The 72,089-nt window shown below is 46.7% G+C and overlaps 2 protein-coding genes across 2 annotated transcripts; one reads left to right on the top strand and one right to left on the bottom strand.

The window, feature by feature from the left end:
* The first annotated feature begins 28,090 nt into the window (after nucleotides 1-28,090).
* On the top strand, nucleotides 28,091-51,012 carry LOC126517564 (uncharacterized). The gene is made up of 6 exons (XM_072285319.1): nucleotides 28,091-28,689; nucleotides 29,868-30,892; nucleotides 31,828-31,896; nucleotides 37,499-37,588; nucleotides 50,129-50,247; nucleotides 50,879-51,012. Exons 1-5 carry the CDS (start codon nucleotides 28,611-28,613, stop codon nucleotides 50,225-50,227), a joined length of 1,362 nt encoding a protein of 453 aa, XP_072141420.1. The 5' UTR covers nucleotides 28,091-28,610; the 3' UTR covers nucleotides 50,228-50,247; nucleotides 50,879-51,012.
* Nucleotides 51,013-63,142: 12,130 nt separating this feature from the next.
* LOC126517563 (alpha-(1,3)-fucosyltransferase 4-like) lies at nucleotides 63,143-66,013 on the bottom strand. The gene is made up of 2 exons (XM_050167318.3): nucleotides 65,943-66,013; nucleotides 63,143-65,118 (listed from the first exon to the last, which is right to left on the bottom strand). The coding sequence occupies exon 2, from the start codon at nucleotides 65,109-65,111 to the stop codon at nucleotides 63,345-63,347; it is 1,767 nt and encodes a 588-aa protein (XP_050023275.2). The 5' UTR covers nucleotides 65,112-65,118; nucleotides 65,943-66,013; the 3' UTR covers nucleotides 63,143-63,344.
* Nucleotides 66,014-72,089: the final 6,076 nt, after the last annotated feature.

The raw sequence follows: 72,089 nt of genomic DNA, 5'->3' as shown, positions 1-72,089 counted from the left end.
GGTCGATACCAAAACACCGGTGTCACCGACACCAACGGACCAGCGCTCTCTCAAGTACGCAAAGAGGAATAAACTCGCAGTCACCGCTCTGAAAAAGGACCGTTCTTATCCACAGTCGGCTTTTAAACATATGTCACCTATAATATGGATTTAGGGATCAATCTCTATTGAAATACTCTAGGTTCTGTTCCATCATGGCTTTCATTACAAAGTGGAACGGCAGAGGTTTGCTACATAACTTAGGTGGCATAAAAGACATCATAAATAGCTTCCCCTATTTGCCTTTTGTTGACAAGAAAGAAATTTTGGCCAGCAAAACCAAATTTTTGAAAAGTTTTTCCGTTTTTCGAAAAGGCCGGGAAAATATCAGCCGACTGTATCGAGGAGTTGCCGTTGGCGTGAAATGCGGCACTCCCACACAAGAAGTTAAACGGAACACTTGTTTCGAAGTGGTTGCCGTGACTATTCTCTCTTTTAAAACTAAAACTGTCTGTTCTTTGTACTTAGCGCCCCACGAATGTGTAAATGTGAAAAAAACTTGAAAAACTGATTGAACAGGTACTGGACCCTTTTACGCTTGTAAACGATTTTAACGCGAGTTGTACTCTTTGAGCTGTACTCTAAACTGCCATTCGAAGCTGGTATGTTAGCGCTTTGTGTTGTCTCGTGTGGCTTCTATGCCCGTGCCGCTCAGTCTACGCTACAACAAATCACAAGAGAGCCTATCTACAAGATCATATAGCTATCCTCATCACATATGCAGTATACGAGATTCGGCTGCAGCAAAGTCGTAATTTATGTGCCGAAACACCCTGGCGCAGCCCGTGCTTAGTGTCAGCTTCAGAAGAAAAGGTGCCTGATATTGCTCGCATTTGCGCAAAAGCAGTGCCTGATCCTAGCCGTATTCGTCTACCAAATTTAGCAGTAAACACCAATACGAAAGCTCACGTCTGCTCCTGAAGGAAGTCGTCACTTGAGCGTGTATGATTACTGAACATGCGATGGAATTTGTGTTGCAAAATTCCATCTTTTCGCTATTCTGGTTCGTCCATAGAAGCACGTGTGCTGTAATTATGTATAGCAGTCCACTCTGAATATTTACGAAGGCGTAAAAGCCGACACTACAATTTTCTCTAGGAGCCGCACTCACTTGTGTACGTACAATCGTTGCATTCTAGCAGATATGGTCGTCTTTTACTTTCCTGTCCTCTGTATCATACTGTTAGAATATTGCAAATCTGTATGAAGCAGCTTAAATCAAGGTGCTGGTGTACGTTCTGCGCTGGCTTAGCCCCACAGCAAATATTAAATACATTGTTAGGAGCACATTTGTTTCTTTAATACCAAAATTGTTTCTGAACATTTTCTTGAAGAAGGGCTGTGTAGCATAGCCACGGCACGCGGCCCGAACAATTACGAGGCACAGACTGCTCAAACATAGAAGACGTTTATTTAGGGGCGTATGATAGCTTTGATCCCCTCAAGTGGGAAGGGAAGTGGGAGCGGAAAGAAGGAATGGAAGTATACTGCGCATGTGCAGAACTCTAGCAGGACGAAGACACACCACTGCCCTCTCCTCAAAAATGGAACCGTTCAAGTGGCTTGCGCTGCCTCGTTGACAGGCGTAGGACTTGCTGCGAAGCTTCGGCCAGCATCAAGGTAGTTGGGAGAGTAGGGGTGTAAGGTCGAATGCTGTCGTCCGCAATTGGGGCTGTATCTGGAGATTAACTGGGGCGGCCGCTTCCAAGGAAGTGGTTGCATTGTCGGCCGTGCTGGGACCTGGCTTCTGGTTGGACCCTGGACCACGAGAAGTCGTATCGGTGCCCGGAAACCTTGGTGATGAATCCGATCGGCGGCGCACCTGATCGATGTGCTGCTTGACGATGGCAGTGGGAGTCTTTATGGTTACCATCCATGTTCCAGTCGCCGATTTGACACGACCAGGGATCCACTTCTCTCCCTGTCCGTAATTGCGGACGTACACGCTGCTGTCTGGCGGCAGTGTGAAATCGTGGCTCCCCTCAGTTGGACCTACAACATTCACAGGGAAGCAGGTGTCTAAACACCATCCTATTTGATACCCGAGGAGCTTCTGTGAAGGCGATTCGCCAGTCTTCAGAGGTGTTCGTTTATAATTGAAGAGTAGCCGTACCAAGTTCTCGTCGAGATCACTTCCCTTTATTTTCTGAATACCCTCCTTTATTGTTCGCAACGCCCTTTCAGCAGCTCCGTTTGACTGCGGATGAAAAGGTGCCGTGCACAGATGCGTGATGTTCTTTTTTTCTGTAAATGTGACAAATTTCTTACTCGTGAACTGTATGCCGTTGTCCGATACGTACGTATCGACACGTACGATAAGTGGCACTCCAAAACGGGCAAATATGCTCATCTGAGCCCTTATTATGCTTTCCACGTTTGCATGCTTCATATGAATCGCTTCGATCCATTTGGAGTGCGCGTCCACTACAACTCGGGCCATCTTCCCGGTTACGGATCCTCCGAAGTCGATATGGATCCTAGACCACCATTCTTCCGTCTTCGGCCAGTTTAGGGGAAGTGCGGCCGGTGGCATAGGCAAATTTGCTGTGCAATTCCTATAGTTGGCCGCGCGCTGCTCTTTGTCGCGGTAAAGTCCTGGCCACCAAAATAGGGAGCGTGCCACGGCTTTCATAGCCGATGACCCTTGGTGGGTTTCGTGAAAATGTTGCAGGAAACGCTCTCTGGTGTCACTTGTTATGACGACGCGATTTTCCCAGTATACGAGGTCATGGGCCAGGGACAATTCTACCCTACGTTCATAATAAGGTGCTAAATCGGGCTTTATGTTTGTCTTACTTGGTGGCCAACCGCGCAGCACGTAATCTTGAACCTTTCGCAATGTCGAGTCAATCGCCGTTAGGTCCTTCAGTTCACGCGTTGAGACCACACCATCTAAGCTTTCGAGTGCGAGGACGTATCCCGGGGGCTCACCTTCACCTCGGTCTCCGGTGGTCTGCTGCGGTAGTCTGCTGAGGGCATCCAAGTTCAGTAGTTGTTTCCCAGGAACATACTGAAGCTTGTATTTCTAGCCTGCGAGGTACAGTGCCCAGCGTTGAATTCGTGCAGCCGCCATAGTCGGTGTCTGGCGGTCAGGTCTCAGCAGGCTGACGAGTGGTTGATCCGTCACCAACGTGAGCTCACAACCTAGAAGATAGTCCCGGAATTTTGTTACACTGAAAACTAAGGCCAAAGCTTCATGTTCTAACTAGGAGTAGTTCCTCTCTGCTTGGGTCAGTGTTCTTGAACGAAAACCTATGGGTCTATTTACGCTGTTGATAGAGTGAAACAGAACGGCTCCGACCCCGAGCGACGACGCATCGCACTCTAGCTGGAGTTCCTTTGTAGGGTCGAAATGTACAAGAATTGGAGCATTTTTCAGGCCGTCTTTTGCTGCAACGAAGGAAGCCTTTTGCGGTGTGTTCCATTGCCACCGCGCGTTCTTTTACTCTAATTGATACAGCGGTGCTAGGTACGTTGATATGTTCGGCAAAAATTTCGCATAGAAAGTCAACGTTCCGATAATTGATCGCAGTTCGGTCACGTTCCGCGAATAAGGTGTGCGCATGATAGCTTCCACGTTGTTTTCTATTGGATGAAGGCCCTCGCCGTCAGTGCGATGTCCGAGGTATACAACTGCCGGTTTTCGAAATTTAGATTTGTCATACCGTAACTTAACCCCACGGTCACGAAAACGCTCTAAGACGACTTGCAATCGCTCACGTTATCGCCTTTCTTCTCGGACACGATTACATCATCAAGATAGGCTTAAACCGCGGGTAAGCCACTGATAATAGTGTCAATTTTGCTCCGGAAGATCGACGGTGCAGACGATATTCCGAATGGAAGCCGATTACAGCAAAATAAGTCTTTGTGCGTATTGATTACGCAAAGTTTGCGCGCGGCTTCGTCTAGAGGCATCTGACTGTAAAGGGCCGTTTATAGTCCGACGTAACGACCGCGCGCGCGCGCGCGCACGCTACGTCACGTCGGCGAAAACGACCCCTCTATAGTCGGGCGCACCGGCGCAGCCAACGTAACCGGCGGCTTCCAACGCGTCCCGACGTGCCCGGCGCCGATATGGCTCCTGAGCCATTCGCGCGTCGGAGTCGGCGGAACTCTCGCACCACAATGCATTGCGCGCGAAGAAAAAGGCGCCAACACAACTCCACAGACAGCTTTTGCGGACGGCGCGCGACCTGGCGAACGTGTTGCGCATGCTCCGGAGATAGCAGCCGATGGCGCGCGCGTTGAAGTATAGTGGGGATGGCATGTCGGCTGGCGCAGCGCAACCGACGTAGCGTGACTGACCGCGAACGACGCTCGCCCACGCGCCGAGAACGTCGGACTATAAACGAGCCTTAAGCGTCTCACAAGTCTAGAGTATTGAAACAATCACCGCCACTTAAAGCTGCGAACACATCCTCGATTACACGTATAGCATACTGTTCGATTGCGCAAACCGGGTTCAATGTAACTTTAAGATCGCCACAAATCGGTACCGATCCATCTTTTATTAACACCGGCACTATGGGCGTCGCCCAATCCGAATAGCTGACTGACGATAAGTCGCCAAGGGAAACGAGTCGGTCCAGCTCAAAAGCTACCATGTGGCGTAGCGCATAAGGAAGAGATCTAGCCTTACAAAACTTTGGTATTGCTCCACCTTTGAGGTGCAGGCTTGCTGGATGATTCTTCATTAGAGCGAGTTCCATGGTGAAGATCTCCTGGTAGTCTGAAAATGGCCTTGACCTTGCAGGTGTCCATTTCGCTCGTTTCTGTGGCTCCGCAGGCTGGTGTCACATGTAGCACCGGAGCGCCAGCGTTGTTCAGCAGCGTCAGCAGGTCCCTCCCACATAGGCTTGGCCTTTTGCAGTCGAGCACTGTGAGGTGACAGTCCACGAGTACGTCTTTGAATCCTACACGTAATTTCAGGTCGCCCAGCACTGGTAACCACCCTGCGTAGCAAGACAACTTCACACGTGACGACTTCTAGGCAGGCCAATGGTTTCGATGCTTCATGTACAGTTCCCTAGAAGTGACACATACTGGCGACCAGGTGTCGACTGCATGGCTACTTGAATGCTGCCCCATATAAATGAGCGGCGGATTCGCGGCTCGAGAATATGTTTACTCTCTGAAACCAATTTCCAAAGGATTAGATTATGGGGTTTTACGTGCCAAAACCACTTTCTGATTATGAGGCACGCCGTAATGGGGGACTCCGGAAATTTCGACCACCTGGGGTTCTTTAACGTGCATTTAAATCTAAGTACACGGGTGTTTTCGCATTTTGCCCCCATCGAAATGCTGCCGCCGTGGCCGGGATTCGATCCCGCGACCTCGTGCTCAGCAGCCTAACACCATAGTCATTGAGCAATCACGGCGGGTCAATTTCCAAAGGTGGACTTCGTCACTGCCATCGTACATTGGCGTTGTTTCCGTTATAGCCAGTGCATTTGCGTGCATCGCTCTGGTAGCTAACCTTCCGGGGTTAGGATGGCGCTGACAGCAAGGTGTCCCCGACGCCCACAACAATAGCGACGTGCATTTGGCCATCCGCAACTGCCATAATCGTGTTTTGAACTGCCGCACCTTCCGCATTCTAGATGTTCTTCAGTCTTTCTGTTTTCCCCGGAGGGCGTTTTTCGAGCCGCCTGCAATTTCAATAGAGCCTTTGGCTCGGATGGCATTTCCATGGCCTCATTTTCGGCAATTTCAGCTGAAATTGCGAGCGCTTCAGCTTCCGCTAGCATGAGGTTAGCCTTTCCCAGTAATTGCTTCTGTAGTGCCCTTCACCGCACACCGCACAGAATACGATCCCTGAGCATCCGCTCCAGGGCGTTGCCAAATTGCAGTTATCGGCTATGCGGCGTATTTCCACCAGAAACTGTGTGACAGATACCCCTTCCACCTAGCAGCGATTAAAAACTTGAATCTTTCCGTTATTTCATGTCGCTGCGGATCATCCGAAGCACCTTCGTTTAGCACCTGCACAACTTGCTCGAAGCTCAACGACTTTGGGGCTCGTGGTGCGACTTTGCCGGCTAATACTTGCACGGTTTGCGTGCTGAATGCTACCACGAGAAGTGCTCTATTTTTGGCTGAATCGGTGGTTCCGTTAGCTTCAAAGTAGGCCTTAATGGGATACGGCTTCTACTTGTCTGTATATTCGTTTAATGCTGGGAGCATATGATGACCCATGCTTGTCGTCGGCGAGGCTGCATTCGCAGTGGCCGATTCCGGGTCTTCTTTCACCGAATAGTGTGTATCCTGGCTCGTCGCCACTGTAGCACAGCCACGGCACGCGGCCCGAACAGTTACGAGGCACAGACTGCTCGAACATAGAAGATGTTTATTTAGGGGCGTGTGATAGCTCTTATCCCCTCAAGTGGGAAGGGAAGTGGGAGCGGAAAGTAGGAACGGAAGTATACTGCGCATGCGCAGAAATCCAGCATGACGAAGACACAACAGGCTGAAAACCCCAGAGAAAACCAAAAGCTTATTAACTGGAGCAGAAGTTATGGTTCCTTTACTGTAAATAAAGCGAGTATCCCGATATGTAAGGCTCTTCCTGTACTTAAGGAGTATTAGAGCAATGTTAGATCGTACTGATATGAGCAATTCCGTACATTATTCAACAAAAATAGGAAGTGGAAGGAAAGCGTGAACGTACAATATAACAACTTTGTTGTAGCGCAAGCTGAACAAGGACAACAGAAAGGCACATCTGACACACACGGCGCCAACTTTTATCAACAGACTTATTTCCCGTTCTCGGCGCTATATTTACACTTTCGAAACGTAATACAGCAGGTAAAACTTTGGTAAAAATGAACAAAAAAATAAAAACTGGTAACAAAACGTAAGCACTTCCTGACTCACATATTCACAGACATGTACACGTACAGCGCGAACAAAGATAACTGAGCATTTTTGAGGATAATGAAATAGGTTTAGTGACGCATGCGTCGCCGAATGTTCATGTGTGTCTAGAATGTATTATCAAGCGCGTCATCTCGCACCTGCTTCTACTCATGATGACTGTTTCTTTAAATCTAGGTTTGCATTGGCATGTCTGGCCATGGATGGCAAGAAAGCCGTCAGCGGCCAAGTTTACTTTGTTATTGTGTTCCCGTAGCCTGTCATTTATGCATCTGCCAGTTTGACCAATGTAGGATTGTGCACACGTGAGAGGAATGCGGTATACCACAACCGCGATGCAATCATATAACTTGTTTTTATGTTTGTATTCGCACGCGGTACTTCTGATTCTTTCTACCTTGTTTTTCTACACAGGCTGAAAAATTTATTAGGCACCGAAAATACGACGTTGATGCCCCTCCTTCCAGCAATCTTCTTTAATCTATGGGAGAACCCTTCTATGTAGGGGATGACAGCAACCTTTCTTTTGTTTATGTCAGTGCTTGTACCATGCACCTGCTCCGAACTGCTTTCCTGTGCCTTCTTAAGCAACCCTTCTGCGACTGACACAAGCACGTGGCTCTGGTAACCAGCTCAGCTTAAACGCGAGGCTTGCTGCCCGAGGCTATAGTGCATTAGATGCTGGCATTATTTCTTCACTGCTTCGCTGAAACACATCTTCGCGATTCCCCTCTTCACAAGCTTTGTATGCACGGAATGTAATGGTAAAAGTGGCTTACTTGCCCTAGGTTCGTAACACCAGCAGGTTTTCTTATCGGGGAGCACAAACTTGATGTCAAGGAATCTATTCCTTCCGTCGCATGGCCTTTCAAAGGTCGCTTCTAGTGCGTTAAGGCAGCCACGAATACCGGTAAAAACTGGAGTACATTCATTAATAAAATGAACGTGGCCTCATCCTCTAGAGACGTCCGTACGTGCTCCAGAGGTCGAGGCCACGAGGATCCATTCCGAAGGTGTTGACGCCTTGAAAACCTGTAAGCCTCCACGTCAGAAATTACCTGTGAAACATGTAGAATGTTGAAACATGTAGAACATGTTGTTACAGCGTGAGGTGTGTGTGCTGCGAGCTGATAAAAAGGCGGCTTCACAGTTTTTTCGCATGAAGAGTTCAATTAAAAAGCTATAAACGCTATTTCGGCGCTTTTTATTCAGAGAAATGGCATTTTTTGTAATAAGGTCAGAGCAAAAGCACAACAAATGTGTAAAAAGATGGAGCTGCAAGGTGTAATGAGCAGCATAAAAAAGATGGAAGGACTGTCTGGAAGTATTTTTCAGCGCTAAGACTCACAAAGACGGTGCACCGTTGAGGGTGATAGTTTCTGAGAGGGACGCATGGTAGAAATATGTCGCCTTGTACCTACAAGACAAACTAAACTTGCTGGACGTCAATGACCCTTTCCTGGCAAAAGGTTCCGAAGAGGTTTCAAATTTTCTAGCAGCTCATGAAAATGAAGGTGTAAAGGCCTTCTCCGGAGATGTTAAAGATCTTTATTATTTTCTGCCACAATCAGAGTTATTAACCTTTACTGACATTTGCATCGATACATATTTTCAGGATTTGTAAGCAGCAGGAACTGATTAGCAAGGGCAGGACACTTTAATTGCAGGTCAAATAAGGAACGATCGTGCAGGGACCTCTTCGCCGCAGTTCGCGAGATCTTCCTCTACGTGCCGCGTACTGGATGTGGCATTTGCCTCCCAACAGACAGAGCATCGTCCCGATGCTCACCTAGCGGCTGTAAGATATGTCAATCGAGGTGTGGGCACTTCATTTCAAACAATAGAGCTCCCTACGCACAATGTGCACAACTTCTGGTGGACGCTGCCTCACATTGGAGGAAGCAGGACGGTCAGGCATGACCTCACTTAGGTCACTATTCTAACTCAGGTCACTGAGGCGCTGTAAAACCTTGTACGGGAGAAAGTGCCGCCTAAGTAGCTTTTCTGAAAGCCCTCGACGACAGATGGGACTCGAAACCCACACATTGTCGCCTGGTCGATATGTGATGTAGATTGTAGCGTCGAGTGTCGCATTCCTGTTGTCGGGCGATTCTGACGCGGGCGAGCTGTCTCGCTTCGTCAGCACGTTGAGCGAAAGCATCAGCGTCCGTGCCTGTATCTCCGCAGTCATCTCGCAACATCGCATCGAGCATCATCGTCACTTCACGGCCATGAACAAGGCTATATCGTGTCTTTCGCGTTGTTTCCTGTTGAGCAGTGTTGTAAGGAATGTGATATACAGTAGAATGTCATCCCAATTTTTGTGCTCCGCGTCTACGTACATACTCAGCACGTCGGCGATAGTCTTGTTCAAACATTCTATTAAGCCGTTCGTTTGTCGGTGATAGGCTGTGGCTTTTCGCTGAGCAATGCCGCTGAGGCTAAGCACTGTCTTTAGAAACGTAGCCGTAAAGGCAGTCGCTCTGTACGTTATTATCACCGCTGGTGCACCGTGCCTAAGAATCACTTTTTCAATTAAGAATCGCGCTGCTTCGACTGCGGTGCCACTTGGAAAGGCCCTGGTTTCTGAATAGCGTGTCAGGTAATCGGTGGCAACTATTACCCGCTTATAGCAAGTACTTGAAGTCGCGAATTGTCCGAGAAGGTCCATCCCGATTTGTGCAAATGGGGTCGTGGGCACTTCGACTGGTTGTAGTAGCCCAGCTGGTTTCATATGGTGGTTTGCGTCGCCGACCATCGAGGCATATGCGACGTAATGTTTCACAAAGGTGTTTCTTGTCGATTCTTGTCAAGTAATATTTCTTTTTGACTCGGACCAGTGTTCGCGTGTAGCCGAGGTGGCCAGATATCGGTTCATCGTGGCAAGCTTGCAAAATCTCATGACAGAGGCACGTTGGGACGACAAGTAGGCGGCTACTTCCGCGTGCAGAGATGTTCTTCTTGTCAAGAACATCATTACGTAAGCCTAATGACGGCAAGCTCCTTGCAAATGTTTTGGGCGCGCTTGTAATCGGGCCGTACAAAAATTCAATAAGCGGGATCAGTTCGCTGTCTTCCCTCTGCTGACGAGCAATCGTGGCCGTGTCTAGAACGCATATAAAAGCCATCTCTTCGTTATCTTCTGTAACTTCCTGCTGAATAGGTGACTTTAATAGGCAGCCGGCATCGGAGTTCCTTCGTCCGGATTTCTTGAAGCCTTAGCCTTGAACGCGTTAGACGACCGGACGGATCCTTCAAGTTCGTCAGCCAGCAAAGTGAGTGATGATCGCTGACAACACTGAAGGAACGGCCATAGAGATACGGGCGAAACGTCACAACTGCCCATACCACCGCAAGGCATTCCTTTTCTGTGGTTGAGTAATTAGACTGAGCATGTGAGAGCGTTCTGCTTGCGTATGCAATGACTCTCTCGGCTGAGTCTTGCCACTGCACGAGCAGAGCGCCTAGACCTACGTTGTTAGCGACCATATGAATAATGGTAGGAACGTCCTCGTTAAAGTGAGCCAGTAATGGAGGCGTTTGCAGGCACTGTCGGAGATCATTAAACGCTGCTCGTTTTTGTTCGCCCCATACGAAGGCATCGTCTTCTCTTGCAAGGCGCGTTAACGTTGTAGCTGTGTCAGAAAATGGCTATAAATCTTCGGTAATACGAGCAGAGACCTAGGAAACGCCTCACTGCCTTCTTATCCGTTGGCGTTGGAAACATTGCGACGGGCGTGATCCTGTCAGGGCCAGGGTGGACGCCTTGATGACTCACAACATGACCTAAGAACTGGAGTTCTTCGAATCCAAAGTGACACTTTTCTGCTTTCAGTGTTAAACGGCGGACCGAATCATTTGTAGAACCACCAGCAGCCATCTCAGGTATTCCTCGAACGTTTCCAAAAAAACTATGACGTTTTTTAGGTATACTAGGCATGTCTGCCACTTCAGGCCTGACAGAGCCATATCCATGAGTCGCTGCAAAGTTGCTGTAGCTGAGCATAAACCGAAAGGCGGGACCTTGAATTCATAAAGCCCATCAGGTGTTATGAATGCAGCCTTTTCTCTAGCTCTGTCGTCAATCACGATTTGCCAATAGCCACTTTTGATGTCCATCGACGGGAAGTAGCGGGCATGTCTCTCCCTGTCGAGAGAATCATTGATATGCGATAATGGGTATACGTCTTTCTTTGTCACCCGGTTCAGCTTACGGTAGTCGACACAAAAACGTAAACTGCTGTCTTTCTTTTTGACCATCACTACGCCGATGCCCACGGGCTTTTTGATGGTTTGATAACGTCGTCGCCGAGCATTTTCTTCACTTGCTCTCGGATTGATTCGCGTTCTTTTGGTGCTACATGGTATGGGTCTTGTCGGATTGATCTCGCTGTCTCATCCGGGATATTCCGGTGCATCATCAGTGGCGCCTGACCAAATCCAGATGTCGACGAGAAGCAATCGCAAAAGTGGTGAAGCAGGTCCACAAGGCGCTGCTTTTCCGCTGGTGATAAGCTCGCGCTCAAATCAAGAACAGGTAATGGTACCGGAGCGTCTTGCTCTCCTTGTTGTAACACAAAGCATTCGCCGAATTCCGCAATATCGTCGAGGTAAGCAACTGGTGCGCCTTTTGCAATGTCTTGCCGTTGCTTCCTGAAGTTTGTAGCCGGAGTTCTGTTTCCCCATGCATTACTTTGGCGAAAATTCTGGGCGTGGCAATACCTTGAGTGAGCAAAAGCGCAATTATGTGCTAGGAAATGCTTTCTCCATCGTACTCTGTGTCGCGCCTGACGGAAACGAGACGGCAAGATAACGTTGGTACGGTCACGTCGTATATGATGCGCAAAGACTTGCGTTGTAGTTCTGCACTATCGTCCCCAGAAAAGGTCAATATACCTTCTGGTATTTTGATGACGGCACAGTACCCGCGAAGAAGTTCATAACTAAGATTACAGTCGGGGAAAATAACAAAATTTGCGATGACTGACGAATCCCCCATGTAGACCCTTGCAGTACACATGCCAGTCGGTGTCAGTAGCTGGCCTCCAGCACCTGCAATGTGCGGCCCTGACCATTCCACTCTCATTTTGCGAAGTCTGTCCACCAGTTTTTCAGTTACGATCGAAAAGTGCGTGCCAGTGTCTGCTAACGCCGTCACGTCGCGGCCGTCAATTGATACGGTAACATCGGCGCAAACAATCTAGTCTATGGTCAAATCATCCGGCTGTATCGGCTTCTCGTTCGACGGCAATGGGGGATTTTCGGCACTTCGACGTGTGGCAACGTACCGCCTTGAGGTCGCGGCCCTCAGTTTCCCCGGCGTCGGCTGGAAGATTATCCTCGGGCCACGTCGGTGCAACTGCGTCTTGCAACTGGAAAACGGTGTCCCGGAGAAGGGGAGCGTGACTGGTAACCGGGAGAATCGGCTTGCCGGCTCGTCAAATTGGCGTCGCTGTTCACTCGGCTGCCGTCAAAAGCACAACGAGAAGCAGTGGATGGAAACCCTTGGTACCCTTCGACGCGATGAGGGCAATGACGGCAGATGTGACCCGCTTACCCACACTGGAAGTACAAGGGCATGTAGTCAGCTGTGCACCAAATGTTGGTTCTGCGAAGCGGTGCTCGCGTCGGTTGTTCCCTATGGTACCAAGGTGATGGCGGCACTGACTGCTGGTGATACTGCGGCGTCGTCATTAGAGGTGGTGGTCGACGGGCAACATCTTCGTAGCTGGGCAGCCACGTCTGTGAATGTGACTGCGGTGCCAGCATCGATTTGGCTCGGAAGCCGCAAACGCTTGCTTTTTTTCTTGGCGCACAACTTCAGCCACCGACGCAGCTGTGCATTCATTTCGCGTGGCAATGAGCTTAATTTCTTCCTGAACAATTTCCCGTATCAGCCGGCACAAGGAACCTTCGTCTCTGACCATCACTGCTGGGGCCCTTGCTAGTCCAGTGCTGGTCAGGTGATCATACTGGCGTCTGCGTAGGTGTAATGCGCGCTCTATGGCCGTCGATTCTTCAATAAATTCATCGACGCTCGTCGGCGGGTTCCGCACAAGACCAGCAAACAGCTACTCGTTTACGCCACGCATGAGGTGGCTGAGTTTTTTTCCCTCCAGCATATCGGGGTCTGCACGACGGTAAAGACGAGCCATGTCCTCAGCGAACATGGTAACAGTTTCAGTTGGCGTTCGAATCCGTGATTCGAAAAGATGCGTGTGGTGTCGCCTTTCGGTGCACCCGAACGTATGGAAGATCTTCGTCTTCTTCTACGTCTTCTACGTGCCGCGTACTGTATTTGGTAATATGGTGCCGTTATGTTTAGCACGGAAGCAGGTACATCCATTGGATGCATGGATGGATGCAAAACATTAATAAAGGTCCTGAGGTACGTGACTCAGCGCGCTGCGGGCCGCTCCCACGTTGGGACAGTCAGGCCATGCCCGACCGCCGCATCCTGGGCTCTCTGGACAGCCCATAGTTGCGCCCCGGCATCGGGGCTCTTGATAGCGGTGAGCCACTTCTGCTCATTGATTTGTTCTGTGCCTCGTAACGAGGGGCAACGCCAGAGCATATAGTCCAGGCTAGCGATGTCATTGCAGTGCCCGCAAGAACTAGTGACATAGGTGTCGGGATAAAGCTTGTGGAATAAAGCCGGGCTGGGATACGAGCCCGTTTGCAATAATCTGAGGGTCAATGCCTGCGCTCTATTTAACTTCTTGTGTGGAAGGGGAAAGTCTCTCCTGCCGAGATAGAAGTGCTGCGCAATTTCATTGTATGTGGTCGGTTGATCTCTGTTCTCCACCACGACGGGCCGGCGTTGGAGTTCTCTATGGTCGCGGAAAGCGAGACCTCGCGCCTTGGAGTGGGCCAGCTCATTGACGTTTGTGGGGCCTCCCATGATGGATCCTATGTGAGCGGGGAACCACGTGAGAGTGTGGGTGGCGATGCTTTTGCCGTCGAGGATGCGACAGGCTTCCTTACACACAGCGCCAACGCTGAAGGCGCGGATGGCTGCGCTGGAGTCGCTGAAGATATTGGCATGTTTGTCGTCCAAAATGGTACATCCATTGAGAATTTATTTTAGAATTGGTTAGGTTTTATTTGTCGTCTACGTTTATCGAACACAAAGTTCCCTATACCTGCACAAACAGGAAGTTTGCATAGGTTCTTGCCTAGCACCAGTGCTAAGTAGTCTACCTTTAGCCAAACTGCACAGAGACCTGTCAAAGCGCCTTCACGAATCTAAGGTTGTCAAAGTTTTTAGATATATTGAGTACTGTTTAGTTCTTATTGACTATACATCCGCTCGTTTTACGAATGAATGTGCTTCCGTTCTTGCTGCTATTCGTGACTGCCTTAACCCCCAAGAACTGACCTTTGAAATGATTAGATTCCTTGACATTAAGCTTCCGATTACCTATAACAAAACAGCTGATGTTACGAACCTAGGGCAAGTAAGCCATTTTATCATTTCATTCCGCGCATACAAAGCTTGTGAAGAGGGGAATCGCGAAGACGTGTTTCAGCGAAGCAGTGAAGAAATCATGCCAGCACCTAATGCACTATAGCCTCGGACGGCAAGCCTCGCGTTTAAGCTGAGCTGGTTACCAGAGCCACGTGCTTGTGTCAGTCGTAGGAGGACTGCTTAAGAAGTCACAGAAAAGCAGTTCGGAGCAGGTGCACGGTACAAGCACTGACATAAACAAAAGAAAGTTTCCTGTCATTCCCTACATACACGGTTTCTCCCATAGATTAAAGAAGATTGCTGGAAGGAGCGGCATCAACGTTATATTTTCGGCGTCTAATGAATTGGTCAGCCTGTGTAGAGACACAAGGCCAGAAAGAATCGCTCGTACCGCATGTGAAAAGGAACACAAAAAAAATCAGTGATTGCACTGTGGTTGTGGTATACCGCATTCCTTTCGGGTGTGGACGATCCTACATTGGTTAAACAGGCAGATGCAAATCTCAGGCTACGAGAAGACTATAACAGAGCGAACAACTTGGCCACTGCAACTTTCTTGTCATTCATTGCCAGAGATGTCAATGTAAACCTAGATTTAAAGAAACGGTCATCATGAGTAGAGGCAGGTATGAGATGAGGTGATTCATAATAGAAGGCAGACACATATCAACATTGGGCAACGTATGCCTCAGTAAACCTTATATTTCATTATCATCAAAAGATCTCAATTATCTTCGATCGCGCTGAGCATGTATATGCCTGTGAATACGTGAGTCAAAAAAGTGCAAACTGGTTCCCAGTTTTTTTGTGTTCATTTTTACCGAAATTTTACACGTGCAGTATAACGTTTCGAGGGTGTAAATATAGCGACGAGAATGGGAAATAAATCTGTTGAATGTTAGCGCTTTGTGTGTCAGATGTGCCTTTCTGTTGTCCTTGTTCAGCTTGCGCTACAACAAAATAAGATATGCCTTATCAACAAACCTCTATAGCTATCCTCATCGAGCACAATGTAAGTTTGTATTCCCGAATGGATGGTATTCGTCAAATTTTATGCCTGCGTGAATTATGCCTGCATTAACCTAGTGCTCATAACAAAAGAAACTGTATTAATTTTCTTCTGTTGAAAAGGTCCTAGAAATTCAATAGAACTACGCATTGTTCTGAGGGAAGTATTAAGGATTGACTATATCTCTAAGGTTTTATAGGAGTTTCCTTCATGAACAACATTGGAATAAATATGTTTACCTTTGGAAGTTTCAGAATCGAAACATTGTAAAATTTTTGCGGGAGACACTTCAGTGGTTGCGGGGCAGGCTTCAGAATGCGACAGGGTCCGTAGGTGCTACCTCGAGGCAACTGCTAGGTTCTTCGTATGTATCTCCTATGCCCCATAGAACCGACAAGCTGCATGATCATGCGCGGTCTCATTGCAATGTTGGCCTGTGCTTGTTTTGCAATAGGCGGCGCCTGACTCAGTCGAAATGCGAATCTATGTGTACATGTATTTGGAATTCATATGCATCATATGTGCGTACATGTTTATCATGTTCTCGATTGTAGTACTAGCACGGATGTAAGTCCAAAATCAAGAAAGGGGCTGACAGATGGAATAGCACACTGAGGTATAAAGTTTGTAAACAGGGATAAGGTGCCTCAGAAAGGCTGGCTAATGTTTCGATAGAAGGAGATATCTTCGACAAAGGCGAAGTTCTTTGACGAAGATAGGTCCTCCTATTTACAAACTTTATACCATAGCATAGATGTAAGTTTTTTTAATATATTGATACGCACTTATTTATTCAACTTTGTGTTGCTGTCAGCAAAACGGGATCACTTAAAGATGGCCAAGAAATCCAACATCAGCAAAAGATATGACTCACATCGAATGCACTTGCTGGAATAGACATGAGGCAAAGATATCACGCAATGATCAATTATATTCTGTAAAACCACCTAAAACTTGTACAAGTGTCTTAATTTCGTCCGATGCAAGACGGACTCCCACGCAATGTTTTCTTGGGCACCGCAGAGGTCACAACTTCATGGTCATAGAATGTATACATAGCTCGGTGAATCTGCTGAAACGTCAGCTAACTAATACTTGGCTCGACCTGTGAGGTTCAGTTGCATGTGCCTGTCTGGGTACAATTTTGACGGATATGTGTGAGAGCAAGCTCGGCTGAGCAGAAATTTGGTTAATATCGGTAAGATCAAGGTCAGCTGAGTAGAAGTTTGGTGAATCTGCGTCAGAGCAAGCTCGGCTGAGTAGAATTTTGCTGAATATGAGTCAGAGCAAGCTCCGCAGGGTAGAAATTTCGTAAAGAGAAGTCGGAGCAAGCAAGGCTGAGTACAATATTGGTGAATGCGAGGGGGGGCAAGCTTGGCTAAGTACAAGTTTGATCAATATTTGTGTAAAATACCTTACAGGCCTCTTGACAGGGCATTGAGTAAGGGGGTAATAAAGGTGCAAAGTAACTCGTCAGTATACAAACATACGGGTCAAATTAGCACTTTAACACAAAGAAATGACACTGCCACGACACTGCTGCTATGCATCCGTACTCACGCAGAACACTTGTGAAGGTGCTGCTGCTGCTTATCCTGCACATTCTACCGAGTTAACCCCGCTGTATGGGTGGGCCCAGGATGAACGTATCGGTCAGAGCAAGCTCCGCAGGGTAGAAATTTCGTACAGGGAAATCGGAGCAAGCAAGGCTGAGTACAATATTGGTGAATGCGAGGGGGGGGGGGGGGGGCAAGCTTGGCTAAGTAGAAGTTTGGTGAATATTTGTGTAAGATACCTTACAGGCTCCTTGACAGGGCATTGTGTAAGGGGAGTAATAAAGGTGCAAAGTAACTCGTCAGTGTACAAACATACGGGTCAAATTAGCACTTTAACACAAAGAAATGACACTGCCACGACACTGCTGCTATGCATCCGTACTCATCCAGAACACTTGTGCAGGTGCTGCTACTGCTTATCCTGGACATTCTACTGAGTCGACCCCGCTGTCTGGATGGGCCCAGGATGAACGTTTGGATGAACAATACCAGAGCCTTCATAACAGAACCGTTTGCGAGTTGCTGCCCGCCTTTGGGTTGCCTGCATCACATTGCATCGCCAACGCTGGAGGCCACTGCCGTGTTCGTCGGGCGACAAGGGGCCCGGTCACTTATCAGGCCGCTTGAAAAAGGAGTCATTCCTGCGGACACCGTGGGCCACGTACACTGCTGCTATGCATCCGTACTCATGCAGAACTCTTGTACAGGTTAGTTATTTGGAAATAAGTGTTGCCGGGACAATAATGTTCGTCTCTTTGCGATGTCGAGGTCACCTTGTGTAATTGATTATGTGAAGTATGTGCGCGCGGCTGTGTTGTACATTTGGCGCCTTTTGGTTCTCGCGGGTGACGTGGAGGTAAACCCGGGCCCTATGACTAAAGCGCAAGAAGACAAGCTTGATGCCATGGCAGCAACAGTACAGCGTCTTGAAGCGAACAACATAAGCCTTTCTGAGTCTATAAATAAGGTCCTGCACATCCACGTCACCCTCGAGAACGGCCTTAAACTGTTAACTAAGAGGGTTATGGAATTGGAATCCATACTTGAAACTCTACCTTCTAATCAGCCCGTTTTAAATGAAAATACTGACATCTCTAAAATTCGGGACAAGGTGGACGACCGGGAAAATCGCTCAAGGCGGTCAAACGTGCTGTTTTTTGGCATTAATGACCGTGATGCGGCTGAACCTTGGGAAAATTCAGAGTGGCATGTGATTAAATTTTGCTCTCAAAAGCTTGGCATTGCTGTTACCTCCATTGCCAGAGCTCACCGCTTAAGACGTTTTTCGACAGACAAGAAGCGACCCCATCATTGCAAAATTTTATAATGAAAAAGAAGTCGAATCTGTCCTTAGTCTTGGCTACAAAATAAAGAACACCAATTTAAGTATATCACGCGGTTATCCTGAGGCAGTTCGTTTGAAACGCCGTGGACTGTGGCAGTTTTCTAAAACGATAAGGAAGGAGGGGGACCGCATTCGTCTGTCGTTCAATAAACTTCGTGTGAACAATGATGTTTATCTCTGGGATACCACTGGCAGTCGGGCTGTGCGTGTGTCCGAGTCTTCTACCGAATGACACTATCAAAGTCATCATGATTCTTCCGATCGTGCACCACCATCATTGTCGGGACCGAAGTGTTTAGATAAGATGTGTTTCCTATACACTAACATCAGAAGCGTTACGGCGAAAAGTGTTGCCCTCTCCACCCTTATCGACTCCACTGGAGCCTCGATATTAGCACTGACTGAATCGTGGCTTAACGATTATATTGCCCACGATAACATCCTTTTATGCGAATCAGGTTTAAATTTTTTTCGATGTGACAGAAAGGACAGGAGAGGAGGCGACGTCCTTATTGCGGTGAAGCAAGAACTGTTTACCGTACCAGTTGTTTCCTCTTTTCTGGAATGTATATTCATCTCGGTAAAGTGCATTACTACAACTGTTATTGCCGGTGTGTTGTACCGTCCACCCGACCTCTACGATGGGCTTGCTGACGAATTTCGTCGCCTACTGACTAATTTGTGTACGCGTTTTCCAAATTCTGTCCTAATTATCTTTGGTGATTTTCATTTCCCCAGTATCAATTGGGACACTCTATCTGTCTCAGCAAGTGATAGGGATGCGCACGCTTTTCTGCAGTCTTGTCTAAATTTTCACCTAACTCAGCTTATTACAAAGCCCACGCGATCCGCAGGTACACTGCCAACATTCTCGACCTGATTCTAACCAATAATCACGATGCTTTGTCTAAAATATTTCACCTTAGTGGTCTTTCTGACCCTGACATCATTACCGTGTGCATCAATCACCGTATGCTTGACAGGAAAACTACCTCAAAGGTGATCAGGTGTTATAACAGGGCTAATTTTGACCAGATGAATCTCTAATTAACCACTTTTTCTGGGCGGTTCTTAGCTGAATGCACTTTCCGTTGCATTGAACAGAACTGGACGCTGTTCAAAACAACCCTACTTAACCTCCCCCCCCCCCCCCATTACAAGATTCATACCGGTTATCTCAATTAGGTGCAGTAAAAGAGCGCCTTGGTTCAATGAGCGGCTGCGAAGAGCCAATAAAAAGAAAAAGCGTTTGCATAGGCAGGCAGTTGCTAACAACCTATCAACTACGTGGGAAAGCTACAGGAAAAGCGACAAGGATTACCGAAGAATGCTGAAAGCCACCCGGCACCATTTTTACAGTGACGTCTTACCCACTATACTATCTAATAATCCCCAAAGATTTTGGAGCGTAAATAACCCACATTCACGTCCCGATTCATCCTTAACAAATTCTAATGGTGATCAGCAGGACGATGCCCATTCTACTCAACACTTTAACAACGCTTTTCGTCTGTTTTATCTCATGAAGTCATTACCCCTCCTCTAGTACTCAGTTCACTTCACGATTATTCCATGCCCTCTATATAGTCATAAGTGACGATGGTATTCTTTCTTTATTAAATAACCTTAAAGATACTACAAGCACATACCCGCTTGGCTTTAACTACAATATACTTAAAATATATCTCAGAGTAGTTTTCAAGTCCTATCTGCACTTTTTTCTGTCTTTATCATCTGGCTGCATCCCTCATGACTGGCGAGTAGCTAAAGTAATGCCAATTTTCAAATCTGGCAGCCGCTCTGATCCCCTAAACTATAGACCCATTTCATTTACTTGCACCTTCTCAAAGCTCCTTGAACATGTCATACACACCCGTATCATTAATTATCTTGAAGATCACAACATCATATTTAAATATCAGCACAGTTTTCGCAAGGGATTTTCTTACGACACTCAGCTTGCTGGATTTACTAACGACTTATTTACTTTAATAGATGACGGATTCAAGTCGACGCTTTGTTTCTCAATTTTTAACGGCATTTGATTGGGTCCCCTACCATAGACTACTAATCAAGTTATCGCATCTCAATGTTCACCCTCAGGTTTTAGAATAGATTAAAGACCTCTTCTCATCTCGCGTTCAGTTCACCGCTGTTAATGGTTCTAACTCTTCAATGGCTCAAGTCACATCAGGTGTACCCCAGGGAAGCGTGCTTGGTCCCCTGCTCTTTCTAATATTTATTAATGATTTACCCAAATGTCTATCTTCCCAAATTAGACTGTTCGCTGACGACTGTGTTGTGTACCGAGTCATTAAATGTGAAACTGACCACCAATCTTTACACATGACCTCGCTTCAATTAACACTTGGTGTTCATCGCGGCAAATGATCCTAAACCACTCTAAGACAGAGCTGGACTCCTTTACAAGAAACACTTCCAGCGTCCCAACCGCATACACTATTAATCAAGTAACAGCTGAGACAGCTTCTACTTACAAATATTTAGGAGTTCACCTTCAGTCGGACTTAACCTGGAACTATCACATTGATCTGATTCTAGCAGCTGCTAACCGTTCTCTTAGCCTCTTAAAACGTAACCTTCGACACGCTCAGGCGCCTGTGCGTAAACTTGCTTATATCACCCTAATACGACCTGAAATCGAGTACGCTTCAGCCATATGGGATCCGGATCAAACCTACCTCATAGATAATACTGAATCCTTGCAGAACCGTGCTGTACGTTTTATTTTTTCAGATTACTCACGTTTCACTAGCGTCACAGTGTTAAAGGCTCGTGTTGGTCTTGATAACCTTTCCCATCGTCGCAAGCGTGCTCACTTAACACTTTTTCACAAAATTTACCATCATCCGTTGCTTCATGACGATTTCTTTCAATCACCATCGGCGGTCTTTCCACGCCGTGACCATCCTTTCAAGATCAAACGCATCATTTGCCGCACTTCATCTTTTGCGAAATCAATCATACCCAAAACAATTATTGAATGGAACGAGCTGCCTGCTTCAATCGCAACTGAAATGAATTCGTGTAAATTTCATGAACTTCTAAAAATGAATGCGATGAGTAGCTTCTGGTTTTGTTCCGTTACCGCAATGTGTTTGGTTTTTAATATTTTTTTTTGTGTTCTGTTTATTATGTTGCGTTTTTCTATTATATCTCATTGGGTATTGTTGTTTTGCTATTTTATTCTTGTTGCCTATTCCTTTAATACGCTTCTCTAGATGTTTATAGAATTTTCGTCACCCACCTATGTAATACCTTCGTTGTGAGGGCCTTTAGGCGCTTCTTGAAATAAATAAATAAATAAATAATGTGGAATGACGGCAAATATAAGGTTGGCCAGGAAAAAGGATAACACGAAAAAGATATTGGCTGGCATTATACATATGCAAAACTGCACACAACAATTACAAAGTGTACCAATCATAATGACAAAAGTAAAAAGAAAAACTAACCAAAGATAGACAGCCAAGTATGCGGATTCTAGGCGCAGGAACAGAGACTCGGAGCAAACTCATCTTGGTAGAAATTCGGCACATATAAGTGGGAGGAAGCACGGCTGAGTACAATATTGGCGAATACAAGTGGGAGCAGGCTCGGCTCGGTAGAATTTTAGTGAATATGGGCCAAAGAAAACTAGGCTGGGCAGAAATTTGGCGAATATGAGTTCCAGCGACATCGGCTGGATAAAAATTTTGTGAATGTGAGTGGGAACAAGCGTGGCTAAGTTAAATTCTTGTGAATATTAGAGCAAGCTCGGCTGAGAAGAATTTAGGGGAATATGAGCGGGAGCAAGCTCGGAAGTGTTCAAATTTCGTGAATATGAGTCAGAACAAACCATGTGAATTCGCTGTGAATCAAGAATTAATGGCTGGTGAGTAGGCACTATGTAATTTTTAGAATGAAATATAACAGCTTTAGTTTTATTTGGAGTGACCTTAAGTCTATTCATTTTTGACTACGCGGAAATCTGCGAAAGCACGTCGTTAGCTCTGGATATTAAATGAGGCACGTTAATGTCATAGATAAGTATCGTTGAATCATCAGCGTATATCACGTACTTAACTGTCGTGCCTATGTACACGATATCGTTGACATAAACATTGAAAATCAGGGGACCCAGAATACTCCCTTGCGGTACACCGCAAGCGAGAGGCAAGAACGACGAGCTACATTTATTGATGCGTACACTCTGGAATCTATTTTGCAGATAAGATTCTAGTAAAGCTAAGCAATTACCACGAATTCCATTTGATTCTAGTTGGTGTAAAAGAATTCTCTGGTCGAGGGAATTAAAGGCCTTGCTGAAATTTAAAAAAATACCGAGTGTCAATTCGTTCTTTTTTTTCAATGCGATGAGGTATAGCCCCTTTGAATGTCAGCAGTGCAGTTTCAGTAGACCTGCTGCTTCGAAAGCTAAACTGTGCATCTGCTAGAACATTAAATTTATTGAAGAACCGCGTTATTCGAACAAAGATAATTTTTTTCTAGGCGTTTAGAGCAGACAGGAAGGACAGAAATAGCTTTGTAATTACTTTCTATGTTACGATCTCCTCCCTTAAAAAAGACTGATACTCTGGCTCTTTTCATAGCTTCTGGAAAAATTCCAGATTCAATAATTAAGTCTAAGATATGTGCAAGAACTTCTGTGATGAAATGTATAACGTGTTTTATTGGAGAGATCTGCAAATTATTGGCATCGAGTGACTTAGTATTATTTAAGCACATAAAAGTGACACACTCCATTTTTATCTGCTGTATCAAGAAAGATGCTCTGTTTGATATTAGCGCGTCCTGTAACCAATTCCACATGTTCATTACATGGAGTTACTGCGTTTAAGAAGTGGTTGTTCAAGTGATTTGCGAGTGATGTGCCAGGTAAATTGCGACCGCCAAGTATTAATGATTCAGGCAGTGCATGTTTATTTTCGCGCCCAAGTATATTATTGATGAGCTTCGAAGTGGCGTTACATCGTTGTCGACTAGCATTTTCAAAAATACGACAATAGGCTTCTTTAGCACGTCTAACTTCTGCATTTATTCGATTTCAACGTTTCTTAAATTCTTTCAACACTTCCATACAGCGTGTGTGCAAGAATGAATGATAACAGATATTTTTACTCTTTACCATATTCAAATGCTCACGGGCTTATTGTCCAACCTTTACAAACGCCGCAAACCTGCATTCGCTCTCCTTTTCCTATTTATCATTTCCTTAAAGCGCCAGCTTTGAGGCCAAACCCGAAAGGCGCGCGAACTGTAGCCCACCATTTCGCTTTGCCGGTGCAAGCAAACGGCAACGCGTTTCCTGGATGAGCGTGAGACCACAGGCACGAGCGAAACGGACATGTCAAGGGAGCGCACTCTCGCCGCCGGTCAGGCCCGAGTGAAAGACAAGACGAGCAGTCAAATCGAGCTGCGCTCCAGCTAACGTAAGCCGCCGCAATCATACCGAGGTAACAGAGCGCAACTCTACGCGGCGCTGGCGTCAGTCCAAGCCGGTCCGGCCACGCTGCGGAGCGTTCATGTTAAGCGTGCTGACGGCTGTACGCAGGTGGCGAAAAAGGTGCTGAGCTGCTTATGCCCATGTCTGCACTAATGAGACTACCTTTTTGGCTTTTTTCAGTACATTATCCCGCTGTACAAGAGACTTGAACAACAATGTGGATTTTGTTCTCTATTCTACTTGGTACACAGTGACATGCTGCCATGTCACCTCTAGCAATCGGCTCACCGATGGCTGCACCAAGTTTGGCCACCAGGTCATTGACAGATTCGTTTTCTTTCTTAATGACAGCTTGTAGCTCCAAATTCACATTCCTAGACTATTGCTCACTGCTAGTTACTCAATGCTCTAGCTCATTCAAACAGATTTTAGGGTCTCGTTTTCTTGGCGCGGGGCGGCATTTAGTTTCGAGCTGAACGTTTATTGCGCCAGCTTCATCCAGTTTTTTATGTAAGTCCGCGATTCTGTCATGAGCATAGTCGATACTTATCGTCATGTTTTTTTGCTCGATTTTCAATTCTCGTATTTTATTTCTGAAATCTCTTTCGACAGTCTCGCGGAATATTTTAAGTTCCTGCTGTATTTCCTCCCTAATTTTCAGGCATTCAATCTTTACTTCATCTTTGATTTTTGCAATAAGAAATCAGTTACTAACTTTTTTAAACCGAGGTATGGAAATAAGAGACAGGTGCGGCAACACACAGAAATAGAACTGACAACTTGGCAGCAGCGGCGGAATACTTGACAGAAAAATTCGCTAGAAGAAATGCAATTCGCCTATACACTGAGCTGTACAGAAGCAGATAAATTAACACGACGTTCACAGTTCCGTCGCCACTGCCAAGTGATAAGGACTACCCCACACGGTTCGAAAACGACTTGCATCACGTACTAAACCATACCTACGCAAGAGGTGGTGGTCTGGCAGCCTATGTACGAAATGATCTAAACTCGGAGAAAATTGCAGATTTCTCCCTAATTAATTGCAACGTTGAATGCCTCGATATTAGTCTGCAAGCAGGAACGTTTTAAGTAGCCTACAGACCACCCTATGACAGCAAAAAAGAATTCTTTTCCTTTGTGGATAAGCTGCTAGCGGTGACACCAAACAGTAAAAAGAACCATCGATAACATTCGAGAAACTTCCCATAGATGCAGGCGCATCTTGCGCTGTGCGATAACATTTGTTAGACTGTAAAAAGCGGTCACCCGGAAAAGACAAACAAGTGCACATGTCAATACTCTACCGTCAATATTTTATCCAGCCTGTATTCCGAGAATATACCCGTTGGTCCGGCCTAAATATTCCGTTGCTCTGCAGATCGCTGGAATTAAAAGGAAGCCATCCCTTGCACTATTTGGCCTCAAGCAACTTACCCTGCTTCACATTTATGCAGAGTACGGAGATACTGTATATGTGTATACCGATGGCGCTGTCGCACGATATGCCTCCACTGCAGTCTTCGTCACCTCACATATGATCATTGCATGGCGGTTTACACTAGACCGTAGATCGGCATCAACTGCGGCAAAACTTGTTGCTATTCTGGAGGCACTTCGATTTCTCTCCGATGGGTGTCCTCGTGTTGGACGATATTGTGCGATTCCAAGACAGCTCTTCAAACCATTGACTGTGTCGTCAGACGGGCCCCGTATTATTCAATTGCTATAGAAATCGCAGAGCATCTCGACGATGGAAACAGTCATGACCATAATATCTCCTTTCGGCGGATAACTTCACACTGTGGCGTGATAGGCAGCCAACAGACAGACGTTGAACCGAATGTTTCTGAGGTACGCATTCCGTTCTCACGAGCAAACACAAACGCCCTACTTCGTTGCGTAATACGCAACGACACGTTGGAGCACTGGATCCCAAAAGATCGACGCGACAAGCGAGTGCCTAAATAGGATCGAGAAATGAAATTTCGTATGCCTCACAAGCTCAAAAGAAGCCAAACAAGCATGGAGCACCGGATTCGCTTTGGTGTCGCATTCACCCAGTGCTATAGACATCTGATAAGTTGCAGTAATACTAGCCCAAATTGTGAACACCCTAAGGTACCACGAACACTTGATCATGTATTTTGCGTTTGTCCCGCGTACCCACAAGAACGAAAGAAACTGCCCTTTCATTGAAAACGCCGAAAAGGGGCGGCTATCACACGAGTTTATATTAGGTCCTTGGCTGAATGCACACAGCACAATCATGATAACACGTGCCACTATAGCCTTTCTATAAGCCCCAGGGCTGGACGCACAGCTTTAGAGATGCTACAACGTTCTGAACTTGTATATACGCACGTCCTCCCCATATCCTCATCATCATTCATCTGCCCTTTTCCTCCCCGTCTTTTTTCCACAGTGTAGAGCAGCAGGCCTGAGCATGTTATGGCTCAGGCTGACCTCTCTGCCTTTCTGTAAATAAATTTATCTATCTCTCTCTCTTCCTCTGGGGGTGTCGCATATTCCTGTTCTTCTGCTAATGTTGTCTTATGCATATATATATGTGCGAATGTTTCCTGATAAAATGGATAGTTGTGAGTCAGCGCATGCGCAGTGCATTCCTTCTCTTTTTCCACGTCTTGGTGAGAGTTGCACGAACCGAAAGATGAACCTAACCTAATGCAGAAACGCGGAACATATGTTTTGTCACAGCCACGCGACCTTGTATGTCTCACAGTCGGTCAGTTGAAAATATGGTGTGCCACGCGAGCATTAAGCCCTCTGGAGGAGCACACCATGCACAACGCATCATTTTGAAGCAGCGGAGAAACGGACGAAAGACACCGAAACAAGCACACAGAACAGGCATTGTTCTGTGTACTTGTCTGTATACTGCACAGTTGCGTGTTCCCGCCTGTTTTATCCTTTCGTGCTGTTTTAAAAATGACTAACTAACGCTCCCAAATGTCCATTTTGCCACAAGATATACTTAGCACTACCCAGTGACGTCAGGAGCAGCCGCACTCCAGTGGTCGTTTTGGCCCCCTAGCTTGCGTGATTTGCCACGTGAGGGCATAAAAAAGGAGCAAATAGTTTTCTTTAAATATAAGACGCTTATGAAATTGGGGTGCATTTGATTTTGAACAGCTACTCATGCTCAAGATGAATCATGTTTTCTGAAGCGTACACTTACACGTTGCACAGAAACAGTACACTGTGCAGCTCTCATAGTGAACTTCATCATATCACCTCCTTCCTCTTCACATCCTATCTCTATTGCCCCTCAGACCCCTTCCTCAACATGGAGTAGCAGGCCAAAGGAACTTCACTCCGCCCGACCACTCCACCTTTCTTTCATTAAAATTCCTCTCTCTCTTAAGTCAACTCATAAAATAGGTCAAACACGCTGTAAACCGCTTGTTTTCACTTAAGGACACAGCCAGGACTCAATAAAATCCGGACTTTCGGAAACCTCGTCGTCTACACATGCCACACGCTTCTGAAAAATGCTGGGAGTGCTGGACACATGCAACTTCGTATGCAAAACCTTGGTACAGACACGAGCAAATTGAGAACATGTAGTGGCGGTCCACGCCGGGGTCGGAGTCGATGGTCTTCAACCCTCCGAAGGAAGCGATAAACAACCCCGTCAATGCTTTTTGTGTGTTGTCCTACAATTTAGCGCTATATTTGTTGTGTTTTTGTGTAATATATACAAAATTCAGAGGTATTTCACATTATTCTTCCATCATTTCCGCAGAACAATATGCAAAATGTGCGAACTCACACGGGACTCCAGACGGAAGCTTTCAGTAGCACAAACGCGCCACGTGCTCACATCGAACGACATGATCAAGCCTTCGCCGAGACAGCCCATTTCCCTCTGCAGCAAATAAGTTATTCAAACGTGGCGTGCGGCGATCCATTCCTAACGCACGTTGACACACACACAAGAAACTACGCGTGCAGGCTCGAGAAACATGCGTTGGCCCACCCTGGCGACGCGACCGCACACGCATGCTTCGACGCGTTTCATTCGCCTGCACAGGTTGCATGCATTCAACATTAACGCGTTGGCTGCGACACGGGACAGAGCTACAACGCTCGCTTAAAGCACGACATCGGGCCAGCTGTTTCGAGCTTGAAAGGAACGATCTCGGCTGTCATGGCGAAGTGAACTGTAGGCACTAAAAAGCTTGAGGCTGCGGTGAAGCCGAGAGACCATTTGAGGTCATCAGCTGCACGAAATAGGGTAAGCTGTAAGATTATTTTAGAAACAGCATAATTTATTCAGACAACAACATGATTGTTGTACGAAATAAAGTAAACAATAACGATGAAAACGGTCAATATGAAATTTATAGCTTGTGCGTTGCATGAGCACTAGTTCATCCTCGCCTATGGTTGCGATGAAGTACAGCTGATCAATTTTTTCCACAGAGTTTTGGTTGGGAACCTTCTACGTCTCGCGAGGTTTGAACCATCCTTTGCTTTAATTTATTTTCTGAACTGAAAAAAAAAAGCAGTGTTAGACGAACAGGCGGATGAAGTGCATCTGGGCAGTGTTGGTATAATTGTGATTCAGAGCCTCCCGCTAACTCCCCGCTCATTACTTTCGCGTATGATAGATTCAGGTTCGTTTATCCCATTGAAATTTTACACTGTGTCACCTACCTTCCTATAACCTGCAACACAAGCGGGTTAACACACCTGTCGTTAACGTTCTTTTTTTTTTCAATGTTTGGTATTTTGTAGTTGTGATTCCTCTGCAGCCGTATAGCGGACAGCACGTGTTTTCTCGAAGCTGGCGTCATTGGCGAGACCTGAATGAAGACACGATGTTGGCCAAAAGGATGCAGTTCTTCCGGCGCGTATCGAAACCAAGAAAGAGTCGCCAAATGATGAAGCCGCGCAGTTGTAAGTAAATCTTATTTTCTTTTGCTTTGTATTGAACGGCTGCAATTTGATGTGGGTCTCAGAACGAAATGCGCAATCTAGGCAATGCTTACAATGTTCAACTTGAACACACTGAACCCTTGTGGCGATGATACTCGTTCTACACGAAGCGCACACATAGCACACGCAAACACGCTTTTCATAAACAATGTATATGCGGGGTACCCTCTCCTGCCTCGAGATCCCTGTGTCGCTTTCTCCAGACAGCTAATAAAAAGAATAATCAACTAACTCTTTCACTATAAAATCATGATTTGTTCAGGAGAAATCTTAAGATTTGGTAGATGCAGTCCTATGCACAGTGACCAATGATTCACACTTGTCTGTTGCAATGTCTAAATATTATGTTAGCACCAAGCGAATCGTACCGGATACTGTTTTTTTTTCTCTGAGAAACAGAAATTTGTCTAAGAGCACAAGATGCCACAGCAGAGAAAGAAACACAGACTTTAATGTCACAAACACTGTGTTCAAAACACAGAATGTCATGGGAGATAAATATTTAGACTAATCACTGCTTAGCAACAGCGATGAAACATTCAGAAATTTTGTAGGCACATTTATTCTTGCGCATGAAAAGGTACCCATGCGTGGAGTGTTCCCATGCCATTTGTTGTTAGTATTGTATAGATGCACAGGCAATAGGTGTCGACTTTAAATTTCGCAAAACTGGCTGTCTGCTAGTGAAAATACCTTAACGATGGTAGAAACTGCGCAGAATTGTTTCTTAGAATATGTAAGCAGATTAAAACATTATTATTTCTTATAGGCGCCTTCTGCACAACCTGCAGAGCAATTTCTTAGCGGGAGAAACACGCCATGTTCTTATGTACAAATTTTATTTTGGAGGGACCTCCCTTACCGTGACATAGTTTCATGTAATTCCATGTCTGCATTTATGAAGTCGCTTTTTTGTACGTTTTCATCATTGTACGTTTTGTACGTTTTCAACCTCAATGTATTTCTTTTCTCAATCCCGACTCTAAATGCCCTCGGCGCACTCTTCGGATGGTTAATTCTTTACGTGTAAATTTACAGTCATTGGGTCAGGAATTTAGTGTCGAACGAGAAAGACCGAGATTTATGCAACTTATAGAGTCACACATTTCTTGCTGAATCTGTTTTGTCAAATGTCGCAGGGGCAAGGGGAGCAGCGTTGGAAGGCATCTCTTACGGGCTTCAACATGGGAAACTAGATGATCCGAACAAACTTGATGCGGGCTGCTTTATGGTGCGGCAGCTCTGCCACTTGGCGCGGCTTTGCAGATTGATGGGTTGCTTCCACATCGGAGACCTTAACGAGGAAGCTATGGCCAGGGCGTCAGTCAAGTGGAGAACTCCTTACGTCGTTTATTCGGCAGTCTGGCTGTTCTTCGTTCTTTTCCTTCAAGGATTAGTACTGGGTAACAAAATTAGCCGCTTGACTTCCAGCGCGACGTTCACGAAGGCTCTTGTAGTTACGGTTCGCCTCTTTGCGCTGGCCAACGCTCTGGTTAACATCTATTGCATAACAGTTCGGGCAAACAGGCTCCTAGAGTTTCTTAGAAAAGCGGCCCGTTTCGAAACCCTCAGCGGCTTTCCTCCTCCGAGTCGCCGAGCTGTCGCATCCAGGCGCCGTTGCTTCTTCGTGTTTCAAAAAGTAGCGAAGTTAGCGGTCACCATGGCCGCTTTTGCTGTTCTCCTGACGGCCCTGTTCGGTCCTTCCTCTCTGGCGAGCGTCAGGTATCGGTGGAACGTCGTGATCAAGATTCTGAGCGCGTTCGCCGACGTCGTGTTCATTTTCTACGAGTCTGTCATGTACCTCGTCTTGAGCTGCGCTGCCGAAGTTCTCGTGCACTACATGAAGGCCCAACTGCGAGCCTTCAACAACTGCCAGCGGTGTGTCAGAGCAGCGCCCTGCAAGGCTGACTTGGCTCTCGAAGTCGAAGCTATACGCGGTAGCGTGTCCAGTATCAGAGAAATGAAGGCGTGCCTCAACGACATGTGGAACCCGGCCATACTGACGTCATCAGTGTGCCTCTTGTGGTCACAGTGCATCAGCCTTTACTGCCTCTTCGCCGACAGAGCAGCTCGCCTTGACGTGTGGTTGGGGTTTTTCTACAGCTGGTACTGTTCTCTCAGGTTTCTAGAACTAGCAGTCATCAGCCATGACCTACGAATCGAGGTGAGTTGGACATCCTTCAGTGAAACTTGACAAATTGGCATCGTTTGCGCTTTGAAACAGCTGATGCGTTGTGCCCAGTTCCTTTTAAGCCACAGTACTTAAGCCTCCTTGTTAGACGTTAACTCACTTGGTACATGGCTGAAAGCGAAATTTGAGTTGAGTCCGTTAATGCTCACCCGAACACCTAGAGTCCTGGAATGCATTGAAGGATGCAGTAAATTTTATTCCTAGCCCAGGGGCGCTAGGCAGGCAACGAAAAACACACTACGCGGCTCAGGTCAGGCTTCACCCAGACATTGAATTATCTGCGATATTTTTGACAGAAAGCCTTCAAACCAGAGAACACAAGACTTCTGCCTACTGCAGTGAAGACCATTGTTAGGTTTATTTTAATGCATTTTCGGTCTTACTGCTCATGACGTTGTTGTGAAGTATTCAAGTACAAAACATTTAAAGTTATTCACTCCTAAAAAATAGCCTTCGTAACAAATCTAGCTGTTGTTTTTTCACCGTCTTGCCAAATTGCATCACTCATCACAATAGATTCGTTCGAACTCACGAAACTATGTTATCCAATTACGAATGTCAAAGTGACCAGCTACACTCTTAAGCAAAATTACCCCCTTTTGCCACACAGCGATGATCGTCATCTGTCTTGTCCGCATTTCCTTTCTTTAACGCGGCGAGCCCGGTACTTCCCAGTAACGAACGGCATGCGCGCTATCAGCATGACATAGCATTCCCGACAGGAAAGTAACGGGCGCGGCGTTTTCAAGAAAGGAAACGCAAGCAAGGCAGATGACGATTATCGTTGTGTGGCAGATATACACACCAAAGGGGGGGGGGGGGGGGTCCTATTGCCTAAGAGTGTAGTTTTTGGCAGCTGGTATATGAAGTATGAAGTAATGTTGCGACGCTGCATTTGTGAATTTCAGGCCCAGAATATAAAAGATGCGACCAAGAATGTGACCATGGCGGGCGCGACAAGCACCTACTTACGGCAAGTAAGTACCGCAGGCATTGTTCGACAATTTAAGCGCGTAACCAAGTTCCTTCCGCATTTGTCGTCTGGTCACGAAACTCCCGCGTAACGCATTGGCAGTGCTTCATATAACGCCTGCCATGGGCGCACCACTGTGCTGGCGCAGATAGAAGGGCGTAGGAGCAGACGCCGGACGAACGCCATGGCCGTTCGGTGTATACGCCGACAACTGCGCAAAAGTAGACAGCCATTAGCGGCGTGTGAACATTGCTGGGAAAAAAATTTCGCCTCCATTCCACCATGGGAAAGTGGATGTGCAGCACACCTGTTGCCGACATTATAGAAGCACCACCGGCGCAGGTAACGTGCGCCAGGCGCGCACGCAGGTGCGCGAAAGTACAGCGTTCATTCTCATTCTCCTAGGTCCTTCGCCAAGCGCAAGTGCCTTGTTAAAATGAACAATTTCTTCACAGTAATTTGCGTCGGAAAATTCATGACGTGCAACTTATACATAAGCTGTAGACATGATAGCTTCGGGATGTAATTCGAATATACGAGCAAACATAATTCTGTTACGTGGATACCTAGTGACAAAGCCCTTTCCCAGCTACCATTTGAAGTCTGTCTGAGTGCCTCTTCTAATTGGTAGCGCTCTTAAATTTCTGAGGTGCGTTTCTCTAACTGCATACAAACCCATTTGTTCTCTCTTTGTTCTCTATTGAACTGTTCAGTTTGTAACCATTCTTCATTTCTTCTGCCGCCTTGCATGTTTATGTAACCTATTGCATTGCGAGCTCCTTTCTTTCTTTTTTCTCTAGTTTTTCGGTTAATGCAGGTGACGCTAGCATGCAGGATTCTCCGTTCACTGGGTCTATTGCTTGTGTTTTTTTATAGCAATCCGTGCACTTGTGCAGCTCTGTGAGCGGATCGGTTTCTTTTTTATCGTTGCATCGCCGGCGCAGGCTAGTGTACAATAGCTCCGCTTGAAAAAAAATGTTGTACGCTTATGCTTCGCCTTTAAAAGTGGAACGCGATACCATTCAAAGATCCCCGAGTGCTTCTCACGCTTCCCGGCCACTTCATCTCATGTAACCGTAATGTTTACCGGGAAGCGCTGGCGAAGGACGCTTTGCACTAAGGGCACCTTTCTGGTTGATACGCGGCCTCTTGCGTGGGCCGCGAAGTGGCGGAAGCGGAAGCCATCTCGAGGTGGTGCAAAGAACCGGGCGCGCGCAAATTTTCGACGCTGTGGCCGGCGTTTAAATGGTAGGTGGTGGTGGTAACAACTTTATTTCGTCAACAGAAATGATTTGGTAGACTTTAGTGGGCTTCCAGGGTGCGTGAGGTGGCCGTCCGATCAGTTCCTCTAGTGCCACCTGTTAGGGTCGTGAGGCCCTGTATGTCGGCGACTTCCAAAGCCCAGCTGACGGCCTGCAGTTCAACCGCCGGGTACGAGCTGGACACCGCATCCTCTCACTCTTGCTCGTTAGAGAGATGCCATTCTCTTTTCGGTTTTAGATTGTCGCAATCGAATAAAATGTGTTTTATGGTAGAAACACTGGAAAAAGGAATTGTGTTTGAGTTTCCGCGTAGCACAAGTATGTTTTCTCTTATATTCAAATTACAATCCGATGCTGTCATGTGTGTAGGTTGTGCGTAAGTGGTACCTACCAATTTTGTGACGTATTTTACTTTGAGAAATTCAATTAGTTCAGCAACTTCTTTGTGCTACACGGAGGGCCTGCGTGGTTGGATATGCGTGGTTCAGAGTTGTTTTTGTTGAAACGGCGGTCGACGCTCGACTCGGTACGCTAACGCCGGATTTTCAGCGACACACGTCCCTTAACGTTATTGTGTTAAAGGCAAGTGCATGACCGGCAAGTTGCCAGCCCACTTCTCGTCCGAGCCTGTGACTGAAGTGCATTCTGTCTCTCAGAACTACCATACCTTCTCGCGATCTTCTGCGACAAAGGTTCCTTAACGGTATTGCGTTAAAAGCAATTGCACGACCGGCAAGTTGCCAGCCCACTTTTCGTCCGAGCCTGTGACTGAATGAAGTGCAGTCCGTATCTGAAAACAACCCCACCTTCTCGCTTCCCTGTTCACATCTACAACCTCGAAATCGTTCTCGGCTCACATTCGAAATCGCCTCATTAGTGGCCGCAACTGCTCTTCGTACGTTTGTGTCACATACACGTGCCTGCGGCACCGTGCACACCACAATATATAGACACATCGCGCAAGTCGTCTGCACACTTCGTAAAACGCTTGGCTAGTCTCCCCTCTTTCCTGTTTAGCACGTCAATTAGGCCGCCTGCTAATACTACTACTTTTTTCCAGACTCCTGCCGTCCTGTAGTGCAGAAACTTGGAACCAAAGCCAATTACCGACCGTACCTCTTCTTTCGCAGTAGGAGTAACACAATGTCGGGCTGAACGAGTGTGATTCGTCATTGGCGAGATTTAAAAAGCCTCCCATGACGATTAGAGCTTGTGAATGGGGGTTAAAAGTCTAGAGTAGCCTCGCATAACAATATTTTTGAACGTTAGGCGCCTTCAATGAACGAATGCCAAAAATAATTTCTTCCGACTGAAAGCAAGAATTTTTATTGTGTAAGCCATGCATATGCTACTTAGAAGAAACAGGTGCACTCTACATACTGCTACGACTTGTGCCGAATACTTTGGCCCCTATAAGAGCCCCGTGACACGCTATAATAAATGGACAGTTAGTAAGATGGATGCGGAGAACTGCTACCGCGCGGCAAGGCTGACCATAATATTTTTATGCGAGCAGTGTGACTTGACCGGCCGCGTTCATGATATCACGCTGTAATGTGAAATTTGGCACAAATACATCGCACGCCAAATTCCTGACAACATATTCAGTCTACAAGCCTGTTGAAATAATTGGGGGAAAGGTGTCTTTCCTTGTGGATGCACCCACGTGATCGCAGACCCGGCCATACCAGCCACTGCCATAGCAGCGCGGCAGATTGATGCCCTTCTACTTGCACTGGCGCCTCTGGTGGTACAGTCAACCATAAAAGTTTGCGGAACACGATATCTCAGAGAACATTCAATTTCCGAGCAGCCTTACTTTACTTTAGTCGGATACAACTTTAGAAAAAACGGGGCGTTTACTCCTCCGAGGCGGAGGCACACGAGCATCCACCAATGGGCGCGCACTCTGGACTACCGTCATGAGCCGGACGGTATTACTGCGAGCTTACGATGCGGCATTTGTGCCGCATGCGTTTATTCTGAGCCGTGATCCGGTGAAGGAACATTGCAGCGAGCATCGCTGGCGCTGCGCTACGCTTTGCCTGAAAAAAGGATCCCGTGGTGACCGCTACGAACACAAATCCTGCATGTTTGTTTCATGTTATTTTATTTCGCTCCCGAGTGAAGGTACGACGAGAGAAGTTTTCCAAAGACTGGTGCCTACTGTTAGCGGCGGGTGTGTTCGTGTACTGTGTCGCTGCGTTTTTCTTCGGACGGGGTGAAGTGATGGAGCAAAACCATTCTCAGGAGAAATCATAAAAGTGTGCGTGCATGAAACAAATCTGGGAGTGTCTCAACAGAACATATTTGCAGAAGAAGCCTTCAACGCAAAGATTTGTCGCCGTCGATTTAGTGTGAACGATCATTGTGAGCATTGTGATAGCCGAGCGTCTAGCGACGGTGTTCGAGCGTTGTTTAGCACCATCGATTGATTTCTGTCCACCAATTCTCACTGCACGCGCAAGCTGTAGAAGGCGTTCTGTGCAATTGTGAAAACACAAAAGCAAAAAATATAAATTTTATGCTATTTAAAAACAAGATAGTTTATTTAAAACGATGAATGAAGCATTTTTGTACCTTCCTGCGTCGAACGTATTCTCGCCCCAAGTTTGCAATGGTTGCGATGAATGCATTGTTTTATATATGTACTTTTTAAATAGCAACTGATTCATCTTAAGCTTGGAAAACGAGTAGTAGATACGCCGTGCACATGTGAACAAATGCAAAAGCCTTGCAGAGTGGCTCTTTCTACTTTTGTCACTTGCAATGAAGCTAAAGAGCAGACGACGGGCACCGTCGTAAAAGGCATGGGGTTATTTTTCGGTCGCTAACCGGCATGGCATGTGCTGTAGCACATGAGAACTCTACTAAAGCAGTCATCAAAATACAAAAGTCTTTATTTATACCGAGAATTATGCGCTTCAAGAGCACGATTTTTCGAGCAGGACTATTTTAGTCGCGGAGGCAATCAGCTGTCGCGCTTCAGTCATCTGGGCGGGGCCTCCCCTTTTTTCTAAAGTTGTATCCGACTATAGTCAGTAAAAGCGTACATCACAATGTTGTTCGCATATACTGGTAGAGGCTAGAAATGCGAACACTAGGCTGCGTTGTGTGGCTGCGCAGATACTCAAGTTTTTCTCAGATGTATTGTTACGTAAAATTTTGTTGACTGTACCTTCTGCCCCTCTACGAAGCCTTCGAGGCAGTTTCCTGAGCATAAGTTAGGTATTGAAGGAACCTGCTTTAATTACGACCAACTCTGTAACACAATAAGTACTGGATGGCAGCTGGTCGCACATTTATCGACGACAAGATCAGTAAAAAGAAATCAGCTCTCCTTTGTTGTTTTCAAGTGCCGTACTTTAATCCCTGCTCTGCTGGCATTACAACGCGTGTTTCCCGCAGCATGACCCGTGGAAAACAAAAAAAAATCGTCATTCATATTTTCTTAACTACATAAGAGTGCACAAAGAGAGAGACAGAGCGAAAAGCTTCATTGGTTCAGTGATTATTATTGACTAGCCACGATGGACCGGCTAAATAAAAGATGGCCAAACAGGCGGTAGCGGCGATTTTGCTGTTTAGCACGGTTGTTGTTGTTGATCTTCTTGGTGTCCCTGTTAATTGTTTGCTAAATGGTGAGACTGAGACAATAGGGCACCAGCCGTTAAACTCCAACGCCTAAGTTATGTAAAACTTAAAACTGGGCGAGTAGACTGCTCTTCATGGTAAAAGCAGCGCAAAACAAGAGGCATACACAAGACAGAGAAATTAACAGGACTGGCACTGGGTCCTGTGTACTTCTGTCTTGTGCGGCCGCTCCTGTTGCCGCTGATTTTACTATAGAATTATATAAAAGACAAAAGAAAGAGAAGAGCACGGTAGCACTTCTAGTGCAGCCACAAAACATCAAATGCCTCTGGCATATCCTGGTACAGAATGTGCAAAATCTGAACATTAACTTCAACTTGCTAACATCTAGTCACAGAGCATCTTACCAGGGCAGCCACTATTTGTAGAGACACAAGACAGCTGAGCTGAGTCTACTAAAAAAAAAAAAAAGCGGGGGGGGGGGGGGGGGGGGGCATGTTGTGCAAAGTTATGCGTAGCCACGTTTGTCAACGTTAATGGAAAATGCGTGTGACAGTTAACATTCGTGGATGGATGTTGTATTCATCTGTAAATGTTTGCAAACAGCGATTAATCATGTGCTCCGTCAGAACCGATTTGGTTTGTGGCACAAAGACGTGTGCCGGCTGATGTTATTGGTGCGAACATTTCCTTGTTAGTAGTTACCCCTTGCCAAGGATACTACTGAAGTGTACTCTGGTAACGGCGCAGGTTCGCTACCTGCATGACACAATAGATCCTGCTGGCATGTGCCTCACCGGGGCAAGCTTTTTCCGCCTTGACAGACCTCTCCTGGTATCGGTGAGTAGCCGCTAATTATGAGGCCGGCCAATTCCCAGCATTGCTTCTGCGGCCATCACGATAACGAATAAGCTGGGGCGGACCGTGCACTTATTAGGCAGGGCAGGTAACCGTCGGTCTAGTGGAGCAACAAAATTGATGTAAGAGATAGGGAAACGAAATCAAGGGTGAGAGAAGCGCGAGTGCGATCCTGACATTAATGGCAAGAGCACTGGGCTGCTGCGCTGAAGACAGATGTTCAATCCCGATCCCAGCAAGGGTAGCACATTTGTTCATAGCATTGTAGGCAGGCCTTAACCGCTTTGGAACAGTCCAACAGAAAACTCGAGGTGTATTGGGCGTAAGTGAGTGGGCGTCAAAGCTTGCGCGGAACGTATAGTTTGTAATGTATACTAGGTATGGAAGCGTCATTTTGATCAATAGGAGTGTGCAAATTCGTATGTGAAGCATGCGCGCGCAGGTCTGGAGACATCTAGCACGTGTCAGAATAACTCTGGCGACGCTGGAGATTGCGCAATAGTAAACTAGGACGCTTTCATGCAATACTGGGCCCTGTGATTGCTATGTTGCAAAATGTGGTGCAAGAGACGAACAGTATCACAGTATTTCAATCACCGCATCACGAAAGCTTCACTTCCCCTAAATTCCCATAAATTCGTTGGGTCTGAGATTATTGGACCTCTATAATATACCTCTCAAACTTGAAAAAAAAGATCGTGCTTTTTCATAATGATGTTGTCCCATACTTTGACAATCAGTGACAGCTAAATTGTGCCGCTATTGTATTTTTTTATGTTTCAGCTCAAAACACCCTTGCTACAACACCTTCATCTTTTTCCAAAACGCTTGTAGGCTTTTCTTAAAACGCCGTGCGAATCATTGAGTCAGCCGGGATGCGCGATAATTAACGACAGTGTTAGGGCGTATATGAGAAGCGATAATCAGCTATATTCTAGTTATGGAGAAGCCCACGAGTTCTGAGAATAAATCCCTAAATGAAAGGTACTGACTAAATAAAACACTGCGCATAACCATGCATATCTTCCTATACGCAGTTATACGCACAATTTATCTCTGGCACGTCGCAGATTTGTTGCTCTCAGTGTCATCGTCAGGGCGCTGTTGGCGTTCACTAACAGCAGAGAGTTTCATGCTGAGCCTACTAGACAAAGATATGGTGCTGCAATCTATCAGTGACTATGGCAATCATACACAGTCCTTGAATTTTCCTTTGACTTCATATTGATTCGTTTAGAAAACACATTGAAACGTATTCTTATTAAGGGTTCGATTGTGTTGCCTTAAAGTCTCGGAAAGCTTATTAGAGTAATAAAGTGCTTTATATTCCCAATAATTAATTTGATTCTGTAATTTACAGTGCATTACTACATCATGACATTTTTCAGTGTATACAGCGTGTAAAGCATTTGTGTTATAAACGTATGTGTAGTGGCACGGGCTGCTCATCTACGCCGAAATGAAATATAAAGATGAACACTCAGAATGGTGAGTTCCCACGAGCAATTCACTAGTAGTGACCCAGAAACTACTAGTTCATAATTCAAGTTCACAAACTAAAATAAAAATGCAGCGCAATCGTCCTAAAAAAAAATCGAGTAGGCTTAAGCTTCACTTTGAAGAGTGGAAGGCAATAGCATTCAAAGATCCCTGACTGATTCTCATGCAGTTTTTCAACTGCAGTTTTTGTAACTATAATGTTTTCTGGGAAATGCTGGTGGGAGCGCTATGCACGAAGGTGAGCTTTCTGGTAGAAACGTGGCCTCTTCTGTGGGCCGATCCCCAAGGTAGTGCTAAAGCCACGCCAAAAAAAATCATTTTCAGCTTTCTGTTATTGTTTCGCACTTTTTAATGTTTCAGTCTGAGAAGATTTAACGTGAAAGCATGCACTGTCGGCGTTTTGTTTCATAACATTTGTTTGTGGGCTGTCATTCTAAAAATTACGAGGAATAACTTTGTCAAGAATCTAAGACAGGGTATGATCAACTTTAGTGATAGAATGATGTGACAATATAACCGACATATACCGCATGTCATATAGCAAGGCGTGGCATATACATTTAATGAAATATATACGGGAATTTTTGTTCACGGGGACGCCGACGCCGGATTTTCTGCGACAGGGGCCGTTAACGCTATCGCGTTCAAAAGGCTGTTGGGAAACATACGTCCGACGTCTGCCTCCAACATTTTTTGCAGGTCTGTTAGACGGATCCGGCAGTGTTTTTACGGAAGCACGTCCAACGCTTCTCGCTGGTTTTTGCCCTGTTCCACGCTAGGATACGTCGGACATAAGCACGCTGAACAGCTAGATACATGCTTCCCTCGCGTCAGCGCGTATTCTTCGTGTTGTGGTGCAGCATGCCTGTTTCGGCACAGCCCACGCAGATCGGCGAGCTCATCTTTGCCGTAACAGGTGGCGCGTCAGCTTGCACAACGTTGATGCGCGCTTTCGCAGCAAGAGAAACGCATTCTATTCGGCGTCCCTTGACGCGATACTGTTAGAGCATGTGCTTATCCCGAGTACAATAGGACTGCAATTACGCTTCGCCACCGATACACCATGTGAATAGCGGGAATCCGTTAGAGTGGCAGCATTTCACAATAACGAAGATGTTGTAGTCGAAAGTGCAGTCCACAAATTAACAAAATCGGTAACTAACGAAACCAGAGAAGCACAACTTAGCTCAACTCTAGTTAGCTCCACGGACCACTTTTGAAGTCGCGTTCAGTTTTCGTTCGCGAGTGACCCTTTTCATACCATTTTGTTTATCGCTAAAAGCAGTTCTTAACACTTCTTCGAGAAAGTCCTTCATTCATATCACAAGACACACCACTAATAACAAACTACGTCGTACAAGACGTCGTAGTTCTGCGTAAGTTTAAAAGCATTTTCGGCCATGTCAGTGGAATGTATACACATTTCTACTTTCATGTTGCTTCGTGTGCATAAAATAGTGAGCACTGTGTAGATTCGGTATTGTGGTGGGTAGGGGTTGAGGCATGCCTGATCGAGAATTCGCGTGCGATAACCAAATTCGATGGTAATCAGTGGCAGCTCGGCTGAGGGCTCGCTTATCTAATGAATGAGTAAAGAGCAAGGCGCAATAGACCAGGACAGAGGAAGACCGGCGCCGGTCCTGTCGCTTGTGTTCGTCTATCCTGTCTAGTGTGCCTTGCTCTTTACTCATTCAAGCTTGAACCAACTAGCCCAAGCAAGAGTTTTACTTATCTAATGAAACGTGCATTTGTGTTCCACTCGTTATAGATAACGTACGTAAAGCACAGAAGAATTGGTTTTTTGGAAATGCCTAAATCTGCAAGAATATTGTGGCAGAAATGTGAACAGTTTGCGGTCGGTCATTAATTATTACAAGCACAGAAACTGTCGCAAGTCGATCGTTTTGTCAGCGTTGCGGCGAAATTTCAGATTCCTGCACTCAGTACCTGGTGCGGATACCAGTTCATGAAACTTCTTGTTTTTGTCTTTCTTTTCTTTTTCTGTTTTCGAAAAGAAACAACATGGAACGTAGCTTTTCCAGTTGTCATACTAGCAATTGCCACAAGAGAGAGAGAAAAGAATACAGAGAAAGGGCAGGGAGGCTAACCAGAGGTAGCTCCGGATGGCTAACCTGTACGGCGGTAGGGTTAAAGGGGATAAAAAGAGAGATTGGAAGGGGGAGGTAGAGAGAGAGAGAGAGACGATCACGAACAAAGCGCGTGCACTGTATAGTGGTAGGGGTTGGAATTCTTAGTCTATCGTGAAACCCCGTAGACCGCAAGAACCTTAATAACGCGAGTAAGGCCTTCAATGCGGATGTTCTTTCGGAGCACTGCCCTAAAGCTTTGAGTTCTGATCGTGGACGATTGTCGAACTGGTCCAGTACTCCGCACATCACTTGTCTCTGGCCACTATATCGCTGGCAGACACAGATATGTGCGAGCGCTTCATCGATGTTGCACGTGTCGCACGTGCGGCCGTTGGCCATTCCAATAAGGAAAGCATGTGAGTTCGTAAAGACAACGCCTAGCCACAGACGGTACAGCATCGTCTGATCACGTCGTGGTAACCCAGGCGGGTGGTGCATACGTATGTTCGGAGGCAACGAATGCAAACGACTCGTGGTAAAAACGTTCGAGTCCCACAGGGGCAAAGTATAATCACGGGACATCAATCGCAGCCCAGCCGCAGCGTCTGTTCGCGAAAGCGGAATGAAGACTCGTTGACCATTTTCATGCGCAGATCGGGTGGCTTCGTCGGCGTGGTCATTCCCGCTGATGTTACAATGCCCTGGAAGCCATTGAAAGATAATGTTGTCCCCGCAGGGGCGTCTGCGTCAGCAGGCGTTTGGTGTGTTGCGACACCACGTACCCGAGCACACGAGGGTTGGACCCTCCCGCGTGTAGCCGTGCGCGGCTTAGCCGTGTCCGGGGAAAAGGGGATCCTGGGGGTTGAGCCAATGCCGGGTGTTTGGACCTTTACGGCCCCTCGGCGGCGGCAACACACCCCTTTGGCCTCGGCTTCACGTAGACGGCACCTCCAGGCTGACCCACCTGGAGGAAATCGGCAGTCGCCTTTTCCTGTCTCTCTCTTCGCACATCTTCGTCTTTCCCTCTCCCTTTTAGTCTTTCCTGTCTTCTTTTTCTTCTAACTTCCAACATTCCTGGCGGCGAGGGTTAACCTGGTGTGGTATGACCTACCTTGGTTATAACATATGTGGTTATAGCGACGACGTACAGTTGGCATGGCAGGGCTTGTTTCACCACATACCCAGCCTTGTCCCCTTGTTGGGCTCGGTGGTGGGTGACTGACATCGTCGCTGAATACTAAACATATTTCATGGGAACTTCCAACCCTTTTTCAACCGATCGTCCCTCTAAAAGGGGGCGCACCGATGCTACATTTCAGTTTTCTCTGAAACCCACTCAGACTTTCCCGAAATTTCACGTTGTACACAGTGAAAAACCTGACAAGAAGGCAAGAACGATTTCACCATTCATTGTGGCGAAGTATCTCACAGAGACCATTGGAGGCGGCTATAAAATCACCAAGCTGGCCAGTGGCGACTTGTTACTCGAATTGAAAGACAAAGCACAACACGACAAGCTAACGAACCTTGTACAACTTGGATACATCCCCGTCAGTGTAACAGCACACCGAACCATGAATACGGCCAAAGGCGTAATTTCTGACATTGACTTGATGGATTTGACCGAAGAAGAACTCCTGGAAGGATGGAAGGATGAAAATGTAATAAACGTACAAAGAATAAAGATCAGACGGGACAATAAGGAGCTGCCAACTAAACACCTCATAGTTACCTTTGGCTCTAGCACGTTACCAGAGACAATAGAAACTGGATACATCAAAATCAGAGTACGACCGTATATCCCCAACCCACGACGCTGTTTTAAATGCCAGAGGTTTGGCCACGCTTCCCAGAGCTGCCGAGGGCGGCTAACATGTGCAAAATGCGGCATCAATGATCACTGCGCAGATGACTGTAAGGCTGAGCCCCATTGTAGCAATTGTAACGGTGGCCACCCTGCATATTCTCGATCATGCGCGGTCTGGAAAAAAGAAAAAGAAATAATTACGATAAAGGTCAAAGAAAACATAACTTTCAGAGAAGCACGACAACGCATTGCACCAACATTTGCACAGAGCACATCTTTCGCCGAAGTGGTACGTCGGGGGGCAGTACCACAACGGCACTTGGCGGACGCCAGCGCGACGCATAGCGAGCGTATGGCAACGCCACCCGCCCCCACGGTGGGAGCAGCGAAGGCTGCCCTACCTCTCCCCAATTTGACCCCAGCGGAGGCCCCTGCTAGTGCTGGCACCAGTCAGCACAGCTCAGAGGTCAACACAAGCCCATCAACCACCAGCACGGTGGGCTCCAAGGCCTTGTCTTCCGAGACAAGGCCTCCACGGAAAACACACCGCTCGCAAGAGCACGTGTCCAGTGCCTCTCAAGAGGCCATGGACACAACACCCAGTCAGAAGGCGCAGCTGACGCCTAAGGAGCGGCGCGATTTTCTCGACCGCTCCAGGAAAGACAAAACTCCAATTACAGGACCCCAAAAGGGCTCTGTAACCTAAACGATGTACATTCTCTCCGACACATAGCACAACATTTATTTTAATATGGATACACTAATTATTCAGTGGAATATCAGAGGCCTGCTTTGCAACCTCGATGATATCCAAGAAATCCTTAACGAACTAACTCCAAAAGTGCTGTGTGTCCAAGAGACTCACTTAAAATCTAAACATAAACACTTCCTTCGTCACTATGTTATTTTTCGGAAGGATCGCGATGATGCTCTCGCATCATCAGGCGGTGTAGCCATCATAGCAGACAAATCTATAGCCTGTCAACACTTACAGCTACAAACGCCCCTTGAGGCAGTGGCCATTCGAGCTGTACTTTTAAGTAAACTGATAACCATCTGTTCCCTGTATATACCGCCGCATTTTCAGCTTCACAAACAAGAATTCCAAACATTAATAGATCAGCTGCCTGAGCCATATCTTGTGCTTGGAGATTTAAATGCGCACAGCAACCTATGGGGCGACTCGCGCTGTGACGCGAGAGGTCGCTTGATTGAACAGTTCCTTTTTTCTTCAGGCGCATGTCTTTTGAATGAGAAGGAGCCCACGTATTATAACATAGCAAACAAAACATACTCCTCAATAGATCTTAGCATTGCATCTCCTACCCTTCTACCTTACTTTAAATGGAAAGTTATTAAAAACCCATACGGGAGTGATCATTTCCCTGTAGTTCTAAGCACACCAATAGCTAATGAATACCTTCCACAATTACCTCGCTGGAGAACTGACTCAGCTGACTGGGAAAAATTTCAGAAACTTGCTTCTTTATCCTGGGACGACATGTGTGCTTTAAGCATAGAAGCTGCGGTTAAATATTTTACAGCTTTTCTCCTTGACGCCTCCTCCAAATGTATCCCTATAACAAGGGGATGGTCCACAAAACGCCGTCTTCCGTGGTGGAACGATGACTGTCGAATAGCGCGTAAGAAGCAGAACAAGGCGTGGGCTTTACTTCGGGATTCTCCGACGGCAGAAAATCTAGTCAATTTCAAACAGGTCAAATCCCAGGGTCGGAGAACGCGGCGACAAGCTAGAAGAGAGAGTTGGAGAAAGTATATTTCGGGCATTAACTCATACACTGATGAAACAAAGGTTTGGAATAGAGTGAAGAGAATAAACGGTCGACAGCCTTACTCGCTGCCTCTGGTAAATACTCAAGGCGACAGCATGGAAGATCAGGCGAACTTTCTTGGCGCACATTTCGAACAGATCTCCAGCTCGTCGCACTACTCTGAAATATTCCAAAGATACAAAAGGCAAATAGAAAGACAACCATTAGAACGGAAAATCACAAAATGCGAGGCATACAATAGACCTTTTTCCATGGCGGAACTTCAGGCAGCACTAAATAGCTGCAACAAATCTGCCCCAGGTTCTGACCGCATCCTATATGAAATGCTAAAACACCTGCCGTCTGAATCACAAAAAACCCTTCTTTGTCTCTACAATTCTATATGGTCTTCCGGCCACATTCCCTCTGCTTGGAAAGAGGCCATCATAATTCCTATTTTGAAACAGGGTAAGGACCCTACTTTGGCAAATAGTTATAGGCCTATAGCATTGACGAGCTGCTTATGCAAAGTTTTTGAGAAGATAGTAAACAGTCGCCTGGTCCACTATCTAGAAATAAACAAGAAATTAGACCCATATCAATGTGGTTTCAGAGAAGGCAGATCGACGACAGATCAGCTTGTGCGCATGGAAATGTACATCAGGGATGCCTTTGTCCACAAACAGCTTGTATTATCAGTATTTCTTGACATGGAGAAGGCGTATGATACTACGTGGCGCTTCGGGATCCTTCGTGATCTTTCTGCAATGGGTATTCGCGGCAACTTGCTGAGAATAACTGAAAGCTATCTCTCTGACAGGACATTTCGTGTAAGAGTTGGCAACGTGCAATCTCGACCATTCGTACAGGAGACAGGTGTACCGCAGGGTGGAGTACTGAGCTGTACGCTATTTATTGTTAAAATGAACTCCCTACACACCATATTACCTCGCACGCTCTTCTACTCAGTCTATGTGGACGATGTTCAGATAGGGTTCAGGTCGTGTAACCTCAGCATTTGCGAGAGACAGCTACAGCTTGGCTTGAATAGATTCTCAAAGTGGGCGGATGAGAATGGTTTTAGATTGAACCCCCAAAAAAGCACATGTGTCCTGTTCTCAAACAAGAGAGGTGTACTTCCAGAACCAGATATTAACCTTAAGGGAGAAAGACTAACTGTCAGCCTTGAATACAAATTCTTAGGTGTTATCCTCGACAGAAAACTCAACTTCATTCCACACCTAAAATATCTTAAAGAAAAGTGCCTGAAGACCATGAACCTCCTCAAGCTGCTCTCTAGAACAACTTGGGGCAGTGACAGGAAGTGTCTGCTTAGCCTGTATAAGAGTCTCGTACAATCACGCCTCGACTACGGAGCCGTGGTGTATCACTCCGCAACTGAGAGTGCGCTAAAGATTCTAGACCCAGTTCACAACCTCGGTATACGACTGGCAACAGGCGCCTTTAGAACGAGCCCTATTGAAAGTCTGTACGTCGAGTCCAATGAATGGTCCTTACATCTGCGCAGGATTTTCTTAAGTTTTTCATACTTCACAAAGGCAAAATCAGACACCGAACATCCATGCCATTCCATCCTTAGCGACCTGCGCGCTGCCACACTTTACAGTAACCGCCCACGCATTAGAACCCCTTTGAGCCTACGCTTGGAAGCAATTTCAGAAGAAACAGACATCCATCTCTCAGAAAATATCCTAATGCCTCCCACTCGCATTCCACCGCCTTGGGAATGGCAGACCATGGAGTGCGATATCTCGTTTGTCGAAACAACAAAACATGCACCAGAGGCACACATACGATCACACTTCCACGAACTCCAAGCGAAGTACTGCTGTGCCGAATATTATACAGATGCTTCCAGATCATCTGCTGGTGTCGCGTATGCAGCTCTTGGGCCATTTTTTTCCACCTCGGGTTCTCTAAATCCTAACACAAGTATTTTCACGGCTGAGGCGTACGCGATACTCTCAGCTGTAAAACATATCAGACAAAAAACTGTCAATAAGGCCATCATTTTCACAGATTCATTAAGCGTAGTAAGGGCCTTAATGAGTTTTCGTAAACATAAGAACCCTATTTTTAATAAACTATACACAGAACTATGCTTGGCCTTAACATACAACCAAAACATAGTCCTATGTTGGGTACCTGGCCATAGGGGTATAAAAGGTAATGTAGCTGCTGACGAAAGTGCAACGTCAGTCGTCTTTAATGAAACGGATGCGAATAAACCCATAGCAGCAACAGAACTTAAGCGATTCTTACGCCACAAACTGAGGAAGCACTGGCAGGACCAATGGGATAATGCAGTAGAGAATAAGCTACACGTTATCAAACCAAAATTAGGGAACTGGATATTTGAAAGAACAGCAAGACATAAGGAAGTGCTTCTTTGTAGGTTAAGAATAGGACATACTTACGCCACTCACTCCTACCTTTTGACGGGAAGCGAACCTCCGACATGTACCAAATGTGGCAAGAGGCTCACAGCTATCCATGTTCTTATCGAATGCACAGAAATAGAGGCAGAAAGAAAAAAGTACTTTCCCTCTGCTTATCTCCAACACTCACCATTACACCCAGCATTCTTTCTCAGCAATGAACCCCTTTTTACTTTTCAATCAGTATTAAACTTTCTAACTGAAACGGACATCTTACAAGTGATTTGGCCAGGCTACTTGTAGCACGGCCTCCACCTGGAGGTCGTAGCTACAATGAAACGATTTTCTAGAGCACGTGTCTCCCAGCCCTTGCTTTCAAGGCCTTGCTGAGGTACTAGTGCTACAGATTCTAAATATATTACTGATCATCCCTATCCCGTGAAACATCTGTCATCGGAGAAACGATCAATAACTGTCATTTTTAATATGTAGATACTCTTATTTTACGCACTTTAAAGCGAATAAATTTTAAGTGCTTTTTCATCTTCATTGCACCACATGCATATTTTGCACTTCTTAGTGAATATTTTAGGCCACTATACAGCCATGTTTTATTACTCCTCGCAATTAACACTCGCATATCATTGAGAAGCACTGATCATCGTCTTGGCGCTCTTTGGCCACATCTGGCCCTTGCGCCAATAAACACTACTAATCAATCAATCAATCAAGATAATGTTGTGTCCCTTGACATGGCTGTGATGATATATGTGTCGAATTTCTGACGCCAGACGTTCATTGGATCCGTGGCGCATTGGCCTTTTTATGCACTGAAGGGCTGCCTTGGAGTCACAAAGACTGTCCATTGCACGGAGAACTCGCAGCACGGAGTGCCGCGAGTTCTGCACCCGTCGATGTCGTGCCACATGAAGTTTTTAATTTGATTTCTTCAGATTTTGCCGGGATGACGACTGCAGCAGCAGAGCTTTTGAGTTTTACCGAACCATCTGTGGAGACTTGGTGCCGGAATCTGTGCACGTTGTACATGTGTTTCGAAGTTGCTTTTTTGAAAGCTTGTAACGGCGCTCCAGCTTTGTTTCTGATGCCTGGAATTGTCAACTGCGCTTGCGGCCGGTGCAGGCACCACAATGGGTCTGACAATTGTGTAGCAGGCGTAAATTGTGATGACAAGTAGGACTGATGTCTTACAATACTTTTGGCAAAAGTTGAATGTGGCCTTTGTGCTGGCAAGCAAGCAAGATGGTGGGAGGGAATGCGACTCAGGTGTCGGATGCCAAAGTTCTTAAAGTCCTTGCCGCAATATTTTTGCTGATTTTTGCGTGCCAACGGCCGATTCTTGTGCGCTTTACGTCCATTTTGCCCTAAACTCTGATCGTGTAACGTATTTAACGCCTCTTACGATAGAATGGCGAGTCCTCTGCTGCACTAGCACTGATTGCCGTCGAAATGCGCTACAGCGCGTAATCTCTCCATCTTGTCTGTGCAGGTTCCCAGCTAGCACACATTATGACAGGAAGGTAGGCGAGTTTGACAAGCAGCTCTGTACGTATTTCAGCCAATGTATCGTCAAGGTAGTGCGAGGCTTAGCAGAATGCGGTTGCGGAAGAGCTTTCTACGCCATTCTACCGTATCTTTAAGGCGACCAACTGAATTCTTAACGCGTCGGACAACGTAGCTTTAGACACCTCGTAAAAAAAGAAAAAAGAAGTAAATTACGAGAATATGCCATATACCATGTTGTACAAACTTACAATGAGCATACAAGGTTACACCGCTGGAATTTGTGTTGTCACAAGTGTCACAAAAGTCGATTTACATGTCTGAAATAGGGCATATAACAGTCTTAAGAAGTGCTACGTGTTCCAAACTGTTTCAAATATTTCATTATTTCCCGCGAGTGAGCAAGTTCTACAAATGCACATACTGCCTATATTGGGTATGTTTCTGTTGGCCAGGCACCCACGAGTTTTTCCAACGACGGTGGTCTTCTGTTAAGAATAAGCAATTTTCTTGACAACTTCTGGCGGAAGGTTCAGTATTCTTTAGTGTAAGAGAAGGTGCTCTACATCTTCAGATTCTTCGCCGAAACAAATGGGGCTCTTTTGGGCGGTTAGAAAGCAACATTTACTATATGTAATTATTGGACATTCTAAACAACAACAATACATGTTCGCAATTTGGTGTTTTGAAAGCAACTTTTACCACATATATCTATTTCATATTATGAACAAAAAAGAATCAAAATTTCAAGAAAACTATCGATTCTTTTAGAGATTGCATCGTACAAGAAAATAGTCGCACAATGAATTTGCGAGAGAAAATGTAGTCTAGAACTTCTAGGGATATGCACGGTCACTCGCAGCCAGAACAGAAATCTTTTTTTTTTTCCTTTGCTCTGCTCACTGATTATTTCAGTGAAATTAGTTTACTGTCCCAAGTCTTTAATAACGCTACCTTTTATATGTATCTCGCGAACACTTTATAAATTTTGATTCAGCTAGTGTGAGTGCCCGATTAGCACAGTTCTTGTTATTTTGGCGTCTTTTCTTTTGCGCATGACTTCTTTTTTTGTGCACCTCAATTTATTTATTTGCATTACGCATCCTCCAATCAGCCGATTCATCGCCTTCATCTGGTCTCCCCCCCCTCCTGCCTTTTTTGGTAACATGCCATATAGATGATCATTATCATTGTCGTCGCATGCCACCTATCTATCCCACGCTGCATAACAGCCATACTAACGGGGCAAGTAAAGAGTGCCTCCAAATTTCACTCTAGTGTTTTAGTATTCAACTCCACAACTCGGAAAACGCGACTTAAACATTGCTGCACTACTTCGTGCGTTTCAACGTCGCTTCTAGGAAATTATGCTGAGAACACGCTAAATGCACTAGTTACAGTACCTCAGCTTTATTTATTTTTTTTATTTACAGATAGCTGGTGCGGTGATAACATACACTGTCATAGTGGTGCAGACCAATGAGCAACTAGTTGGTGACTTGGCCGCCAACCTCACGATGGCGGTAACCTAGCGCAACAAACGGTGTCACATGTGAGTATTGATTCTCGCTGACATTGTACACAGTACCTTCACCACCGATCCCACCTTCAGTCCTTCTGTGTGGTGGCTCATTCGAAAAATACGTACTAAGCATATGAAAATCAATTCAGTTCTCTCTATGGTGCTAATGTCAAACGATGTGATCTCCACTTAGATAATATTGAACTACCTTATACTCTTAACGTAGGAGTTGGTAAGGAAATGAAAGTGTAGTGGAAGTATTTCTTTTGCTCGGTTCAGTTCGTTTTTTATCCACCACTCAGACCTCTCCGATGCTCTTGATAACGTGGGTGAAACGCTGGTTCAACTTCTGTGAGAAAGTGAAAATAATTCTTATAAAAGCATTACATTATCCCGGCCTTGTTGCATCGACGCCACCTGCCCTTTGCGATTCGTGTGAAAGCATCGTTTAGATGTGAACGATAACCAAGAGGTATATACCCCTAGCGTCTGCTGACTAAGTACTTAAAGTCACTTTTAAAGTTATTAAATAAGGTTGTGGTGGTTAACATCCCGAATGTATAGTTTCTGAAAAACGCTGTATTACGGTGCTCCCCATAACTGACGTTTAAGAAAGAGACACTATATTAACTCGTATTATATTTGGCACTTTTTGTTTCAGAATTAACCAGGAAGAATATGTGTTAGCGACTCTTTTTAAATAATAATTTATGCACTATCATTGGACAAAGAAGCAGAAGACTCGCAGAAAGGACGACGACCAACAAACAGGAAACTGCCAGGCATTGAAACAATAAAAAGATGTCAGGTCACCTATGCGAATGCAACAGTAATCCTGACTCCATCCTTTTGCCACAACGTGCCATAGGTAGGCTCCTAAAAATGATGTCGGGTCCTGACTACCCAGCGTTTATTACATAAAAGCACCAGGTAAGCAAATGTTCCCCCTTAAACTGCTGCCTTTGTTCGCGCTGAATTTTGGCTCAGAGATGGCATCTCGCGATGCCACACTTTTCACCGTAGCCGTGACAGATGGCGCCACCGCTTCGTTGCAGTGACATCGACATTTTCTGGATTGCCTTCGCAGCACACGATGCATGCTCCGTATATGTGCACAATGTGCAGATATACACTGACCCATCAGTGCAAAACGCCCGAGTGGGAATTTTCTGGTACTGCGAGAGACCAACGGCACTTTCTCGAAGAGTATGCGCGGCCGACTGAGTGCACGCGAGGCTGAGTTCAGGGCAATTCACACTGTAGTTGAACACCTGTAAAACGATACCACAGTCAAATAAGGCAGTCAACCGATCAACCCGACAGCACATATACCCGTATATTCGAAAGACGGTTCACAAGACGCCATCACAGAATGAGCAGCTCGTACATGCCGATGAGTCACACATTCTGCTCGTAAGGCGTCGCATCAATCTAGTTTGATTTGCTTTCTTTTGCTTTAAACACGTTACGCTAGAAATTTGTTAACGCGAAAGGGTAATTTGATAACACACACTTTCGCATTGTGTGACTACAATTGTTGGTATTTAAGCCGTATAAACTGTAGTTATGTGTTTATTCCTTATGTGATCTTTATTGGTGCCATTCTGCGGTTAACAACCCTTGTAAGGGGGGACGCAGGTTCGTTAAGCTGCCGAATATACGCCTACCATCTGTCTTTTTGTTGAAACAGACGAAAACTTGTTATCTTGTTACTTAAGGGATGTGATCTCCAATTATGTGTACATTTTGATGTAATCTTTAATTGTCTCGTTGTGCAGCTGTGAACACTTGTAATGGGTGCCGCTGGTTCGTCAAGCTGCCCAGCATGCACCGCTCTTCTCGCTGTTTGATTAAACAGACAAAATAAAGTAATTGATTGAATGTTCCACTTACATTGCATTAGGTGTCTGAACACTCCCGTGTACCTGATAACGAATGAGCCCACGAAACCGCGGGAGAGGCAAATAATAATAATGATATATTAGCTCAAGACCCTAGGTTCGTTTTCATATTAAAAAAAACGAGCACACACACACACACACGCACACACACACATATATATATATATATATACACATATATGTATATATCATCATCAGCCTAGTTACGCCCACTGCAGGGCAAAGGCCTCTCCCATACTTCTCCAGCTACCCCGGTTATGTACTAATTGTGGCCATGTTGTCCCTGCAAATGTCTTAATGTCATCCGCCCACCTAACTTTCTGCCGCCCCCTACTACGCTTCCCTTCCCATCCAGTCCGTAACCCTTAATGACCATCGGTTATCTTCCCTCCTCATTACATGTCCAGCCCATGCCCATTTCTTTTTCTTGATTTCAACTAAGATGTCATTTTCCCGCGTTTGTTCCCTCACCCAATCTGCTCTTTTCTTATCCCTTAACGTTACACCTATCATTCTTCTTTCCATAGCTCGTTGCGTCGTCCTCAGTTTCAGCAGAACCCTTTTCGTAAGCCTCCAGGTTTCTGCCTCGTACGTGAGTACTGGTAACACACAGCTGTTATACACTTTCCTCTTGAGGGATAGCGGCAACCTGCTGTTCATGATTTGAGAATGCCTGCCAAACGCACCCAAGCCCATTCTTATTCTTCTGGTTATTTCAGTCTCATGATCCGGGTCCGTGGTCACTACCTGCCCTAAGTAGATGTATTCCCTTACCACTTCCAGTGCCTCGCTACCTATCCTAAACTGCTGTTCTCTTCCGAGACTGTTAAACATTACTTTAGTTTTCTGTAGATTAATTTTCAGACCCACCCTTCTGCTTTGCCTCTGCAGGTCAGTGAGCATACATTGCAATTGGTCTCCTGAGTTACTAAGCAAGGCAATATCATCAGCGAAACGCAAGTTGCTAAGGTATTCTCCATCAACATTTATCCCCAATTCTTCCCACTCCAGGTCTCTGAATACCTCCTGTAAACATGCTGTGAATAGCATTGGAGATATCGTATCTCCCTGTCTGACACCTTTCTTTAATGGGATTTTGTTGCTTTCTTTTTGTGGAGGATTACGGTGGCTGTGGAACCGCTATAGATATCTTCCAGTATCTTTACATATGGCTCATCTACACCCTGATTCCGTAGTGCCTTCATGACTGCTGAGGTTTCGACTGAATCAAATGCTTTTTCGTAATCAATGAAGGCTATATATAAGGGTTGGTTATATTCCGCACATTTCTCTATCACCTGATTGATAGTGTGAATATGGTCTATTGTTGAGTAGCCTTTACGGAATCCTGCCTGGTCCTTTGATTGAAAGAAGTCTAAGGTATTCCTGATTCTATTTGCGATTACCTTAGTAAATACTTTGTAGGCAACGGACAGTAAGCTGATCGGTCTATAATTTTTCAAGTCTTTGGCGTCCCCTTTCTTATGGATTAGGATTATGTTAGCGTTCTTCCAAGATTCCGGTACGTTTGAGGTCATGAGGCATTGTGTATATAGGGCGGCCAATCTTTCTAGGACAGTGTTCCCACCATCCTTCAACAAATCTGCTGTTACCTGATCCTCCCCAGCTGTCTTCCCCCTTTGCATAGCTCCCAAGGCGTTCTTTACCTCTTCCGGTGTTACTTGTGGGATTTCAAGTTCCTCTAGCCTATTCTCTCTCACCTTATCGTCATGGGTGTTACTGGTACTGTATAAATCTCTATAAAACGCTTCAGCCACTTGAACTATCTCATCCATATTAGTAACGATATTGCCGGCTTTGTCTCTTAACGCACACATCTGATTCTTGCCTATTCCTAGTTTCTTCTTCACTCCTTTTAGGTTTCCTCTGTTCCTGAGAGCCTGTTCAATTCTATCCATATTATAGGTCCTTATGTCCGCTGTCTTACGCTTGTTGATTAACTTAGAAAGTTCTGCCAGCTCTATTCTAGCTGTAGGGTCAGAGGCTTTCATACATTGGCGTTTTTTGATCAGATCTTTCGTTTACTGCGATAGCTTACTGGTTTCCTGTTTAACGGCGTTACCACCGACTTCTATTGCGCACCCCTTAATGATGCCCATAAGATTGTCGTTCATTGCTTCAACACTATGGTCCTCTTCCTGGGTTAAAGCCGAATACCTGTTCTGTAGCTTGATTCGGAATTCCTCTAGTTTCCCTCTTACCGCTAACTCATTGATTGGCTTCTTATGTACCAGTTTCTTCCGTTCCCTCCTCAAGTCAAGGCTAATTCGAGTTCTTACCATCCTATGGTCACTGCAGCGCACCTTGCCGAGCACGTCTACATCTTGTATGATGCCAGGGTTCGCGCAGAGTATGAAGTCGATTTCATTTCTAGTCTCACCATTCGGGTTCCTCCACGTCCACTTTCGTCTAACCCGCTTGCGGAAAAAGGTATTCATTATCCGCATATTATTCTGTTCTGCAAACTCTACTAATAACTCTCCTCTGCTATTCCTAGAGCCTATGCCATATTCCCCCACCGACTTGTCTCCGGCCTGCTTCTTGTCTACCCTGGCATTGAAATCGCCCATAAGTATACTGTATTTTGTTTTGACTTTACCCATCGCCGATTCCACGTCTTCATAGAAGCTTTCGACTTCCTGGTCATCATGACTAGATGTAGGAGCGTAGACCTGTACAACCTTCATTTTGTACCTCTTATTAAGTTTCACAACAAGACATGCCACCCTCTCGTTAATGCTATAGAATTCCTGTATGTTACCAGCTATGTTCTTGTTAATCAGGAATCCGACTCCTAGTTCTCGTCTCTCTGCTAAGCCCCGGTAACACAGGACGCGCCCGCTTTTTAGCACTGTATATGCTTCTTTTGGCCTCCTAACTTCACTGAGCCCTATTATATCCCATTTACTGCCCTCTAATTCCTCCAATAGGACTGCTAGACTCGCCTCACTAGATAACGTTCTAGCGTTAAACGTTGCCAGGTTCATATTCCAATGGTGGCCTGTCCGGAGCCAGGGATTCTTAGCACCCTCTGCAGCGTCGCAGGTCTGACCGCCGCCGTGGTCAGTTGCTTCGCAGCTGCTGGGGACTGAGGGCCGGGGTTTGATTGTTGGGTTCATATAGGAGGTTGTGGCCAAGTACTGCACCAGGGTGGCCAATCCTGCTCTGGTGAGAGAGTGCGTTACCGGTTCTGGTCACCGGGATCAGGCCGCACTCCAGGCCTGTTTGTGCAATTTTCTCAACACACGGTTTTTTTTTTGTATTTTCCGGTGGGGAATTGTGCGGCATCGGGATTTGAATCACGGTCCTCTTGCACGGGAGGCGGATACTCTACCGTCCCCGCAGGAGTTAAATTAAAAATTAAATTATGGGGTTTTACGTGACAAAACCACTTTCTGATTATGAGGCACGCCGTAGTGGAGGACTCCGGAAATTTCGACCACCTGGGGTTCTTTAACGTGCACGTAAATCTAAGTACACGGGTGTTTTCGCATTTCGCCCCCATCGACATGCGGCCGCCGTGGCCGGGATAAGATCCCGCGACCTCGTGCTCAGCAGTCTAACACCATAGCCGCTGAGTAACCACGGCGTTTCCCGCAGGAGTTGTACGCCTCATTTAAGCTACAGTGGTGCCCTATATAGGGCACCACCTACAGTGGTGCCCTATATATATATATATATATATATATATATATATATATATATATATATATATATATATATATATATATATATTCGGACCACTGTCAGTTGCACTTCTCTCCTCAAAGAAGTATCTGAGGTGTGTCGAGTGAACTCCTAAACATCATCGTAATATGATCGGCGGGGTTTCAACCGTGGATGCGAGACCTAAAGGAGGTGCGAGATAAAGGTGACGCATTAATCTCGCTCTTACCGCGAATCTGTACTAAGGTATTTCCCCTGGAAAACTGAGCCAGGCTTGCCGGCGGGAGCGCCGCATTGGCCGTGATGTGCCGCAGGCATTCTGCGGCAATATGATCAACACCCTACGGAATGGGATTCCAAAGTTCAAATATCCCTCGATTCCGATGTTTCTTGCGACTAGTTTTTGCCTTGAGTGCCTCTTCTTTGAAGTCATACTTCTCGAAAATTCTCGTTTCTTTTTTTATATATGAAAACGAACCTAGGGTCTTGTGTGAATATATCATTCATAAGGGCCCGCGAGCTAGGACCCTTCTCTCGCGGGTCATAGTTCTCATGGGTCTTATGGGTCATGTAGATAGACCTTTTTGTTATTGGCGACTACATATTGCGTAGGCAGTAGCGCCGTCCATGGGCGGTCGGCATTTTGGCTTGGGTGTGCGCTCCGTGTTGTATGGCAGGTGTACGCTCGGCGGCAGTTACTGGTCATTGTTTTCGCGCTCACGCCGCCTACTTAGTAAGACGTGGCATCTTCTACGTGGCAAACGGTTCCGTGAGACGTACTGAAGGGATTTAAGTGGCATGGCCGCAGTCTCTTCTGGCATTGAGGCGGATGGAGCAACTTCAGCGCGATGTATGCGCGCGTGCTCGCGCCTACAATCAGCCTTGGAGAACAGTTACGCATTTCTGAAAAATGTTTCTCATAATGTGACCTTATTGCAGCATTCCCACTGTAATTCTAAGCAGTGGTTTAGCAGAAACGAGCCGTTACGAAATATATAACCACCCTAAAAGCTTGGGTGCAGTTCTGCTATGGAATACATTGTGCTGTCTACTTTAAAAGCGCTCAATTTGTTATCTGGAGATGCACTGCGCCCCTACTTCGTTTGTTGATTAGGGTTTCCGCACACGTATAAAGTAATTTGGCTAATAAGAGCATACCATACAGTGTGAATCGCATATTTGTCGAGCGACCTTCTGCAGACTGCGCGAGCGTCCGAAGCAGTGGTAGACCCACGGGTTATAAATATTTTTGTTCTTTATTAGCGCATAATCTAAGCATGCGGCGTGACCACACGAGGTCGTAATGCGGCGTTAGCCCGCACTTTTTCTTTGTCTCTCTCTTTATTTCGCTAAAGAAGATTATGAAAGCGGATTTCTTTGTTTGTTTGCTCGATCTTTTTCGATCTTGTTCGTCCCGTCCACTACGATGCACTCGCCGGTGTTCCGGAGACTTGTCAAAGATAGTCGTTGAATTCCGTTTGTGTTGATTTCTGTTGTGTCATTGCTATCAAAGGATGTTGATACGACGTCACTTGTCGGGCATATTTGCAGATATATAGATGAGCTGCCTTTCTCTTGTTCTTGTGTATTCGCCAGTGGCTGAATAAACAGCGGCGCTATCTTGGCATGCGTGCTACGGCCGAATCTTATAACGGTTCGGAAGGGATGTTCACTTGGCCTCATCTGTTTGGTCAAAATTTTGCTTGCGTCAGAGGCCGTCAGAAACAGCTGGGCGGCACCGCAAATTAAGATCACGTCACGCATCTGTCAATCAATTCCAAAGCGAACCCGTCTTTTGCTAAGAGCGGAACCGGCGAAGGGGTAGTCCGCTTTGGGTTCCGTTGCTGTGGCTTGGCTGTTGGCTCGCGATCCTGGCCGCGCGCGCCGGTCACGCGACCCCGGAGACACGCGGGCTTCGCGCGCACGTGGTTTGGCTGCTTCGGAGGCTATTACTTGCCTTTGTCGTCTGCTTGGCGTTGCTCTTTCGGTATCGGCCACGGCTGGAAGTGCGATACGCGTTCAAAGAGATGACGGATAAATATTTGCACCGCCCCGGCCGGCTTTTTAAGTAGACCTTTTGCAGGCTACGCTATCAATCGGAGGACGCTGTGTGCAAGCGTACCAGTGGTCATTCCACGCAGAAGACGGAATTGCGCGTAGCGGTTCATCGCCACCGGCCTGCAGCTCCCAGACGTCGGTCGGAAGCGAAGCATTCATCGGAATGGCCCAGATCTCTACTGCCGACACCGTCCAAGAAGTTGCTCTCGCAATTAATGTGTTGGCCGGTAGTATGGCTCAGTCGGATTTCCCATGACCTCCACTACAAAGCCAATGCCAAAGAGATCGTTGCATGGCGAGATGGAATTCCCAGTGCTATAGCCAGCGTGAAAATCTCGCAGATCACAATTCAGAAGTCAGAAGGGTTCAACCTAGGCTCGTTCAGCGCTTCCTTGATTCAGCTTATAAAACTATGCAGTCAGGACGGGAAGTTATTGTGGTGATCTCCTATCTGGCTGCTCTTTCTCTACTTCGGGAGTGCCGCACTTTTGTCTTCAATTTAACGGTACAGCGCGCACTGTCGGCACCACGCTCTTCGATATTCACGCCGGCAACGCGAGGTCTGTATATCGAAATGGTGGATTTCAAGTTCCATTGCTTCTATCACGTCTGACGCCTAGCGGCAGCGCGGCGGCGCATGAGTCATGTCCGAGCCGATGACGAAGGGCGAAAAAAGAAGGAAAGTTTATATAGCCTGTTAATAAAGGTGGCCCTAAGAACTAGGTCACGGTTTTGTTGCGCTCGCTACTTAGGAAGTGCCTTTCTGGTGCATGCATCGTGAAAACTCCTGGTAGCAGACGACATAGCACTGCTCTCTGCCAACTCATTTACGCTTGCAATACCGCCTGTCGGCTGAGAATGAAAAAAGAATGACATTAATAAATTACTTCAAGCATTGCGTAAAGGTCCGGCACCGCACGTTTACACTTGAGAACATGCCGTAAAACAGTTAATTTATATCTTATAGTTAATTACCCAACAGAAACATTCTGCAGTTCCTCGATTAACTCATCATATGATGACGCACACTTCAGAGGCGGCACCCTCTCATCTAATGGTCGTGTCCTCCCCTTCTTCCACCTCCGGCTTGGGAGTGACCCACTTAGTGACGTAAGCGGCGAAGTGAACGATTCGTTTTCCGAACCGTTATAAGATTCCGCCCAAGGTGTTGATTCATTCAACACAATTCTCGATACGTTGCTGGAAGAGCAAGTAGATGGCCGTCTTCGAGATAAGGCTGATACATAAGCGCACTCGTTTACATGTACCGAAGAAAAACGACAGTCTCAGGGCGTGCTTCTATTTATTGTGTTATCATTACCTGTGCGTGATGGCATACGTCATGGCGCGATTTTCGAAATATTTAAGGCCGATACACCCCGTGGTGGCGAAAAAATGGAACTGAATGAAATCTCCCTAATCCCTGGAGATGCTTCCTTCACGTAAAGAGATGCCTCAGATTTTGCATTAGGGAGTATCGTAATCGTCGGTGAATTCTTTACTTTGAGAATGTGAAATCTGCAAACAAGTCTGGGCTATCGGGTATCTTGATAAATAAATTAGTGGAAAATTTCGGCATACCAAAGCAAATCCACCGAGCCTCTCGCTCTAGAAGAGCGAGAGGGTTACCCTTGTATGCAGGCCTACCAGAGAATAAAACGCACCCACATTCCAATATGCGTCGTATATACATACGGTCAACTACAATGAGAGTCCCTGCGTAGCCCACAGTGGCGGTGAGCGTGTTCGCGAACCATGTCGACAGCTCGAGCTGCCTTAGGCATAACATGGTCGATGTGTGTGCGTGAGTCAAGTTTGAGCTCGTATGTAAGTAACGCCTAGATATTTAATAAAGCTATGCTGAGTGATTATTTCTTGTTGGCGTCGGTGAGATGCAATTAACAAGTATACTTAAGAAAAATACAAGCAAGGCACTCTTAGTAACATTTAATGACATACGAAGATCCTCAAGCCAATGACTTTTTTATGCTTGTAGCGCAGCTCAGAACGAGCAAAATGGAAGGTGGAAGGGGTAATGAAAAGGAACAGAGAACAGAGTGAGCGTTCTCTGTTCCTTTTTATTACCGCTTCCACCTTCGTTTCTTGCTCGTTCTGAGCGGCGCTACAAGCCTAAAAAGGTCTCGACATACCAACTCGCCCAAACTGCCACGCTTTTGACCTCAAGCCAATCTTCAAGTATAAACATGATTGTAGCATTGTATGCAATCAGGGAATGCCATTCGGTAACACAAAAATGCAATGTTGTCTGTGTAAAGATACACTTGTGCGTCATCACGCACAGGAGTTGAACTCGTTAGAATCTTAAGCGAAATAGGAGAAAGAACGGAACGCGCTTTGCTCGCGCGTGAGCAGTTGCACGCTTCTTTTCCTTTATCTCAGGGCGCCGCGGGGTAACAGCTAATGCTTTGATGGCGCACGACTGTTGATTAGTTTTTCTTGTATATTTTTGTCATTACTGCTTGACATTTATAACTGCGGTCGCTTTAATTGCGCTTTTAAGGCAACACGAAGCTAACATTGTCATGTGGTTCGCGCTCTCCGCCGTGGCGAGGGACCAGAGGGAAAAGCTGCATTGTTAGAGTGGTCGCCAGCCTATATCCACAGAGAAAGAAATTATACAAGAGCGGACGCTCCCATAGAGCCCAGGGGCCGAATAGACTGCAGCGCACCAAGCCGTCGGCGTTAATACTTGAACAGATGCATACCACCTAATATGGACATGTACAGGTTTAAAATCGGAACGCTCGCATCTCCTACTGCAAGCCGGCCTCCGCAACAGTGTGACAACCAGCTATGACCGCTGGATACATGACAACAGATTCTACAAAACACTGCCTCAATTCGTACACAACACAAGCCTCACAGCACACATATCACACACATATCACACACATATACGCACCAAGAATTATGCCTTAAGGGCAAGTGTTTATCGCAATAAAAAAAAAAATAATGCCTGAACCACGCTTCCGGTTTCGGTGTTGGGCGCGCGCGTTTTGAACGCTAGCTGGTACGGGTCAAGCCGGCTGCGCTTTTGTTTTTTTGTTTGTTTCTACAGCTCGACCGCGCGCGGTCTTGGTGCGAAATCGTTTATTAAAATTGATTGTGAACTATCTTCCCAAGCATCCATCGATTATGTGCCACTTGCAATTTCATAAAGACACAGGACGCCTTGCGAAATGACGAAACGTTTATTTTATTCTATATAAATACTCGTTGCGTGCTTTTTGTGCATTCATCCAACGTTGTCGCACCAGGTGAGCAGCAGTATAGTTCCCGTAGGAAGCTCCACCGGACGACGTCAGCTCAAAAAATTAAATTACAAGCAAGGGTCATTTTGGTATTAACATGTAAGAAGAATGCCTGTAGAGGCGAAGCATGCGAAAGCGGTCAATGGGCGCCATTACAAACAAAAGCAGTTCGCTTTTGCACACACGGCGTACAAAATACTCTAATCATGTCAAACAATACCGTACACACCACGAAAACATCCTATTTACAAGCATTCCCCTCTTCCCGGGCCTTACTTCTTGCACTTTGAGAGAATGAATACACGGGATACTGCGCGTTTCCAGAACTTGGCTACAATCGACGTGATAGTATATGCTATGAATACACAGAGGTGGTCAAAACACAGGCCCTCAACCATATTATGCTGGACGCTCGCAGAATTCCTTCAACTCGCACTCAAGACAAATGCGTGGGTGCAAATTTAAGCCTTATCTTCAGTCGTTCAGAAGAAAGAATTTTCCAGTTACACGTTCCTGGTGTTTGAGCTCCTTGGCGTTATCTTTTGCGCGTTCTGCCGGCGCATGCAACACACTCCCGTGGTATCACTCCTGGCGATTGCTCGTCGCGTTTTCAACAAGCCTGTGTACCGAAAAAAGGCCTGAATTGTTGCGGAGCCATAAAAATTGTCACGAACTTGTGCGAGTAAGATTCAGTACGCGCCAAACTAACTGTCGCCATGGCAGTGCTGCTTTTCGCTGCGTCACGACAGGTGCGGTGAGCCTGCCTCATAACTAACAAAACGCGTACCGAAAATAATTTTCAACAATGTTGGTCGTCAGAGAAAGCGCAACGGGCTTACCCGTGCATTAAAGCGCGAAACCGCGCACCACGACCGAGCTGTTTTTGGCTAACCTCGTCACAGCGCCATGCGCGCGCTCTGCGCTTGAAAAGTACCCTAGGAACTAACGAAATTAGTTACAATAATGTTAGGGGTCAGAGAAAGCGCCAAAACTTGTCACAGTAAGGTTCAGTACACGCGAAACTGCGTAACGTCCTGTGCGACTAGCGTGCCCAAAAACCACCGAAATAAAATAATGTTGGGGTTCACAAAGCGTCGCAAACATCTCTCAGCAGGAGTCATTAATTAAAATTAACTGTGCCACGACGGCCGCGCTGTTTTTAGTTAGCTGCGTCACAAGTCTAGCTATATGTGCCGTGCCATAAGCCTAATCGTGTGAAATGCGTCACAGACTGTCGAACAAAATTTCTCACCTTGCCGTAGTCCAATAGTGCCATGTCGAAGTTTAGAAGCAAGGCAAGACTTCTTCGGGAGCCCACCAAACTAGGCTAAATCAAAAATGAGAAAATCAGGCAGACGGGTCGTCGAAAAGGCCAACGCTCAGATGCGCAGCCGGTCTCGCTCGCTTCGGCGATGTGTCTGACGCATGCATCTGGCTCGTCATTCGCCGATTCGCCTGTCGCTAGGCAACGGAACTAAGCCGCAAACTTTAATTTAAGCGCAGATATTTTTACTTTTACCGGGAAAGAATGAAAAAAAAAAACATGAAACAGTTTCTGTTAACCTCATTTCACGTTCTCTGTCTTTTCGATGCTCGCGGCAGCACACAATCAGCGTTAATACTAGCGTGACTATTTCCTGTTGCCAGTTTCCGCCGAGTGTCCCCTCTTGTATAATTTCTTTCTCTATGCTATATCGTTGGTGCTGCGACCGCCTGGTTGGTCAACACCGGCTGCGAACAGCGACGAATTTGCTAGAGAACGCACACGCGAACTGCCTCTGTTGAGCCCACGGCTGAAGCCACTACCAGTCAACCGAAGGCGATGTTCGCATTCAAGCAGCATGGTAAACTGTGTCGATCACAGCGCGTCGCTGTCCTACATTCGCTATCAGTTGTGTTACGTCACTGTTGGTTTCGCATGCTTGTATGATGATAGCGCTGCGGGCAAACTATGACCGGCGTTGCGTTTGTAACAGCACGCCAAGAAAAGACGGAGAGGAGTTGTGGGCTAAAAAGTTTATTCTGCACAGAAATACGTGTAAAAGTGTATTGCGAATCAACAGAGGGCCGTAAATAGCAGCGCCTGCACGAAAAGTACAACGGCTAGCGCATATAAATTACCAGAGTACAATAAAAACTGTCCAGGAGAACAAAAACAAGGGCCAGAAGAGGCACAGGTTAGTCTCGAGCACAATGCGAACTCCCGGTTTCACAGCTCCTGCATGAACTCGGAGTCCAGGCCGAAGAGCGGCTCGTCCCGGCAGTTGGTGCGGCGCGTCCACCACTCCAAGACGTTCGGATGCGGCGGCCGTCGCATCGGCGTCTCCCAAAGTGCGTGACACAGGGGACAAAGCAAGTTGACCGCAGTTACAACGGAGCAGTTGCGCTTCCATGCGAAGTAGCTGTTGTATTTTTCAGGGTCGTCAAGCAAGGTTCGCAGGTACTTGGCCAGTTGCCCCTTACCATGCAGCCCTGCCGAGCTCACAACTGAATGCTCTGGCACTTCCAGTGTTGCACCGGGTGGTGTCAGGACGACGGGAACGATATCGTAATCGAACGCGTCATAGATGAGCTCGTACGCGCTCTGGAAGCACACAGGCTCCAGGGAGACCACTAGGAAGTGATACCGCTGGGCGATGTAGCCGATGCACTCCGCCGGAGAGCCGCACTCGGACGCTCCGCAAGCTGGAAAGAGGCGGATGTAGACGGAGCCCTCACCATCGACGGTGCTGTGGAGCACTTCGCTTTCGAACCGGTTTTCCTCACAGTCATCCACTAACCACGCGGCGTCTCTTCGCGGCTGCTCGGTAATGCGAGACTGGTAAGGCGAGACTGGCTCGTCTGCGGACTCGTCGCAACGCCACGTCTTGTACGGTATCACAACATCTGCGTCTTCACGGCGGCCCATAGTCCAGTTGAACAAGTTCGTCACCAGTGGAAGAGACAGGGATGAATTGACGAACCGTCCTCCCTTTCCCATGGGCGGCAGATGGGCCCGCGCCCAGAATACCCACATCTGAGGAGCCGCACGTTGGGCGGGGATGTCGTACTGGTCCAAGAGCTCAGCATAAAAGACGACTGCATCACTCCTCACCAGGCGGCGCCGGTCGTTGGTGACCTCGCATACTTCGACATCGCGTCCATCGAGCTCGCACTGAATAGTGTCGTTCCAGGTTCCAGCGTCGGTATCTACGCTCAGAGATAGTGGATTATTTTGCGACACATGTGGATCCCACAGCAGTAGGCGCGGGAGCCCGTTGTCATCCGTACGATTGCGCCACGGAAGCCACGGAGGCAGCGGTACTGGAGTGGCCGGCGTCGGAGTCAGGCTGTGCATGACAGCGATAACAATGGCAATGATGGCAGTCACGAAGACAAGGCATATGATCGCCAGCAAAAAAATGCGACATTTGGGTTTTTCAAACCACCTGTGATGCAGGGACCCATAGGGATGGAAGTCGTCCGAGGTGTCGGACAAGCGGGAGGGAGCGCGTTCTTTAAGAGGCTGGTCCTCGGGCGTTGCGCCAGTTTCGGGTCCCAGCTCAGTGGCATCGATGGGCTCGTACTCGCTGTGCCCGGCACCTTGGGTTTCGGGCCCACTGTGAACCTTCTGGCGCAAGCGGCTCAGAGCCGCCACCTTAACCCCTTTGCGCGGGCTGGCGCCAGACGAGTGTTGGGGACGACCGGGAGACGGGCCACCTTGTCGGGGTTGTTCAGTCGTCGTAGTACTGGAGGCACCTTCGGCGGCGAGCGCCTCGTTCTGAGAGCGAGTGAGGCCTTCGGCTCCAGGCTCGCGTTTGACGGTCCCCTGGGCGCTGAACAAAACTACTTCGTCGTCCCCTTCCGCGGAAGCGGTGAGACACAGGCGCCTCGAATGCTCGGAGGACTCAGAACTCGAGGTCCGGAAACTGCGGAACGTAACTATGTTGGAGGGGGATGTGCTGAGCTGTCGGCTGCTTGAGGGCTGGTCCGCCATGGCAGTTCTGTAAAAAAGCGTCAGAGGAACATCAAGTACTGAGCATGCAGCTCAAAAGAAAAGTAAGTGGCAGAACACAAGAAACAAGTGATGCACGAACTGAAAGATCGTTCAAGAAGCGAGGAAGATCATCGGAAACAGAAAACTGCCGGCCTGGTACAGTAGAGATCGTGTGCACGTGAGGGCGTAGGACCACTAGCACCGGTACAAGGCGGCCACCATGACCTCAAAGCACCGCACACCCCTATTTAATTAAAATCACCGCGATTCATGGTTATCGATGTGTTGCTTGAATCAAAACGCGCCTGTCGCGTGGCCACACAGTTTCTGGACGCCTTAGTACCGCAAGACGGTGGGTGCGAAGATGGCAGTGAAAACCGCCAATAATTATAGACCAGGAGCATTGCAAGCAATCCAGTCCTCGAAGCCAAAGGTAGAATTTTACATTCACAGAATTATTTACGATTACTTACGCGTGCTGAAAACGCAGCCACTTGGTTCAGCCAGCGTTACCCGCTCACGCTACCGTCGTACCGGGCATGGGACGTGACAGTAGCCACCTAGAGTAACTGAAATGAAGCTAATTTCCGTAACCACTATGCATGAAGTAATTTAGGCTACCCTTTACTATCACGCATACAAGCATAACAGATGAGCCTCGACACATGTCCCTCTTGATCACTGAGGGTCATCCTGAGCCACGCTCTACTTTATACGTCAGAAGCACATACTTATTCTAGCGGGAAATGCATTGCATTGAGTGGCACTTAGGTCGTTTGTCCTAGCCTAGCAGAGACGCCCCTGCTCAGGTGATGCGAGGGGCCAGCTTACCTTGCGGTCGGTCACTAGTCCGGCGCCCAATGTATGTCTGTCGCCAAGCAGGTTCTGTGGACGAGTGAAAATTTCCGTTAGATGTCCTTTATTTTTCAATGAACGGTTGCACGAGAAAAGAGAAATAAGGGGAGGGAAAGAAGCGACCAAATGTGAGATACGAGCCGAAAACGCAACACACTGCGCATGCAAGTGAACAAGTGGACGGTCATGTGTGTGGTCAGATTTGGCTGGCGCACACGTCTGCCCAGGGCACTGATGCTTCTTGATGAAAAAGATAGTCGCGGAGCAATATACAAGCAAAATTGAGAGCCCCGCATTTAGACCTAACGAGCTCAAAATAACTCAGCACGAGGTTGCTGGTTGGCTTCCCAGCCTTGGCTGCCACATTTAGCTGGGGCCGAAATGCAAAGAAATTCGTGTACTATTTCATAGGCGGTGACTGATGCCCTCGGCAAACAATGTCCCTCATAATTTAGTGTACAGTTTCGGGACATTAAAGAAAAGGGCTTATAGCATGCCAAACCAAAGGGTCTAGAGAAACAGCGACCTCGTGGGCGTTTTATTGAGTTCCTTATTGCACGGCTCACTGCTTTTGTTCGATACGTGCTTAATTTGGGACCGAAACCCGGCAACTGTTGCAGATACCGTTGAGTATAAGCAGAACTGAACAGTCCGCTTAAGTTTATTTTCTAATTGCTGTCATCACTCTAGTGCATCAAGAATGAAAGCAAACATTGGCCTATAGGAATTAGCTCCTCGTCTCAACTTAAATATGTGACTTTTCGACGAGGCATATTACACTAACCCCCTCCTTAGACACACCACCTGTTTCATCGTCCATCCTACGCGTCATCCCGCACCGATCACCAATACAAAGTTCGTATTCCGTTAAGCCACACCAATATCTGTTTAAAATCTTTGATTCCAGGGACTACTAAGGACTAGAGCTACCTCTTCAATGCCAGCGCTGCCACCTCAGACGCCATTGAATTAAAGAAAGCGCTCACCTATTACTTCAACTCTACTCCGTAATGCCAGGTAAATAAATAAATTAGTAAACGCTCGTGGTCTATAAATCACATTAACAATTATTCTTTTCACCACAATGAAGAATCTCGAGCTTCGAAATGGGTGCCTTGTGGGAATCTAGCAATTCTTTATTCCCGAATTAGTATTTGCCGTTTCAAAAAGTTGGTCACAAATGGCTTTTACGTGTCTTGCCTAAGTTTACGTGTCTTGCCTAAGTTCGTTGTAGGTTTTGTGACGTTATGCTAGGTTTTGCTAAGTTGTTGGTAGGCTTGGCTAAGTCGTTTCTAGGTTTTGCGAGGTAGTGGTGTGCTTGGCTAAGTTGTTTCTAGGTTTTGCGAGGTTATGCTTCGTTTTGCTATGTTCTTGTCTCGGCGGGCTTGACGCTGGAAATTTTCCAGCAGTCGCAGGCCGAGATCGCTTTCTCAGCGACGTCGAGCGTTCAGGCGCCGACTCGCGCGTTCCCTGGACTGAAACTCGTGATCCTCGACTCTCGCCTCTACTCAGCCTCAGCTTCGGCGCGGTGTTCCGGATCATCTTGGCGGCGACGCATCGATCGCTTCTCCCTTGGAAGTACGGCTCTCTTCCTGGTAAGCTGCTTCTTCTTCGGGCATCCGGACTTTCTTCAGTCTTCGCATGGCAGCACCACGTCTGCACGGGGTAGAAGAGGCGAGAGGTGTATCGCCATGCCAGCTGTTCCGCGCTTTTACTCCCATGTGACGTCACGACTCGGCCCTATGCGCGTGGGGTGCGAGGAGGTCACGTAGCTCGGTAAACTTAATTGACCACAATCGTCGGCGTTTCGCATGCTTCAAACGGGGTCATTCTGCTCCAGGGGCCGATTCAGTCACTTCGCACCTAATGTAGAACTCCACTGTCCAGACTGTGGGGAGGCGTACTGCTCCTTATCCCATATGCTCTGGCAATGCCTTGCGTTACGCAGCTCATCGCTAACCACTCTAACCGACTGGGAGGCAGCCCTTAAGAACGGCGACCTCTCAGAGCAACTACGGGCTGTCTAGAGGGCCTGCGATGGGGCGGAGGACCACGATCTTCCGACCCCGACGTGGGTGCGGCCCGCGACGGCTAGGGGGACTCCCTCAAAAGTGAGGTACCCTAACGCGGTTCCTCAGGACCATTGGTAAAGTTCTTTGTCTGTCTGCCTGTCTGTCTGTCTGTCTGTCTGTCTGTTCGTGCTCTCACAGGTGGTTGCTAGGCAACACGAGGCGGTGGACAGCTTTGTTGAGTTTTCTAGTAACGCTCCATGACCGAATTAAAGCTTTAACAGCTCCGCTTTTAAAACTCAAGCCGCACGAAAATAAAGACTGCTTGTCGGGCTGCGGATTCGAACCACCAACCATCGGGTATCAAGACCACCACGCTAAGTGATTCAGCCATTTTAGGCCGGGTTTTATATGTATGAAGAAGTAGACGCAGCGCAATGCGCAAACCAATCACAGGCGTCCCCTCCCTGTGGAGGAGGGAAAGGGTGTGATATCGTGTTCGCTCGCCTCGCGTCCGCCGTTTCCCGCCGTTCCAAGTCCGGCAGTCAGATGGGGAGGACCCGTTTGGTTCGTTCTGCCGAAGAGCAGGCTGCGTTGAAGCAGCGGGAGCGGGCCGCGCGTCGTGCGTTCGGTCGAACTGGCGGTGTTTGATGAACGCAGCCGGGAACTCGCTCGAGAAAGGTTACGTTGTCGATGTGCTGACCTCGCCGAGCGCGAAGCCAAAGGGGGGGGGGGGGGGGGGGGGGATAGGGAAAAGGTGACGTGAGAAGGCATGGAAACGCTGGATAAACTGAAGTTCATGGTACGGTACGGTGCGTCTCTGCTATTTCTGAAAAATCAAACTATGCAAGTATGTCAAGCAGACAACTTACGCAGGGCGTGCAGAAGCAGAGCCGCAATAATTAAAGCGCACCGCAGGGTCTAGGCGACACAACGGAAGCGGTCGCACGTCAAATCAACACTTTTGTGTCCGCCGCGATAGCTTTGCGGATATGGCATTGCTCGAAGTCACGGATTTTACCGAGACAGCCGCAATTCGACGGGGGTGAAATAAAAAAACGCTCGCATGCTTTGAATGAGGGACCCGTTAAAGAACACTACGGTGCCAAAATTAATCCGGAGTGCGCCACTACGACCTGCCTCTTTCTCCGATTGCAGTTTTGGCATGTACAGCCGAATAATTGAATTAAAGTTTCGTCCTTCTGCCACGATGTGATGTGCCATGTGAGGCAATGACAATGCTCAACCCTCTCAGAGGTTATGAAATGTGGCGCACAACAACGCCTCAAGCAAACACATCTCCCTTTGTGTTATGTATACTACGCAGACAAACAGCAGCGGTGCATGCAAGGTAACGTTTATTATGAACTCACTACTATTATGTTGGACAAAACGTCGAAGAAATTAAAACATTCACCGTCAGCATCACCGTTACTTATCGTCAATAAAAGCAAACAGCACAGAAAGCCTCGCTTACGTCGATTGCCACAGTGTGTGGGATTTCTATATTTTTTTTTCCTTTTGTGATTGTTGTTTTCTCGGAGGAAAAAAATGGAAATATTAAGGCCCCGACATTGACCAGGCCAACACCTCCTCGTTTTTTTTTTTTTTTTTCAATGCCAGTGCAATCGCTCGCTCCCCAATGGAAGTCGTTGGTGCGCCTTAGTTCGGTGAGTTGCCGCGATGCGACGCTGCCCAGATGGTACGACTGATGCATTAGGTACGACTAATTTAGCTACGCCTACTTGCGTAACGCGGGCGTCTGAGCGTGCGCCACTGACGTTCCCGATGAGAAGTGGTAGGCGCCCCGTCCCTGCATAAGTGTCAGGTTATAACGCGTCTGTCAGTCTTCCTCCGACTTCCGCTGTGGTACTCATCCCCGCGACGAACACTAGCCGACGGAGGAGGGTAGGAAAGGATGGTTGGAGAGGGTGATGAATGGTCGGATTGGCCGCATCTGGCTGGCATTGAAAACAAAATGTAGAGGAGGCGCTGACCAGGTGGGCTTGAAAATACTGAAGATCACGATTTCCTCATTATTACTAATCTTTTTTTTTCAAGCCTATAGCTAACGCATCGTGTTTGATGAAGATTCGTTGCCATCGTCACCAGCACTTTATTCTGGGGCTCTGTTTTTTGCATTCATTCAATTGTTTCGGGCCGTGAAGAGGAGCGACGCGTACACAATGGCGCTGATGGTCTTGTTTTGCTTTCGTAACGTTATGCAGACTTGACGTTTTACCTAAGAAACTGAAATGAAGGCACTGAACCTAAAGTTCTTGATAAAACAGTTTTCTTCCTCAGTAAAAATAAAACAGCTAGCTCAAAGCGCACGATAGATAGATAGATAGATAGATAGATAGATAGATAGATAGATAGATAGATAGATAGATAGATAGATAGATAGATAGATAGATAGATAGATAGATAGATAGATAGATAGATAGATAGATAGATAGATAGATAGATAGATAGATAGATAGATAGATAGATAGATAGATAGATAGATAGATAGATAGATAGATAGATAAGGAAGTGCCTTAAGCAGGCAAAGAATGCCGATCGTTTTTAAAAAGCGCAGTGACAGCGCAGTGATCACTGCATTGTACCGTTTTCTCCGTGGCCGTAGAGCGCCGCTAATTTTCCCTAATCTATGCAGAGTATAGTTTTATTGTCTTCAGTCTTAAGCGTGCAGTTCTTCATTGTCTTCAGTCTTAAGCGTGCAATTTTTATTGCCTTTAGTTTTTTAGTCGCAAATAGCCCGTCCGGGCCTAACCCGGGCCCGACCCGAAGCGCCTAGGTCCGAGTCCGATCCGGGCCCGAGTCAGCAATTGCATACCCGGACCTAGCCCGGCCCACTAGCTAGGATGGGTCCGGGCTTTCGGCCCAGCCCGGGCCCATGCAGTGTTCTAAATTCCAAAGCTCCGCATTCGTTTCCTCGCGTAAGGAATATCAACTTAAACTAAGGGCATACTTTTGGAGTACTAATCTTTTAACGCGATAACCATTATTTGCCTGCTTCAGGCGTTTTGAACCTATCTATCTATCGTGTCTACCTGTCTAGACTTTTTCACCGACGAAATGTTGAAAGTTGTCCAGCAGCTTGGGCCATTAGGTCATGGTTGTGATGCCGCCATTGTCGTTCAGTCATCGCCATTTATGCTTTGACGGCACTGTCATCGTGCCGTCATCGTCACGCTTTTCATGCCCACCCAGTGGACCAAGCTGTCTATTAGCTCGGGCCCCTAGGTACGCCGTCGTGGTCGTTGCAGCATCGTCATTCCAGCTTAGTCAACCGCGTCTCGTCATGCCACCGTCGTCACGCCATTGACGTCATACACTCATCGTCATCCATTTGTCCTCACGTTGGAGTCGTCACGTTGACGTCGCTATACTAAGGTCATCATTTAAGAATGGTCACCTGATTGTAACCATCCCGTTGTAGTCATACCGCGTTTGTCACTCCATCGACGTCACTCCTTCCTATTGCATAGTCGTTGGTGCTTCGGCGTCGTACAGTCGTCTTTATGCCGCCATGGCCAAGCTAATATGGCAAGTGAATGATATACCAACATGAGATGACACCGCATTAGGCCAACCAAACCAACGGAAGTCTCAGAATGACAACTACATATGTAAAACAAACGCGACTTCAGAAATATGCCACGTTGCTACACGCTGGAATGCTAAGCATTACTATCGACAGTCATCATGAGATGTGTTCTGCAGTAACATTTTGAAATATTCTTTTTTTAATAAGAATTGTCGCTTGCAGCCCACTACCTGCGGATTGATATACCGCAGCAATTTTGATGCCTTTTGCCGCTTTATCTCGGGGGCTTATATCTAAATACGTGCGAAATGAGCCATCGCTTATCTGAGCAATCACTGCACGAAAAATTATGAATTATGTTAAATTCAAAAGAAAACACTAAAATGTAGTGATTTCGAAAAGCCGTATTTTATTTAAACTGCCTACTTTCTTTTCGTAAACTGTAAAAATATCGCAAAATTTCAAGAAACAGAACTTGCCGTGCAGAACTCTACCTCAGCAACTAAAAAACGATATCACGATTCTTCAAATTGCGCCTAATAATGCACCAAAAGCTGACAG

The sequence above is a fragment of the Dermacentor andersoni genome, chromosome 11 (genome assembly GCF_023375885.2).
Source record: "Dermacentor andersoni chromosome 11, qqDerAnde1_hic_scaffold, whole genome shotgun sequence".
NCBI classification, from domain to species: domain Eukaryota; kingdom Metazoa; phylum Arthropoda; class Arachnida; order Ixodida; family Ixodidae; genus Dermacentor; species Dermacentor andersoni.
Note: the sequence above shows the minus strand (reverse complement) of the source record. Positions and strands in the feature narration are given on the sequence as shown.

What these genes read in the sequence shown, in the direction of transcription:
- LOC126517564 (XM_072285319.1), top strand. Translation starts at nt 28,611, where the DNA reads ATGTTGGCCAAAAGGATGCAGTTCTTCCGGCGCGTATCGAAACCAAGA. An exon ending in AATGATGAAGCCGCGCAGTT is followed by an intron (nt 28,690 to 29,867) that starts GTAAGTAAATCT and finishes CAAATGTCGCAG; the next exon opens with GGGCAAGGGGAGCAGCGTTG. An exon ending in GCCATGACCTACGAATCGAG is followed by an intron (nt 30,893 to 31,827) that starts GTGAGTTGGACA and finishes TGTGAATTTCAG; the next exon opens with GCCCAGAATATAAAAGATGC.
- LOC126517563 (XM_050167318.3), bottom strand. Translation starts at nt 65,111, where the DNA reads ATGGCGGACCAGCCCTCAAGCAGCCGACAGCTCAGCACATCCCCCTCC.